Below are 72,089 nucleotides of genomic sequence, written 5' to 3'. Positions count from 1 at the left end.
CTGAAGATGAGAACAGCGCTCAAGGATGATCCTCCCATGAAAGTTGCTGCTCCAGTCTCTGGTGAGCAGCTTCCCAGATCGAGTTGAAGAGCTGATTTTACTCCAGGTCCTGTGATAAGGAATACTAATCCCTTTCTACAAGACATAAGTGGACAATCTTATGACCACTATTAGAGGGGCCCTGCCTCCAGCCAGGTGGAGGAGAGGGACAATCAGGATTACTGGACTGTCTGGATCAGATGGCCTGGCACATCAGTCCCACAGAAGGATAAGGCTCTAGTAGATACCGGTGCACAGTGTGCCCTGATGCCATCAAGGTATCAAGGGGTGGAACCCATTTATATTTCTGGAGTGACAGGAGGATCCCAAGAGTTGACTGTACTGGAGGCTGAAATCAGCCTGACTGAGAGGAAGTGGCAAAAGCACCCCATTGTGACTGATCCAGGGGCTCCATGCTTCTTTGGCATAGACTATCTCAGGAGAGGGTACTTCAAAGACCCAAAAGGGTATCGATGCGCTTTTGGTATCACTGCCTTGGAGACAGAGGAAATTAAGCAGCTGTCCACCTTGCCTGGTCTCTCAGAGGATCCTTCTATTGTGGAGTTGCTGAAGGTCGAAGAACAACAAGTGCGAATCGTGACCACAACAGCGCACAGGCAGCAATATCCCACCAATTGAGATTGCCTGATTCCCATCCATAAGCTGATCCGTATACTGGAGAGCCAAGTAGTGATTAGCAGGACCCCCTCACCCTTTAATAGCCCCATATGGCCAGTGCAAAAGTCTAACGGAGAGTGGAGGCCAACAGCAGACTATTGTGTCGTGAACCAAGTCACACCACCATTGAGTGCTGCCTTACTGGACATGCTAGAACTTCAGTATGAACTGGAGTCAAAGGCAGCCAAGTGGGATGCCACAGTTGATATTGCCAATGCATTTTTCTCAATCCCTTTGGCAGCAGAATGCAGGCCACAGTTTGCTTTCACTTGGAGGGGTGTCCAGTACACTTGGAAAGGACTGCCCCAGGGATGGAAACATAGCCTTACCATCTGCCATGGATTGATCCAGACTGCACTGGAACAGGGGCAAGCTCCAGAACACCTGCGATACATTGATGACATCATCGTGTGAGGCGATACAGTAAAAGAAGGTTTTGAGAAAGGGAGGAAGATAATCCAAATCCTGCTGAAGGCCGGTTTTGCCATAAAACGGAGTAAGGTCAAGGGACCTGCCCAGGAGAGTCAATTTTTGGGAATAAAATGTCAGGATGGATGTCACCACATCCCCACAGATGTGATCAACAAGATAACAGCAATGTCTCCACCAACTAACAAGAAAGAAACACAAGCTTTCTTAGGTGTTGTGAGGTTCTGGAGAATGCACATCCCAAATTACAGTCGGATTGTGAGCCCGCTCTATCACGTGACCCGGATGAAGAATGATTTCAAATGGGGCCCTGAGCAACAACAAGCCTTTGAACAAATTAAATGAGAAATAGTTCATGCAGTAGCCCTTGGACCAGTCCAGACCTGGCCAGATGTGAAAAATGTGCTCTATACCGCAGCCGGGGAGAATGGTCCTACCTGGAGCCTCTGGCAGAAAGCTCCAGGGGAGACCCTTAGGTTTTGGAGTCGGGGATATAAAGGATCCGAGGCCAGCTAGACTCCCACTGAAAAAGAGATACTGGCAGCCTATGAAGGGGTTCGAGCTGCTTCAGAAGTGATTGGAACTGAAGCGCAGCTTCTCCTGGCACCCTGGTTGCCTATGCTGGGCTGGATGTTCAAAGGCAGGGTCTCCTCTACACATCATGCAACTGATGCTACATGGAGTAAGTGGGCCACACTCATTACACAACAAGCTCGAATAAGAAATCCCAATCATCCAGGAATTCTAGAAGTCATCAAGGACTGGCCAGAGGGCAAAGATTTTGGGATGTCACCAGAAGAGGAGGTGACGCGTGCTGAAGAGGCCCCACCATATAATGAACTGTCAGAGAGTGAAAAGCAATATGCCTTGTTTACTGATGGGTCCTGCTGTATTGTGGGAAAGCATCAGAGATGGAAGGCAGCTGTGCGGAGTCCCCTGCAACAAGTTGCAAAAACTGCTGAAGGAGAGGGTGAATTGAGTCAGTTTGCAGAGGTGAAAGCCATCCAGCTGGCCTTGGACATTGCTGAACAAGAAAAATGGCCAGTACTTTATACCGACTCATGGATGGTGGCAAATGCCCTGTGGGGGTGGTTGCAGCAATGGAAGCAGAGCAACTGGCAACGCAGAAGTAAACCCATCTGGGCTGCTGCATTGTGGCAAGATATCGCTGCTCGGGTGCAGAACCTGCTGGTGAAGGTACGCCACGTAGATGCTCATGTACCCAAGAGTCGGGCCACTGAGGAACATCAGAACAACCAGCAAGCGGATTAAGCTGCTAAGATTGAAGTGGCTCAGATTGACTTAGATTGGCAACATAAGGGTGAATTATTTTTAGCCTAGTGGGCCCATGACACCTCAGGCCATCAAGGCAGAGACAAAACATATAGATGGGCTCGTGCTAGAGGGGTGGACTTAACAATGGACACTATTGCCCAGGTTATTCACGAATGTGAAATATGTGCTGCAATTAAGCAAGCCAAGTGGTTAAAGCCTCCCTGGTATGGAGGACAATGGCTGAAGTCTAAATACGGGGAGGCCTGGCAGATTGACTATATCGCACTCCCACCAACCCGCCAAGGCAAGCACCATGTGCTTACCATGGTGGAAGCAACCACCGGACGGCTAGAAACATACGCTGTGTCCCACGCCACTGCCCGGAACACTATCCTGGGCCTTGAGAAACAAGGCTTGTGGCAACAGGGCACCCCAGAGAGAATTGAGTCAGACAGTGGGACTCATTTCTGGAACAACCTTATAGACACTTGGGCCAAAGAGCATGGCATTGAGTGGGTATATCACATCCCCTACCATGCACCAGCCTCTGGGAAAATCGAACGGTACAATGGGCTGTTAAAAAATACCCTGAGAGCAATGGGTGGTGGGACTTTCAAACACCGGGATACACATTTACCAGAAGCACCCTGGTTGGTCAACACTAGGGGATCTGCCAACAGGGCTGGCCCAGACCAATCAGAACTTTTACGTACTGTAGAGGGGGATAAAGTTCCTGTGGTGCACATAAAGAATTTGTTGGGGAAGACAGTCTGGGTTATTCCTGCTTCAGGTGAAGGCAAACCCACTCGTGGGGTTGCTTTTGCTCAGGGACCTGGATATACTTGGTGGGTAATGCGGGAAGATGGGGAAGTCCAATGTGTACCTCAAGGGGATTTAATTTTGGGGGAAAACAGCCAATGAACTCAATTGTACACCGTTGCCTGCTCTATAACACTTTTATAGCCCACCAGCTAGATATCTTCAGGTCACCAGCGACTGACCCTGACTTCCCTCTGATCATCACCCCAACAAAGAATGAATTTTGAGGAAACCAGACGAGCTCAGCAGTGAGCAGACGAGTTCGGCGGCGTCATCAGCAGGCAACAACCCAACACTACCCACCGTCCCTCCTGCCCTGAAAGACTGTTACAAGAGGTGGAGCCTGACATCATGGACTGGATGAATTCAGCAACTTTATAGGGATTGGTCCATGGACTAGGGAATGATATCTTTCTCTTTGTTTATGGGTGTGGGTGTATATATATGTGTACATATGGGACAGGGGCGATGGTGTATTGAGAGATGTGGGATCTGAGCATGACATGAATGGTATGGAATAAGGGGTGGATACTGTCCTGGGTTCAGCTATAGCAGTCATTTTTCTCCTTCTTAGTAGCTGGTGCAGTGCTGTGTTTTTGACTTTCAGCCTGGGAACAACACTGATAACATCGATGTTTTTAGTTGTTGCTAAGTAATGTTTACTCCGACCAAGGACTTTCTCAGTCTCATGCTCTGCCAGGGAGGAGGGGAAGCCAGGAGGAAGCAGAGACAGGACACCTGACCCAAACTGGCCAAAGGGGTATTCCATACCATGGCACATCATGCCCAGGATATAAATCGGGGGGAGTTACCCAGAAGGCCCAGATCGCTGTTCGGGTCGGGCTGGGTATCGGTCGGCAGGTGGTGAGCAATTGTATCCTCTCCCCTTTTTATTTCCCTTATCATTATTATTATTGGTGGTAATAGTAGTGGTTTTGTATTATACATTAGTTACTGGACTGCTCTTATCTCAACCCGTGGGAGTTACATTCTTCCGATTCTCCTCCCCATCCCTCCGGGAGTGGGGGGAGGAAGAAGCGGAGGGGAGTGAGCGAGTGCCTGCGTGGTTCCAAGTTACCAGCTGGGCTCAAACCGTGACAGACCACTTCCAAGAAACTACAAATATCAGTTTAATGAAATAAGTATCTAAACTAATCTAAGCTGCTCAGAAGTTTCCTCAGGAAAATAAATCCAAAGTTCACAATTCATTTAGTTGACAACATTCTACAAGGCTTGGATTTGGGTTTTTGTGTTTCAGGGGGTTGGTTTGTTTCTGTTGTTTGTTTGGGTTGGCTTGGGTTTTTTTTGCTGTATTTAAATGAGAGAAGTTTCAAACAAGATTTCCTTTGTGCACAGGCATGCTGAGTTTAGAAGTTCTGGGTTTTATTTTTCTCTAATTTCACAACAGTAAGGCTACTAACTTAAATCTAATTCTCTTGAAAAGTAAACATTCACAGAAATGTCCCACTTGTATCCAAACGCAAGTGTAAATTGGTTTTTGCCTTGGTTAGCTCCCCTACATTTCCTTTTCACATGTGAAGTCAGAGGCTCAAGCAGACTCCTAAAATGGCAACTAACACCCCTTTTTCTTTTAAATTACTAATTTCTGTTCTTCACAGTGCAGGTACATACCTCTTTCACTCTTTATTCCCTTAGGATATTTAGTTTTAGCACCTACCCTACAACACGTATGGATTAGGGTTTACCTGCAGAAGTGCCAGCTCTCCACCCATGGCTGAAGTCCACTGTGGGGCCAGCAGGACCTGATCAATCCCTGTGTGTGCCAGCGCAGCGCTGCAGCTTCCCACTCCCTGCCTTTGAAGAGAGAGATTTTATACCATGACAGGTAACTCTTTAGCAAAGTTCACCTCAAAACCTCAACCTCAAGTGTTAAAACAGAAAACCCCTTAAATGATACAAGTTATTACATTTAGTCCCTTTGGGGGAAATGGGGAATGATTTTGTGATTAAGGACCTACGGTGGGGCTCAAGTAAATTAGTTCAATTCCAGGCTCTAGAATGAGCTTCCAGGTTCCGCTGGGAAAGCCTATGCAATCTTCTATCTCACATAGACAGCAGCAGGGTAATTTATAAGTGTGTGCAGCCCTCAGTGTAGTATCAACAGCAAAATAAATGCATAGGTAGGCTGCAATCATTTTGAGGACTAGTTAGCTATTCAGAGAAGGCACTACCATTAGACTATTACTTACCACAGAAGTCACTTAGGTTTTTAAAAAACAGGTATTAGAGTGAGTCTTGAAAAATATTAAGTTCTATTACTTACTCTCAGGCTGACAGCTAGTTCCTAATGGTTTTAGCTAATACATTAATGAAAAGAATGAATGAATGAATGAATGAATGAATGAATGAATGAATGAATAAGCTGCAAGATAAAAATAAGTTGGCAGGTCCTGCAGAAAGACACCACTTAGTTCTCAAGCACAGGACTATATTCCACGCTTTGCACTGCAGGGAAAATTTGCTCAGTTAAATTCTATAGTTGGTATTGTTTCTTGGCAAAATTGAATTTATGAATTAATTCATAGAATGAACAAATTCAATAATGAAAACTCATCTAACAACATATAATGGATATGATAGAGCAAGTCAAACAAGCACTGTCAGAAAAGCATAATACTGAAGTCACTGTGTAACCTTTCAGACAGCAAAGTGCTCCACTATACAATCCACGGTGAAAGCATTAGACAGCCCGTCTTGCAAAAATAACAGATTTAATTACTCTGACATACTGATAAGTACACATCAGAATTTGTTATTCACTACCAGCAGAAATTTTCTCCTACAGTTATGAAAAGCAGCTGTCACACACCAGAAATACCTGATATAAAAACTAGTTTTCAGTTTTAAAGACACTGCAAGCATTTTAAAATTTGACTCCTTTCAGAAAAGAGTACGGTGCCTATTATGACTGCAAGTAATACCTATGATGTATTTAATGCATCAAAGAAGTTAATTTCAATAACTTAATGTGTGCTTCTGTCATGGTTTAAACCCAGCCGGTAACTCAGAATCACACAGCCACTCGCTCACTCCCCCCACTCCTTCCCCCCCCACTCCTGGAGGGATGGGGAGGAGAATCGAAAGAATGTAACTAACTCCCACAGGTTGAGATAAGAACAGTCCAGTAACTAATGTATAATACAAAATTACTACTGCTACCATTAATAATAATAATGATACGGGAAATAACAAGGGGAAAGAATATAAAACTAAAAGGGGAAAAGGAAAAGAAAACAATAAACACAAGTAATGCACAATACAATTGCTCACCAACCACTGATCGATACCCAGCCTGACCCAAGCAGCAAGCTGGACCTTCCAAGTAACTCCCCCTAGTTTATATACTGGGCATGAATTGCTGTTGTATGGAATATCCCTTTGGCTAGTTTGGGTCAGGTGTCCTGTCTCTGCTTCCTCCCAGCTTCTTGTGCCACTCCTCACTGACAGAGCATGAGAGACTGAAAAGTGCTTAACTGGAGTAAGCATTACTTAGCAACAACTAAAACATCGGTGTGTCGTCACTGTTGTTCTCAGACTAAAGTCAAAACCGTTACACTGCATTGGCTACTAAGAAAGATAAAATTAACTGTTAGAGCTGAACCCAGGACAGTATCCACCCCTTTGTGCATACCATTCATGTCATGCTCAGATCTCACATTTTTCAATATACCATTGTTTTTGTCTCATATATATACACACACACAGAGACAGATATCATTTCCTTAGTTCATGGACCATGCCTATAAAGTTAGCGGAATTCATTCAGTCCATGATGTCAGGCTCCATCTCTTGTAACAGTCTTTCAGGGCAGGAGAGATGGTGTGTAGTGTTGGGTTGTTGCCTGCTGATGACACTGCTGAGCTCGTCTGGTTTCATCAAAGTTCATTCTTTGTTGGGGTGGAGGGAAGTCAGGGTCAGTCAATGGTGACCTGAGGACAGTACTGCTGCTGCTGGCTTTTCCCGTGACTTTATTCTCTGCTGATGATCATGACAGCACATATCGTATTTTCAAAGCCCAGAGTAGTAGAGATGGGCATCTAGCTGATGCGCTATATAAGTGTTATATAGCAGGCAACAGCATACAGTTGAGTTCATTGGATGTTTTCCCCTAAAATTAAATCCCCTTGAGGTACACATCAGACATCCCCATCTTCCCGCATTACCCACCAAGTATATCCAGGTCCCTGAGCAAAAGCAACCCCACGAGTGGGTTTGCCTTTACCTGAAGCAGGAATAACCCAGACTGTCTTCCCCAGGAAATTCTTTATGTGCACCACAGGAACGTTATCCCCCTCTACAGTACGTAAAAGTTCTGACTGGGCTGGGCCAGCCCTGTTGGCAGATCCCCTAGTGTTGACCAACCAGGTGGCTTCTGGTAAATGTGTATCCCAGTGTTTGAATGTCCCAACACCCATTGCTCTCAGGGCAGTTTTTAACAGCCCATTGTACCGTTCGATTTTCCCAGAGGCTGGTGCATGGTAGGGGATGTGATATACCCACTCAATGCCATGCTCTTTGGCCCAAGTGTCTATAAGGTTGTTCCAGAAATGAGTCCCACTGTCTGACTCAATTCTCTCTGGGGTGCCCTGTGGCCACAAGCCTTGTTTCTCAAGGCCCAGGATAGTGTTCCAGGCAGTGGCGTGGGGCACAATGTATGTTTCCAGCCATCCGGTGGTTGCTTCCACCATGGTAAGCACATGGTGCTTGCCTTGGCGGGTTGGTGGGAGTGCGATATAGTCAATCTGCCAGGCCTCCCCGTATTTGGACTTCAGCCATTGTCCTCCATACCAGGGAGGCTTTAACTGCTTGGCTTGCTTAATTGCAGCACATATTTCACATTCCTGAATAACCTGGGCAATAGTGTCCATTGTTAAGTCCACCCCTCTAGCACGAGCCCATCTATATGTTTTGTCTCTGCCTTGATGGCCTGAGGTGTCATGGGCCCACTGGGCTAAAAACAATTCACCCTTATGTTGCCAATCTAAGTCCAACTGAGCCACTTCCATCTTAGCAGCTTGATCCACCTGTTGGTTGTTCTGGTGTTCCTCAGTGGCCCGACTCTTGGGTACATGAGCATCTACGTGGCGTACCTTCACCACCAGGTTCTGCACCCGGGCAGCGATATCTTGCCACAATGCAGCAGCCCAGATGGGTTTACTTCTGCGTTGCCAGTTGCTCTGCTTCCATTGCTGCAACCACCCCCACAGGGCATTTGCCACCATCCATGAGTCAGTAGAGAGATAAAGTACTGGCCATTTTTCTTGTTCAGCAATGTCCAAGGCCAGCTGGATGGCTTTCACCTCTGCAAACTGACTCCATTCACCCTCTCCTTCAGCAGTTTCTGCAACTTGTTGTAGGGGACTCCATGCAGCTGCCTTCCATCTCTGATGCTTTCCCACAATACAGCAGGACCCATCAGTAAACAAGGCATATTGCTTCTCACTCTCTGACAGTTCATTATATGGTGGGGCCTCTTCAGCACTCATCACCTCCTCTTCTGGTGACATCCCAAAATCTTTGCCCTCTGGCCAGTCCTTGATGACTTCTAGAATTCCTGGATGACTGGGATTTCCTATTCGAGCTCGCTGTGTAATTAGTGCGGCCCACTTACTCCATGTAGCATCGGTTGCATGATGTGCCTTTGAACATCCAGTCCAGAACGGGCAACCGGAGTGCCAGGAGAAGCTGTGCTTCAGTGTCAATCCCTTCTGAAGCATCTCGAACCCCTTCATAGGCTGCCAGTATCTCTTTTTCAGTGGGAGTATAGCTGGCCTCAGATCCTCTGTATCTCCAACTCCAAAAGCCAAGGGGTTGACCTCAAGTCTCCCCTGGAGCTTTCTGCCAGAGGCTCCAGGTAGGACCATTCTCCCTGGCTGCAGTGTAAAGCACATTTTTCACATCTTGCCTGGCCCAGACTGGTCCAAGGGCTACTGCATGAACTCTCTCTCGTTTAATTTGTTCAAAGGCTTGTTGTTGCTCAGGGCCTGTGAGAGACTGATCTGAAGTCAGACTCCACCATCCATTGTCTCAAAGATTGGTATGAGAAGCTGAGATGGAATTCCACCTATCTTTTGTCTCAGAGATGGTTGGGAGGAGTTGATATAAGACTCCAATATCCATTGCCTGGGAGAAGGGTGTGAGGAGCTGAACTGGGACTCCACTGTCGATTGCCTGAGGGATGAGTGGGAAAGAGCTAGAACTCTTCCGTCCATTACCTCGAGGACTGGTGTAAGGAATTGTTGCCCATTATCCCAAGAATTGCTGCAGACACGTTCAGTTGAAGAGCTGAAGACCAGGGAAACTGGTCCACCAGGAACGTGTAATACATGACATGAAGAACAGAGGTACTCCCCAAAGCTCATTATTAAAGGGGGAAAAGGTAATGGCGAAGAAAAGCCATTGCCATGGGGAGCCATTGCCATGAGGATGACTCCGGAAGAACACCTCCGTGAGGACACTCTCCACCGACTACTACTACCAACCCTGAGGGACACCCTCCATGAGACACCGCCATGAGGGCAACTCCATCAGGACACCTCCAAGGGTACCTTCAAGGGGACAACTCCAGAAGGACACCTCCACAAGGACAACCACATCTGATGACTACTATGGATTCTTGGGGGACACTGCTCCAATACCGACTATGAACCCTGAAGGACTCCCACCACCTCCAACGATGACAATGGATCCCTGGGACGCCACTGGATCCACGGTGGTGACAGCCTCTTTCTCTCTCCCTGCACCTCAAATTCTTGCTTCATTTTTACCTTTTTTCCGATCTCTCCTATCACTATCAACTTTATTACAATAATTTCCCTTTTTTAATAATAATTGTCTTTTTGTAATAAACCAACTGATCAATTATGGTACTTGACCTCGTTTACGTCTTAATTTCAGTCTTGGGATCATGAACTGAAACAGGGCCCGACACTGGGGTGTAGGAGAGGATGGAAACTATTTGATTATTGCCAAAGAGAAGTAACTGCTTGGCTGGAGAAGAAAGAGTTAAAGAAGAGCAAATTACACTCTGTGATTAAGCAGAGCAACCCAGCTGGACAGGAGCAGGAGAACAGAAAGATAAGGAACTGGTTATTTTGGGACTGTTTGTGAAATGACGAAGAATGTTGGAAAAAACAAAACTGTAAACCAGGAACTAAACATGATGTGCTGAAACTAGCTTGGTATAAAAGGTAGAGCAATAGGCTAAAAGTATGTTTTGCTGGAATGGTATAAAAGCTAGAGCAATAGGCAATAAAGCGATTCACTGCATGAAGATGCTCTGAGTCTGTGCCTTTCATACGCCACAAATGGCGCCTGAACAGGGACATGAATAGGAGGCTCAGGGAGCCCGAACTGGTGGCGTAGCCCGACTGAACCAGGAGCCGCGGAAATTTTGATATTGTGCATCCATCACTGTTAAGCAGGTGAGCGGTTGGGAACCAAGGGAGGGAAGTTATCCCGAGATCAGCAGTGCAGTCTTGAAGTAATGCGCAGTCTGCTTGAAGCTCAACATCGGCCCATATTGGGTCCGCAACTTGTGATTTTGTTAGAATGGATCTGTGATAAAGTGCCTGACTTTCCAGCTGGTGGCACTTTCCAAATCCCCGCTTGGCAAACTGTTGGTAAACGTCTGCATGATGCTGCTTCAAACAGGGACCCCACAGCAGGGAAGCATTTGGCAACCTGGTGGCAGATCCTGACCACTCTTCTCCAGATACAGACCAGCGCTGCCTCTGATGCCGTCACGTCTAAGGAAGCTACCGATGCTCGTGAGGGGGTAAAATCTCCTGAAGCCTCATCACCAGCTGCCCCCCCCGTGCCCCCTTCTGTCTCCCCATCTGCGCCTCCTTTGTCATCGCAGTCCTCACTGCTGACCACGATGATCCTCGCAGCACAAGCACCTCTGTCAGGAGCGGCTGAGTTGGGTGATGACCCTGATGACCCTACAGACCCCTTTGATCCTGGTTTTATAGATCTGGAGAAGGAGCCGGACTTGTTTCCTCCCCCTGCTGAGTTACAGACATTTACGGGTAAGCAGGGGTGGCGTCTGGAGGACCGATGGCAGGACTGCAGGCGGGAAACTCTTAATCGGGAGGACATGGGGGTAGCGGTGGCATGCCCGGTTATCTATCAGCCACACTAGACTCCTGAATGGCAACCATTGCCTTATGAGGCTGTTAAAGAGTTGCGTACGACCGTTTGGGAAGGAGGAATTCATAGTATAGTTGCCATGTCCCTTCTTGAAGCGACAGCAGAATCTTACGTATTTACACCTCATGACTGGAAATCATTGCTCACCCCAATTCAGTATATGATGTGGATGTCCGACTTTCGCGAGCAGTGTGTGGTGACCTCGAGAGACAATCTTAATCAGGCACTTGCTATTTCCTGTGAGCAGTTAGCTGAGGAGAATAATTATGCAGCTCCTATTGCGCAAGCTGGGTATCCTAGGGAGGCTTATTTACAGATTAAGGAGGCTGTGCTTAAAGCGGTCTGGAAAATACCTGAGTCCGTACGCACCTCTAGTGAATCTTTTGCCAAGGTTTTGCAGGGTCCAAAGGAGACATATCCTGTCTTTGTCGATCGCCTTCAAAATGATTTACAATGACAGGTCGAGCATGAAGAGGCTCGAGAGTTATTACTAAAGCAATTAGCATATGATAATGCCAATGACAACTGCAAGCGAGCATTACAGCCTCTTCGCAGTCATAACCCTACCTTGGCAGATATGGTTCGAGCATGTCAGAATATAGGAACCACAGGACACCATGCAGCAGCTTTAGCCTCTGCACTGGCCGCCCAGATAAAACATGGGGTTGGGGCTATGCTTGTGTCTCCACAGGCAATCAGCCCTGATGGGTTCCTGCATGCTGTATTCAGCCCTTCTTATCATCTTCAATTGTGGTTAAGGAGGATGCTCCTATAAATCACCTGTGTTGCCTGACACCAATGTTTGGCTCACACTTGCCAATGTGACTAACCAGACCACAATGTGGTTTATTTTAGTAGCTCTAATTGCTGTATTAATGATTGCCTTATGTCTTCCTTGACTTTTTTCTTGTGTTCAACAATCAATCAAACAAAGTATGAATCAGGTTATGGTCACACAGTTATATGCGAACCTTGCCCTTTCGCAGATAAATAAAGAAGGGGGAGATGTAGGAGAGGATGGAAACTATTTGATTATTGCCAAAGAGAAGTAACTGCTTGGCTGGAGAAGAAAGAGTTAAAGAAGAAGCAAAGTACACTGTGTGATTAAGCAGAGCAACCCAGCTGGACAGGAGTAGGAGAACAGAAAGATAAGGAACTGGTTATTTTGGGACTGTTTGTGAAACGACGAAGAATGTTGAAAAAAACAAAACTGTAAACCAGGAACTAAACATGATGTGATAAAATAGTTTGGCATAAGAGCAATAGGCTAAAGATAGCTTTGCTAGAATGGTATAAAAGGTAGAGCAATAGGCAATAAAGTGATTCGCTGCATGAAGATGCACTGAGTCCGTGCCGTTAATCTCCACAATACGCCACACTGGGGTCTTCTCCAATCAGACCCTGACAGGGCCCCATTTGAAATCATTCTTCTTCCGGGTCACATGATAGAGAGGGCTTACAATCAGACTGTAATTTGGGATGTGCATTCTCCAGAACCCCACAACACCTATGAAAGCTTGTCTTTCTTTCTTGTTAGTTGGTGGAGACATTGCTGTTATCTTGTTGATCACACCTGTGGGGATCTGGCAACGTCCATCTTGCCATTTTATTCCCAAAAATTCAATCTCCTGTGCAGGTCCCTCGACCTTGCTCCATTTTATGGCAAAACTGGCCTTCAGCAAGATTTGGATTATCATCCTCCCTTTCTCAAAAACTTCTTCCACTGTATCGCCTTACACGATAATGTCATCAATGTATTGCAGGTGTTGTGGAACTTGCCCCTGTTCCAGTGCATCTGGATCAGTCCTTGGCAGATGGTAGGGCTGTGTTTCCACCCCTGGGGCAGTCGGTTCCAAGTGTGTTGGACACCCCTCCAAGTGAAAGCAAACTGTGACACGCACTCTGCTGCCAAAGGGATTGAGAAAAATGCATTGGCAATATCAGTTGTGGCAACCCACTTGGCTGCCTTTGACTCCAGTTCATACTGAAGTTCTAGCATGTCCAGTATGGCAGCACTCAATGGTGGTGTGACTTCATTCAGGCCACGACAGTCTACTGTTAGTCTCCACTCTCCATTAGACTTTTGCACTGGCCATATGGGGCTATTAAAGGGTGAGGGGGTCCTGCTGATCACTCCTTGGCTCTCCAGTTTACGGATCAGCTTATGGATGGGAATCAGACAATCTCGGTTGGTGCGATATTGCTGCCGGTGCACTCTTGTGGTCACAATTGGCACTTGTTGTTCTTTAACCTTCAGCAACCCCACAACAGAAGGATCCTCTGAGAGACCAGGCAAGGTGGACAGCTGCTTAATTTCCTCTGTCTCCAAGGCAACGATACCAAAAGCCCATCAGTACCCTTTTGGGTCTTTGAAGTACCCTCTCCTGAGATAGTCTATGCCAAGGATGCATGGAGCCCCTGGACCAGTCACAATGGGGTGCTTTTGCCACTCCCTCTCAGTCAGGCTGATTTCAGCCTCCAGTACAGTCAACTCTTGGGATCCTCCTGTCACTCCAGAAATACAAATGGGTTCCACCCCTTGATACCTTGATGGCATCAGAGTACTCTGTGCACCGGTATCTACTAGAGCCTTATACTCCTGTGGGACTGATGTGCCAGGCCATCTGATCCACACAGTCCAGTAAACCCGATTGTCCCTCTCCTCCACCTGGCTGGAGGCAGGGCCCCTCTAATAGTGATCATAAGATTGTCCACTTATGTCTTGTAGAAAGGAATTAGTATTCCTCATCACAGGAGTTGGAATAAAATCAGCTCTTCCTATCCATCTAAGAAATTGCTCACTGAAGAATGAAGCAGCAACTTTCTTGGGAGCATCATCCTTGACTGTTTTCTTCCTCTTCAATTCACACATCCATTTCTCCAGAACTGAGGTAGGTTTTCCATCCCACTTTCTCATGTTTTCTCCATGATCCCACAGGTAAAACCATAGGGTGGTCCGTGGCATGTACCTCCTATATCTTCCCTCTTGGGCAATAGGACACCTTCTTTTAATAACTGAGATGTGGGTCTGTACACGTGGGGAGCTGGATAGATCGTCTCTCAGTTGTTTGAACTCCTGGGTCAGGAGTTTTTCCACAGCTGAAATGATGGAAGGGGTGAGATTGTCTTCGAAATCTCAGAGTTGATGAGTCACTTCATCCACTGTTGGTGGTGCTGCTTCACTCTAGGTTATTGATGCCAATGTGTGAGCATATGATGATGGTGCACTCGATGTAAATTTCTGCCACATGGGTCATGTACATTCAACTTCATCCTGATCTACAGATGCATTCCCAGCATCTGGCCTATGATAGATCATCTCTAGAATGGCTGATTCTCCCAGGGACTGGATGCCTCTCTCTATTGCGGTCCACTTGGCTAAGCGACACATAACATCATCCTTGTAGGGATACCTCTCCTTCCCAGCTGCCAAGAGCCACGTCGAAAGGGTGAGGGCTCGCTTCTCTTTTGCAATCACTTTGCCAACTCCCCCTTCCCTAGCAAGTGATCCCAGCTGCTTGGCTTCCCTGCTTTCTAGTTCGTGACCATCGGCCCCATTGTCCCAGCATCAGAGCAACCAGGTGACGATGTGCTCCCCTGGAAGACAGCTGAAATATTTTCATATATTCCACAGCTCAGCTGAGGTCCAGAGTTGAGTAGTTACCTCTTCTTCTTCCTCCTTGTCCTCCGATTCCTGTATTAATAACTCTCGTTCAGATGCTGTCCCCTCTAATATGCACATTGGGTCTTCATCTTTTTTCGCTGCACAAGTTGCTCTTTGTGCCTCTCGTTTGCTTTTCCCCTTGCTTACAGGGGCAATTGATATTGGCACTAATTGGCCATTTGGTTTAGCTGGAGTGTCTATCACTGTGCTTGAAGTGGTTGCACTGTCTGTTATTGGGGCTGGCGTGGCTGCAGTGTCTGTTGTCAGGGTTGGTGTAGCTGCTGTACTTGGGGGTTGAGTAGCTGCATTGCGTGTTGCTTTGCCATCAGATCCAGAGACATCTTTTTCTAGAGACGCTCTGTAGGTGTAGGCCAAGCCCCGGCATGTTGTCATGATTTGTCCCTCTCTGGTATTGCTAGGACAACAGCTCACCTCGTTGTTTAAGTGTTACCCACCAAGTACATCCAGGTCCCTGAGCAAAAGCAACCCCACGAGTGGGTTTGCCTTTACCTGAAGCAGGAATAACCCAGACTGTCTTCCCCAACAAATTCTTTAGGTGCACCACAGGAACTTTAGCCCCCTCTACAGGACGTAAAAGTTCTGATTGGTCTGGGCCAGCCCTGTTGGCAGATCCCCTAGTGTTGACCAACCAGGGGGCTTTTGGTAAATGTGTATCCCAGTGTTTGAAAGTCCCACCACCCATTGCTCTCAGTGTAGTTTAACAGCCCATTGTACCGTTTGATTTTCCCAGATGCTAGTGCATGATAGGGGATATGATGCAGTCAATCTGCCAGGCCCCCCCATACTTGTACTTCAGCCATCACCCTCCATACCAGAGAGGCTTTAACCTCTTGGCTTGCTTAATTGCAGCACATTTCACATTTGTGAATAACCTGGGCAATAGTGTCCATTGTTAAGCCCACCCCTCGATCACAAGCCCATCTATATGTTGCATCTCTGCTTTGATGGCCTGAGGTGTCATGGGCCCACCGGGCTAAAAATAATTCACCCTTATGTTGCCAATCTAAATCTATCTGAGCCATTTCAATCTTAGCCGTTTGATCCACTTGTTGGTTGTTCTGATGTTCCTCAGCGGCCCAATTCTTGGGTACATTCACGATCAGGTTCTGCACTCCAGCCACCACTTAAGAATAACTTAAGACTTTCTAGAAGACACAATTTTATGATTACACTTAAAATCAATGAGAGCAGACAATTATAAATCATTTTCACCACTTCCCAGGTTCCCTTTAATAGTCTTTGCACACAAGTCATGTCCTGCCCATGCCAACATCTCATCCTACCCCAAGAGCACCACAGTTCCCTCTGGCTGCTTTTGGAGAATGGCAGCACAGAACTCTTACTGGACCACAAAATACCCATTCAGCCTCCAGTATGAGTTAGCTGGAAACAGATGGCAGCGCAGGGAGCCTTGGTCCCTTGAGAGCTCACTAATCAAGTCACTCTACCTCAATGCTTTCCTGTAAGTAGAATAGCAGCTTGGTACCTCTGTATCCTGGCTGGGACTGCTGGAGACAGGAATACATGCCATGGGATCATGATGACAGCTGATCTCTGTATGTCCGACAGGACACTTGCAACCTATAAACCCCCAGCCTTTAAGCACTATTTCAGATGTCACCACCTTCTAGGCGACAGCTGCCGCCGAGGTATGGCCGGTGCAGCGGACACCATAATGACATGCCGCTGCCACTGTCCCATCTAAAGGACATCCCTCCGGTGCTGCACAGCCACCGCTTGAGGAAAACCCGCTTTTAGATAAAGCCGAGGAGGAAGGACGTGATGGAAATGAGTGGACACAGATGAATGAGCACCTTGCACCCCCTCTCCCACTAGATATAGTGGCCACACACCCGGAGGAAGACACCCCGGGAAGACACCAGGCACTGCTAAGCTGTAAGCATCACGTCCTAAGAGGACGACAACCATAAACTCTTAAGTCCCCACCACGCCAATGACTCCCAATAACAGTCCTAAAATTACGCACCACCCTGCCGCTACCGCCCTCAAATGGCTGGGGCCACGCCCGAGCCACGCCCCTTCCTTCTCCGTGACCAATGCGAGCCGCGCTTGCTGAGGGGTGCGTGCTGAATAGGAAGTTGGCCAGTAGGGTGTGGTGTTGCTCCGGTCTGGGGTGGCGTGTGGCAGCTGGTAGTGGCGAAGTGAGGGGCCAGCTATGAACTCCCTGGACCAGGCGGAGGGTGAGTGTGGCTGTATGGAGTCTGCCTGGAGCTGATGTTCTGGCGTGCTGGGAGCTTCCAGGCTCGCGCCTGGGCGGCCTGAGCGCGCTGCTTCATTGCTCCGGTGGTGGGTCTTGCCGCGGTGCTTCCCTGTGGAGGGGCGAAGTGGCCGCGGGAGGCCTCGGCTGCCTCTGCCGTTTCTGTACTGTACTTCTAAGGTTGGTGTTCCTCCTCGGCCCGGATAGGCGAGCTTCGGTGGGGTGTCTGGGGCCGCCTTGAAAGGAATAGCTATGCTGATGAGCAGTGTGAGCGGACCTGCCGGCCGCCTTCCCCACAGGGGGAGAATTGCCTGGCCGCCTCTCGGTGCGCCTTCTCGACTTTAGCGTGGTAAAATCCTCTTGTGCTGCGGTAACTGCTTCTCCTGGGTTCAGCTATAGCAGTCATTTTTCTCCTTCTTAGTAGCTGGTGCAGTGCTGTGTTTTCGACTTTAGTCTGGGAACAGTGCTGATAACACACCAATGTTTTTAGTTCTTGCTAAGTAATGTTTGCTCCCACCAAGGGCTCTGTTTCCCGACTCATGCTCTGCCAGGGAGGAGGGTAAGTCGGGAGGAAGCAGAGACAGGACACCTGACCCAAACTAGCCAAAGGGGTATTCCATACCATGGCACGTCATGCCTAGTGTAGAAACTGGGAAGAGTTACCCGGAAGGCCCAAATAGCTGCTCGGGTCGGGCTGGGTGTTGGTCAGCGGCTGGTGAGCAATTCTATTCTCTCCCCTTGTTATTTCCTTTATCATTATCATTATTGGTGGTAGCAGCAGTAGTTTCGTATTATACCTTAGTTACTGGACTGTTCTTATCTCAACCTGTGGGAGTTACATTCTTTCGATCCTCCTCCCCATCCTTCTGGGAGCAGGGGGAGGAAGAAGGGGGGGAGTGAGCGAGCGGCTGCGTGGTTCTGAGTTACCGGCTGGGCTTAAACCACAACAGTTCTTTGTGGCGCCCAACGTGGGGTACAAAGGGTTGAGATAACGACAGATCTGACCAGAGTGTGTCTAATCGTATTTGTGATAAGCATTCATTGTTTTGGATTAATAGTCACTCGTCACAATGTTGATTTATTTGCTCTCAGAGTTGTGCTTGGTTTCAGAGTTTCAACATGTCACACCTTACTTGCAGCCAGTATTTGCTGTTTTGGTGCTTATTGGCTGGGGGGCCTGGGCTAAGGTTCTTGTTTCGCTGTACTTCATGGTAATGACTTGAAATGCAATAGAATAATTGTTCCTGAAATTAGGCTGGCTTGCGTTTTCAGCGCAGTCATTGCCTCTATAATTGGGGGGGGTATATAATGGAATTTGTTAGTAGTTACACATCTTTATTTTTCTTTCCTTCGGGGGGGGGGGGGCTCAACCTATGAAAGAGATTATCCCTCACATCCTCTGCTCCCCCACCAGGCTATTTATAGTGGGAGTAGATTCTGGAAAAGTTAAAGATCTTGAACATCCTTTCAATGTCCTTGAAAGCATCCTGCTCCTTTTTGTGTTTTGCCTATGGCGTGACCACACTGAGAACACCTGATCTTGTCCCATCTCAAAAGCTAAGAAGGGTCCGGCTCAGGTCTTGTCTAGGATTAAATGACAATATAGGAGGACCACCAAGAGATTTTCCCTGAAGCCAGACAGTGATGAGTGGCAGGGTATTTAGGACAGTATGGGCAAGTATCTAGGCCAGTGGGCCCCTCTGGTGCTTGGGGACTGTCAGCGATGGAAGGCAGCTGCATGGAGTCCCCTACGACAAGTTGTAGAAACTGCTGAAGGAGAGGGTGAATCGAGTCAGTTTGCAGAGGTGAAAGCCATCCAGCTGGCCTTGGACATTGCTGAATGAGAAAAATGGCCAGTACTTTATATCTCTACTGACTCATGGATGGTGGCAAATGCCCTGTGGGGGTGGTTTCAGCAATGGAAGCAGAGCAACTGGCAACGCAGAGGTAAACCCATCTGGGCTGCGGCATTGTGGCAAGATATCGCTGCCTGGGTGCAGAACCTGGTGGTGAAGGTACGCCACATAGATATTCATGTCCCCAAGAGTTGGGCCACTGAGGAACACCAGAACAACCAACAGGTGGATCAAGCTGCTAAGATGGAAGTGGCTCAGATAGATTTAGATTGGCAACATAAGGGTGAATTATTTTTAGCCCAGTGGGCCCATGACATCTCAGGCCATCAAGGCAGAGATGCAACATATAGATGGGCTCGTGATCGAGGGGTGGACTTAACAATGGATACTATTGCCCAGGTTATTCAGGAATGTGAAACATGTGCTGCAATTAAGCAAGCCAAGCAGTTAAAGCCTCTCTGGTATGGAGGTCGATGGCTGAAGTCCAAATACGGGGAGGCCTGGCAGATTGACTATTTCACACTCCCACCGACCCACCAAGGCAAGTGCTATGTGCTTACCATGGTGGAAGCAACCACCGGATGGCTGGAAACATACGCTGTGTCCCACGCCACTGCCCGGAACACTCTCCTGGGCCTTGAGAAACAAGTCTTGTGGTGACACGGCACCCCAGAGAGAATTGAGTCAGACAGTGGGACTCATTTCTGGAACAACCTTACAGACACTTGGGCCAAAGAGCATGGCATTGAGTGGGTATATCACATCCCCTACCATGCACCAGCCTCTGGGAAAATCGAACGGTACAATGGGCTGTTAAAAACTGCCCTGAGAGCAATGGGTGTTGGGACATTCAAACACTGGGATACACATTTACCAGAAGCCACCTGGTTGGTCAACACTAGGGGATCTGCCAACAGGGCTGGCCCAGCCCAGTCAGAACTTTTATGTACTGTAGAGGGGGCTAAAGTTCCTGTGGTGCACCTAAAGAATTTGTTGGGGAAGACAGTCTGGGTTATTCCTGCTTCAGGTAAAGGCAAACCCCCTCGTGGGATTGCTTTTGCTCAGGGACCTGGATATACTTGGTGGGTAATGCAGGAAGATGGGGAAGTCCGATGTGTACCTCAAGGGGATTTGATTTTGGGGGAAAACAGCTGTCCTGGGTTCAGCTATATCAGTCATTTTTCTCCTGCTTAGTAGCTGGTGCAGTGCTGTGTTTTTTAACTTTCAGCCTGGGAACAACGCTGATAACACTGATGTTTTTAGTTGTTGCTAAGTAATGTTTATTCCAACCAAGGACTTTCTCAGTCTCATGCTTTGCCAGGGAGGAGGGGAAGCCGGGAGGAAGCAGAGACAGGACACCTGACCCAAACTAGCCAAAGGGGTATTCCATACCACAGCACGTCATGCCCAGTATATAAACCGGGGGGAGTTACCCGGAAGGCCCATATCACTGCTCGGGTCGGGCTGGGTATCGGTCGGCGGGTGGTGAGCAATTGTATCCTCTCCCCTTGTTATTTCACTAATCGTTATTATCATTGGTGGTAGCAGTAGTGGTTCTGTGTTATACCTTAGTTGCGGGACTGCTCTTATCTCAACCCGTGGGAGTTACATTCTTCCCATTCTCCTCCCCATCCCTCCGGGAGCGGGGGGAGGAAGAAGGGGGGGGGTGGGGGGAGTGAGCGAGCGGCTGTGTGGTTCTGAGTTACCGGCTGGGCTCAAACCACGACAACAGCCAATGAACTCAATTGTACGCTGTTGCCTGCTCTATAACACTTTTATAGCCCACCAGCTAGATGTCTTCAGGTCACCAGCGACTGACCTTGACTTCGCACTGATCATCACCTCAACAAAGAATGAATTTTGAGGAAACCATATGAGCTCAGCAGTGACCAGATGAGTTTGGCGGAATCATCAGCAGGCAACAACCGAACAGTACACACCGTCCCTCCTGCCCCGAAAGACTGTTACAAGAGATGGAGCCTGACATCATGGACTGGATGAATTCAGCAACTTTATAGGGATTGGTCCATGGACTAAGGAATGATATTTCTTTCTTTGTGTGTGTATATATATATGAGACCAAATGATGCTATGTTTTAAAATATGGGATCTGAGCATGACGTGAATGGTATGGAATAAGGGGTGGATACTGTCCTTGGTTCAGTGTTAGCAGTCGTTTTTCTCCTTAGTAGCTGGTGCAGTGCTGTGTTTTCAACCTTAGTCTGAGAATAGTGCTGATAACACACTGATGTTTTCACTTCTTGCTAAGTATTGTTTACTCCGATCAAGGACTTTGTCAGTCTTATGCTTTGCTAGTGAGGAGGGGAAGTTGGGAGGAAGCAGAGACGGGACACCTGACCCAAACTGGCCAAAGGGGTCTTCCATACCACAGCATGTCATGCCTAGTATATAAACTGGAGGGAGTTACCCGGAAGGCCCGGATCACTGCTCGGGTTGGGCTGGATATCGGTCGGCTGGTGGTGAGCAGTTGTGTTCTCTCCCCTTGTTATTTTCCTTATCATTATTATTATTGGTGGTAGCAGCATTAGTTTTGTATTATACCTTAGTTACTGGACTGTTCTTATCTCAGCCTGTGGGAGTTACATTTTTCTGATTCTCCTCCCCATCCCTCCGGGAGTGGGGGGAGGAAAAAAGGGGGCGGGAGTGAGCGAGTGGTTGCATGGTTCTGAGTTACTGACTGGGCTTGAACTGTGACACTGCTTCTCTGCTCACTGGTTTTCATGTGAAATGCATTTCTTCCAGCTTTGAATCCCTTCTCCCATTACCTTTAATATTACATTTTGCCAAGGCTTCTTTTGCATTTGAAGAACATGTCTTCAAGTAGCCCTCACTCGCCAAAGAATGTTGGTGGTTTGGGTTGCTACTTCTTTGAAGTCGCAGCTTACAGGATGTCAAAAATCTGAAAGGAGTTTTTAGTGTCCAAAACCAAGGCTGGTAGAGGTTTTAGAAACTCATCAGTGTCTCAGAGTTAGCAGGTGTTTTCTCACAGATACTAGAGGTAGACATGTCAACAAAATCATAGTCTGGTACTGTCACAGCTTTGTTGATATGTTTGTACAAGCTGTAGGGATTTAACAAGTGTGCCTTGCTAGTTACAGCTGCCTTCTGCCAAACCGATAAGCTCTGAGAAGGTTCCTAGAACATATATAGCCAAAAATAACATTAAACTTTTAAGGTCCTGTGTTTTGAAAGGTGGTTTGGTTTTGGGGTTGTTTTTTTTTTTCCTCCTGTTTTTTATTTTAATGCTGTTTACATTATACAAGTGTTTTCTGGGAACTTTTTTTATAGGCAGCTTTATGTTATGCCTAGAGGCTGCTGTGTCTCAAGTAGCAGATTTTCATGTGATGCCTCATATTCCCCCCCCCACTTCAGTGACTAGCTGTAGGGGTTTCTGCTACTCAGGGAACAGTTAATTAGCTTTAATTGCTGGCAGTGCAATCAAGATGCTGTAGTCTTCCCCCATGAATTCACCTGCAAACTAATTAAGAGTAAATTTACCATTTGGAAAACTGCATTAGTAATGATCTTAAGAGGTATATTTCTTTTAATCTTATTCTCTAATTGCTTTATCATGGTAAATAATTTAGCAATAGTTGCAAGCTGAAGGAAAAAATTTCCAGTGATGCAAACTGAAATACTTTAGCTGAAAGTTACATTTATGCTAGGAAAAACCTAATTCCAGGTAGAATTCTAGCTTTGACTGGAATATTGTAAAATCCTGACCTTGAACAGAAGGGAAAATCCAACATAGGCTTCAGGTGAAACACCTCCTTGTAGAAAAATGTTAGGTGGCTAAGATTTTTTTTTTTTTTTTTAAACAAACTAGGAGTATATGCTTGAAATGCTGCCTGGCATTTAACAGCAATTTCAATGGAAAGACCATGGGAGAATGATGGCAATAAGGGGGGGGGGAATCTAGTGTTTGCTGTTGGTTTTTTACATATGTGTGTGTATATATATCAAGGCACTAAAAGTTCCTACAAAAGTAATCAAAGCTGTGCTGCCACAAATAATCCCTTGAACAGCTAGCAAATGGTGAACTTTTTTTTAAATTGTGATTATATAGATAATGGAACTTAATGGTTTACTGATGGATTCAGTACTCCAAACTGTGATACTTCTGTGTGGAGGAGCTATTTAAGCTATTCTGAATCTAATTCTCAATATTTTTAAAGATTTCTAAAATACTCTCATTTATCAACTATTAATGATTTTCTTTTCTCTAAGTGGGAATGTTTCTTGTATTTGGTATAACTCCATCATTGTACTTTTTAGCTAAAGATGTACGAAGCTACTTTGTGCTTTTATTGCATCTAAATGACCATTGCATTGGTTTTCTCTGCCTGTTTAAGAAGTGGGTATGCACAGGGGAAAAGTAAATTTCTTTTATGTTCTACATTAAAATTTGACTAAATAGATCAAGATCTAATTATGCTTGATATACATCCTCCTCAGATCTCAAAGCTTTTGAAAGAAGACTTACTGAATATATTGCATGTTTGCAACCAGCTACAGGACGTTGGAGAAGTAAGTTTGATGTTCCAGGGAATAAATAGGATTCTCTTTTTAAAGATTTACCAGTGTGTATCTTTGATTTATGTTTGCCCAAACAAAAATCTGTGCTTAAACTCTTTAAAATTTCTATGGCATACATTCAAACACTCTGCAACAAGATAATCGTAGAAGACAACTACCACCTCAAGATAACTAACGCTTTAGCCAAAATTAGAAAAACGAGGTCAAGATTGAACTGGCTCAAGGCTGAATTATTCTGGAAATAGTCGGGACAATAAGTTGTTGTAGTTGTTCCTGTTTTGGTGGGTGGTTGTTATTTTGAAGGCTCAGACTTCCCAGACAGTCACTATAGTTACTTGAACTAAATATGATTGAGTGAGATAGTCCTTCTATTCTTCTCCCTTCTAAACTGAAGGTGAAAAAGTTACAGCAGTATGCCATAAGGGCAGAATATATGTCCTCATCTCTTTTCTAACAGGCAAGTTTGAAGGTGGGGGGAAGGCAAGAAGTACCACAGATATGCTGCCAGCTCTGGGATCAGTAATCCATGGTGGCAACATATTGCTGTGCTTTGCCTTTTTTTTTTTTTTTTTTTTTTTTTTTTTTTTTTTTTTTTTTTACATATAATATAGCGTCTTTTTTCCTGAGAGTCCAAGAGGTTAATATCGTGGAGGAATGACTACTTAAGAAGCAAAAATGACAGAAAATACACCCCACCCCAAAACACAATGAACCAAACCCTAGCACCCCCCTCAACCCCATTGTTTCAGAGCAGCTGGGAGGCAACTTGTGTGCACCTACTGTGGGAATGAATTTGGCTTCCAGAATTGCTATTTGCTGTCAGATATAATTAAGGGGGAGGGGGGGGGGAGAGAAAAAAATTACTGGAAGCTTCTAAGCATATTTAACTGAAGTTTGCATAACTAGTATTGTTTTCACTAGTTAATGTGTTTTTCCTATTGCTTGTTTTCATAATTTTGTAATTCACATAAAAGAGGGACTTTTTACTTTCTTTACAATGGAGGATTTAACTCAATGTTAACTTTTCCTTCTGTTATCCTAGGAAAAAAAGTATTTATACAGAGAAGCACCCCTATGCTTTTGACAGTTCTTTTCCAACTTTCTTTTGAAAGCATAACTTGTTAGGGTTACTCTTTAATTTTGTAATATGCAGAAGGAATATGTAACTTAGTAGTAAATTATAGCGGTCTTGCAAACCTGAAAGTAGTATTTCATGAATATGTGGGGTTTGTTTTCATGTTCTTCCCTATGACCCCAAAGGCTGGTAACTCTGGCTCTTTGTTTTTTGTGTTGCTTTTTTTCTCCCCCCTTTTCCCCATAAAAGACTTTTTGCATCAGAACTTCAGCCTCCACAGAAAACACTCAACTGCCAAATGTCCAATGAAAGCTGCAAGGCTTCATGGCTGTACAATACAATAGGAGCTTTCTCTATATTTGTTCTGTTTTCTTTTTCCATCAACCCCTACTTTTGTAGTCTCTCAAAATCAGTCTAGTATCTTGTGTTACTCTAGTACGTACCTAGCATTATCCATTTACAGTGAATTGATTATTCTTCCTAAGCCATTCTGGATGTGTACAGGTTTTTGTTAATCTTCATGTGCTAATGCTATCATGCTTTCTGACTCCTGTTTAAATTTTGTGTGTGTTTAGGTTTTTTTTCCTCTGTGTTGGCTTTCCTTGCTTGTAATTGTGTTGATTGTGGCGGAGAGCATACTGCAACTCAGATGTGCCACTGAAACTGCTGTTGCTGATGCCTCAGGCTTTTCTGATGCAGAAGAGCTAGTGGGATAGATACTTTAGTTCTGCTCTGCAATGTAATGGTGCTGCATTTCTGTTTCCCAGACTGCATAAGCTCAAAGAGCATACAGAAAGTTGGGTACAACTCTTACTCCAGTCTTCCAACTCATATTTTTGCTAATTGTGTTATTTTAGAAACTTTTGTTTCTTCAAAGCATCAGGATGCTTTTACTTGACAGAATTTAGATTTTAGTACCTATTTGTCCTGTCCAGGAAACTGGTACAGAATCTTTATGGTTTCACATAATAAGTTTCTTTGCCTATTCTCATTTCCACCTTCCAACTAGAAACTTTTCCTCCCTCAGAAGTGGGAGAAGAAAGAAATGTGTAAGCTGCTGATGAAAAAGAAATGCTTGTTGATAGGAGGTATACTATTTATGACTCTTGTTCTTTTCTTTATCAGTGATTCTGATAGTGGTGTCAGTCTGCACAGCAACTGGTGCCTGGAACTGGTTAATAGACCCAGAGACACAAAAGGTAAAGATCAGGCTAATCCCAAACGTAGTGTGTGGCAGTCAAGTGGTATAGTATTGAAAACTGAAAGGCTAAATGTGCTTCTCCTATGAAACTGGGAGATAATTTTCAGTTAGGCTCTTGAGCTGTCTCGAATTTTTCTGGGATATGTCCTGGGACAATAATGTCTACCAATATGTGCACCTTGAATGCTTATCTAAAGAACAGTTCACAAGTACTCAGAAATGGCTAGGAGCAGTGTGGGTTTTTTTTTTTATTTTATTTTTTATTTAAGTGAACTATGAAGTATGCAGTGGGACTAATCTGATTTCTTTCCTAGGTGTCATTTTTCACATCACTTTGGAATCACCCATTTTTTACAATTAGCTGTATTACCCTAATAGGCTTGTTCTTTGCTGGAATACATAAAAGAGTGGTGGCACCATCAATGTATCCTTCAATTGTGTTTGTCAGATTAAAGGTGTTGCAGTTACTACAGTTATTGAAGCCTATACTAATACTGCTTTTTTTTTGGTTTTTACTTGTTCTGTGTACCAGTGTTAGCTGCTTTCCTTGACACAATCCACACAGTATAGCAGCCCGATGTCGAACTGTTTTGGCAGAATATAACATGTCCTGTGATGATGTAAGTATTAGTCATTGCCTAAAACTTGTTTTTTTGTGTATGTTGTGGGGGGGTTTTTTGGGTTTTTTTGTTTTGGTGTTGTGTTTTTTTGTTTTGGTTTGGTTTTGTTTGTTTTGTTTTTAATGCAAATAACTGGAAAAGACACGGAGTTTTTTTTCTGAACAGCACTTGCCACAAAGGCATGTAGTGATAGGACAAGGGGGAATGGCTTTAAGATGAAAGAGGGGAGACTTAGATATTAGGAAGAAATTCTTTACTATGAGGGTGGTGAGGTGCTTGCACAGGTTGCCCAGAGAAGCTGTGGCTGCCTCATCCCTGGCAATGTTCAAGGCCAGGTTGGATGGGGCTTGGAGCAACCTGCTCTAGTGGAAGGTGTCCCTGCCCATGGCAGGAGGTTGGAATTGTGAATGAGCTTTAAGGTCCCTTCCAACCCAAACCATTCTATGAATACACCTTAATGAATTCTGTGTGTCTGTAAAACTGGAATGTAGAATACTTAGTATTGTTCTGTGTGTCATTCTAAACTTAGCCTGTAAAATTGAAGTTGGGCTCAACTTTCAGTGTCTAAACTTATCCCCCCCCCCCCCTGTCTTGCAGACTGGAAAATTAATTTTGAAACCTAGGCCTCATGTTCAATAAGGGCTGTCTTCCTTCAGTTTTTTTCCACTGCCATGGAAACCAAAAATGACCTTTTTAAGGTAGTGTGACAGCAAAAAAACAAACAGGACTGGTTGTCACTGCCTGGGAGTGAAAGTCTTGCACAGTTGACAGTGAAAGTGTGCAATATTACTTCTTGAATATTTATCCAAATTCTTTGTTATCATATTATCAGTGCTTTTGCTACTTCTGATTATCTCTTTTTTTCAGTATTAGTGTCACTTTTTTTTTTACTTCAGCTAGAAGAGAACATACAGGTGGAGCATGTTAATCGGTTATGAAGTTGAACTTGAAAATCAAACCTCGTGTGTCTTTATAAACTATTGTAAATAGCAGATGGATGCCAATGTTCAGGAAAAGAAGTAATACTTGCTGTATGGATTTTTTCATTCTCATGAACAGTATTGAAAGAAACTTACCATTCCCATGATGGTTTATTAGCACACTTACTCATTACAGCTGTCCTTGTCTCCTGGTCATTCTTTTTGGAATTGGTTAAAGGCTTGCAGAAAGACTGTCTGTCCTGGAGAAAACTGGTCTCGCTGTTTAAGAACTGCAACTACATCAAGGATCACATTTGTCAGACTGTGTGTATAGTGCACCAGCCACTTCCATTGTGGTAATACATAGCTCCTGGTGTGATCTGGTTCACAACACTGCTCTTTCCAGATTTTAATATCTAAAAAATTGTTTTAAATATGCTTGTATCTTACCAACTAAGGTTGTACTGCATCTGAAGTCCACATGACCATTCTGAGTGGATTTTTATGCTATAATAGTCCAAATATGAAACTAGTATTGAAAATTTATAACTTCAGATTTGGTAAAGAAAATAGTGCCACAATAAAATAACTTTTTTTTTTTTTTTTTTTTATTCAGTGTTAAAAGCAAGATGTGGATGTTGTGCATAAAGTGTAACTTTTGAATTAGCTAAACTGTAAAGAGTTTTAAGAGTTGTAAGTTGTTCAAGATGCTTTTGTAATAGTTTCAAACTCTTTTAATTGACTAAAACTGCAACGATGTTGCAACTTCAGTAACTCCTACTACAACGTAGACTGGCTTTTAGTGGCAGCCTATGGATGTAACCGTGTCAGTTGAGACATTCAGAATTATCTCCTGTGATTTTTCCTGTAAGTTTTCTGCCCATCCATTATTTTTAACTGCTGTATATTTTGTAGGTCAATGTGTATAAAATAAATCTTGTATAAACAACTGTTCTCTTCTTTTGTACTGTGCGGTGGGGAGGGCGGCCCCGAGGAGGAGCCGGCCGCGGAGCTGCTGGAGAAGGTGGGGGTGAGAATCGGGGGTGGCCCCTGGCAGGGCGGGGAGAGGGTGAAGACGGGCTCGGCGCGATCCCCGCTCGGGACGGGGAAGCCGTGGCCCGACCCGATGAGGCTGCGGGGGCCGGCGGGGGCTGTGCTCCTCCGCTGCCGGTGGGGTGGGGCAAGGTCTCGGCCCTCCCCGGCGGTGTCGGGCGAGGGACCGGAGTGCGGTGTCGCCTGCCCGCCCTTGGGCGCGGGAAGGAGCTATGCGGGGCGTCTCACGCCGCCCGTCACTCCTGCCGCCGCGTCGCTTCTCCGGCGTCACGGCTATGCCCTCAGCGGCTCGGCAGGGAGGGGCGGTGGCGGCCCTGCCGCCGGCTGGCCGGCAACTGCTGGCCCCGGGCCCGGCACCCCGTCCGGGCTCTCTCGTTCTCGCCTTCCTGACTGGTCCGGAGGGGCTGCTCTGAGCTCCTCGTCCCAGGAGAGGCTTTGAAGGAATTGCAGTCCTTGGCTTCAGTCTGCCTGACTGGAGAGTGTTCCTACAAGGTAGCCAAGGCGATGAGTCCAAGATCTACATGTAAGAAATAACTCATAGAAAATGCTGAAAAGACTGGGTTTGGCCACATTTCTGGTTTTGGTTTAAGTATTACAGATAAAACCTAGTTTAAACCTTCTTATGCACATGTGACTTTAGAATTGATAGTAGAAAATCTGTTTTCCTTTAAGTAAATAAATCCCCTTTGTTCACTTCACCTAACTGAACTCATTGAACAAATCACTGCTTGATTATTCTTCCGGACTAACCTATTTAATCTTATATTAAAAAAATAAAAATAATTACATAAATGCACAGGTGAGGATGAATGCAGAGACCTCAGTGTCAGTGAGGCAGGATGTGATGTACCACTCTTTTCCAGTCTGCTCTTCAGCAGATATTTATCTGTTAGGTTTTTGATGAACCTCATGACTTCCCAGGACAGGCACTTCTGATGTTATTATTTTTATGGTTTGCAATTCTTATATCACATCTAAACCTCTGTTACAGCACAAGTCAGTGTTGTCTTGTGAATATAGAGAACACTTGTTCCTTGACTTTAGGCAAATGTTTTTAGTCTAAAGGCTGTCATGGTTTTTTTGTATTTTTTGATTCTTCAGTTTATCTGTATGGTGGCATATTTTATGTCTGTTATATTTCCTTGATGGTATTTCCCCTTCCACTTTTGTCTGTTTCTTTTTAAACATGGTAATCGAAAGTAGCTATCAGGTCTCACCAGGGACAGCTAGTGTCAAATCTGCATCTGAACTATGGCTCTCTCGTTAAACACCAAGAATAGTATTTATCTAGTCATACAGTTAGCACACATAACCCGGGCAAGGGTATATAAACTTCCATGGAAGTTGAAAGCTCTTGATTCCATTCTGGAGCAATAAAAGAGGAGCTACAGTGCTGGGCCTGCAAATCAAAAGGCAGATTAGTCTTTTCACTCAATAAAAACTTCCAGCTACCTTTTCTCTCACCCCAATCTGCTCTGTTTGTGTCTCCCCAGCTGTAGCATCCAAGTGTTGAAGTGAGAGAGTATGCCTGTGCCAGTATTTCCAAGCTGTTGCAGAAGCATGCAATCCCAGCCTTTCTGCAGAGAGATGTCTGTTTAGGACTGTTGTTGATGGATAACGGTTTAGCTGTTCGTGAGACAGCTGCAGGTGCCCTCCGGTAAGCAATTGCTAATATTTGGTTAGAATGAGGTACTCCTGGCATGGAAAAGAGTGGGGTTTTTCTGTTAAAACCTGTAACGAGTGGTGTCCCTCAGGGATTGGTGTTGGGACCGGTCCTGTTCAACATCTTTGTCGGTGACATGGACAGTGGGATTGAGTGCGCCCTCAGCAAGTTTGCCGACGACACCAAGCTGTGTGGTTTGGTTGATAAACTGGAGGGAAGGGATGCCATCCAGAGGGACCTTGACATGCTTGTGAGGTGGGCCGATGCCAACCTTATGAAGTTTAACCAAGCCAAGCGTAAGGTCCTACACCTGGGTCAGGGCAATCCCAGGCACTGCTACAGGTTGGGCAGAGAAGAGATTCAGAGCAGCCCTGCAGAGAAGGACTTGGGGGTGTTGGTTCACAAGAAGCTTAACATGAGCCGGCAGTGTGCACTCGCAGCCCAGAAAGCCAACCATATCCTGGGCTGCATCAAAAGAAGCGTGACCAGCAGGTCAAAGGAGGTGATCCTGCCCCTCTACTCTGCTCTCATGAGACCTCACTTGGAGTGCTGTGTACAGTTCTGGTGTCCTCAACATAAAAAGGACATGGAGCTGTTGGAGCAAGTCCAGAGGAGGGCCATGAGGATGATAAGAGGGCTGGAGCACCTCCCATATGAAGACAGGCTGAGAGAGTTGGGGCTGTTCAGCCTGGAGAAGAGAAGGCTGCGTGGAAACCTCATAGCAGCCTTCCAGTATCTGAAGGGGGCCTATAAGGATGCTGGGGAGGGACTCTTCCTTAGGGACTGTAGTGGTAGGACAAGGGGTAATGGGTTCAAACCTAAACAGGGGAAGTTTAGATTAGATATAAGGAAGAAGTTATTTACAGTGAGGGTGGTGAGGCACTGGAATGGGTTGCCCAGGGAGGTTGTGGATGCTCCATCCCTGGCAGTGTTCAAGGCCAGGTTGGACAGAGCCTTGGGTGACATGGTTTAGTGTGAGGTGTCCCTGCCCATGGTAGGGGGGTTGGAACTAGATGATCTTAAGGTCCTTTCCAACCCTTCCTATTCTATGATTCTTTCTTGCTTTAACTCCATTTCGAGTAAATATGCCTGTCAGTTGAAATCCCTGAGAGTGCGGCTTTTCTTGCTCCAATAGGCTGCCATGGGACTTTAATGGCAGGAGCAGAGTTTAATTCAGTTACTACCATTTTACCTACTCCTAGTGGAATGCATTGTTTTTCATCCTTATGTTAAGAAAAAAAATTGATAGTGGTATGAAGAAATACAGAGAACTTGAATGCTGTTAGTATGGCATTTTGTGTCTTGGTAACCCTGTAGGAGTGGTGGGTTAGGGAATGCACAGAGCTGTCTTTTTGAGGAACTTTTAAATATTGAACAGCATCAGTTTGAGTCACTATTCTGCAGTCAGACCTGCAACTTGCTTTATTTGTACAAAAATGTAATTCTAATACTTAGTAACATTCATGTTGTATCTTACACTGAGTAGTACCTGACAGAAGTAATGTTTTAGTACAGATAAGCTTTCTAGTTATGCTAGACAAGTAAGTAAAAATTAATTTTTTTCCCTAATACCAGTTATCCTTTTATGTTAGGAAGGTAGAAGATGAAAGTTACTGATTAAGTAGATTGATTTTAAAACAAACAGTACCATAACCTTTAGAGAAGAATACTGAATGCATGGTGGTTTGGTTTGTTTTGGGGTTTGTGTTTTGGTTTGGTGTGTGTTTGTTTTTGTTTTTTTAATGTTCCTGCAGAGTATTGTATCTGATCAAAGCATGTATTTGGTTTTCCCAGTAATCTGAATGCTTGTGGGGGATTTGAAGTCTGTGATGACATGGCAACAAAAGACATCATGATACCCCTTGTTGAGCTTCTGAAAGAGGTGTGTTTATTCCAGTTTTAAAACTGATCTAGCCATTGAGTTATCCCATTTTCAAAAATAGTTCAGTTTTTGTAGCTATTCTCAATATAGGATATTTGAGAGATCTTTTAAATTAATGCTTCAGTAGGTTTAATAGGACAAAAAATATTCCAGAGATTTCAAACCGCTTGCTTTTGCTTCCTGAGCTGCTAGCTTGAGTCTGTCGTGAGGTTTGCTGTCCAGGATGATTTTTGCATAAACGGCGTGGAGATTCTTGGTCTGGAATGTCAGTCAAGACAAATCTTATTTTGCCCATCAAGATCCAGATCCAACATTTATCTTGCAACATTATTCTAGTGAGAGTTTTTTGGTAAGCAATTTTGTCTACTGAAATCTTGGATTTACAGTTGAGTAGTTACTGCTATTATAGAATAATCTGTACTGGATACCTATTCTTTTTTTGGTCCAGGTGTTGCAGTGCAGTTTGGAAATTGCATTGAATTGTCACCTGATGTCTTTGTATGAGCAGCCTTGAGCAATATCGTCATTTTCTGTATGCTGCTTCCCCATTTTAAAATGAATAATAGCATTATTGTAAAGCACAGCAAGATATTAGCTGAATTAATCTTTATGATTAGAAAGAACTGTTGAAAATTGCATACAGTCTGTATTAGCAAGAAACAGCATTTCATGTTCTAAAATTGCTAAGTATTTCATTATAAAAAATGATTCTGAAAATTATTGAATGCAAAGCAAGTACTGACAGAGTCTTTCTACAACAGAAGAAAATTTACCAATGATTCAGTTCCACTGTGGCCCAGTTTTCATAGAGAATAGGAAACTAGTCTGGTTTTCTGGCAATAAACACTTCAAGAGAGATCTCTTCATTCACTCTGCTGATAATGTTTTAAGTTTTTCCTTTCTTGGTTTGCTTGTTTCCCAGCCCTGGTTCTCTTGTTTGGTTGTAGTGCAGCACTGGACTAGAGGCTAACCAGCTCTCTCCAAAGAAATGCAGAGAGATTAACAAAAACTATATTGAAGACATAGCCAATGAGGCTAATAATTTGCTGTGGAATGTATGGTAAGTGCTGTGTAAGCACTGGCCTTTGAGAAAAGCTAAATTAAATTGTTACTAAAAAAGAGCATGATAATGGAGGTGTAGGCTTGAATTATAGGTTTAAACTAACAATAGTGTGTGTGCCTTTAACATAGTAAAATACAGCAAACTGTTCTAACCTGCTAACACGAAGGGAGTAAGGAATGTCCATCTGATTGTCCTTACGGGGGAAGGAACATCACAGGACTGATAAAAACTAAGTAGACAGTAAATAAGACCAAGGATGCTAACCTTCATAGAATCATAGACCAGTTAGGGTTGGAAAGGACCTTAAGATCATCTAGTTCCAACCCCCCTGACATGGGCAGGGACACCACGCATTAGACCATGTTACCCAAGACTCCGTCCAACCTGGCCTTGAACGCTGCCAGGGATGGAGCATTCACAATTTCCTTGGGCAACCTGTTCCAGTGCCTCACCACCCTCACAGTAAAGAAGTTGTTCCTTACATCTAACCTAAACTTCCCCTGTATAAGTTTGAACCTATTATCCCTTGTCCTATCACTACAGTCCCTGATGAGGAGTCCCTCTCCAGCATCCTTGTAGGCCCCCTTCAGATAATGGAAGGCTGCTCTGAGGTCTCCACGCAGCCTTCTCTTCTCCAGGCTGAACAGCCCCAACTCTCTCAGCCTGTCTTCATATGGGAGGTGCTCCAGCCCTCTCATCATCCTCGTGGCCCTCCTCTGGACTTGCTCCAACAGCTCCATGTCCTTTTTATGTTGAGGACACCAGAACTCCACATGGTACTCCAAGTGGGGTCTCACAAGAGCAGAGTAGAGGGGCAGGATCACCTCCTTTGACCTGCTGGTCACGCTTCTTTTGATGCAGCCCAGGATACGGTTGGCTTTCTGGGCTGCGAGCGCACACTGAATCTGGCTCATGTTCAGTTCCTCATCAGCCAACACCCCCAAGTCCTTCTCTCCAGGGCTGCTCTGAATCTCTTCTCCACCCAACCTGTAGCTGTGCCTGGGATTGCCCCGACCCAGGTGTAGGACCTTGCACTTGGCTTGGTTGAACTTCAAGAGGTTGGCATCGGCCCACCTCACAAGTGTATCAAGGTCCCTCTGGATGGCATCCCTTCCCTCCACCATATCAACCAAACCTGTCGTGGTTTAAGCCAAGCCGGTAACTCAGAACCACGCAGCTGCTCGCTCACTCCCCGCTGCCTTCCCCCCAGCTCCCAGAGGGGTGGGGAGGAGAATTGAAAGAATGTAAATCTCACAGGTTGAGATAAGAACAGTCCAGTAACTAAGGTATAATACAAATCCATTACTACTGCCATGAATAATAATAATGATAAGGGAAATAATAAGGAGAGAGAATATAAAACTAAAAGGGGAAAAGGAAAAGAAAACAATAAACACAAGTGATGCACAATACAATTGCTCACCACCTGCTGACTGATACCCAGCACGACCCAGGCAGTGATCTGCGCCTTCCGTGTAACTCCCCCCAGTTTCTATACTGGGCATGACATGCTGTTGTATGGAATACCCCTTTGGCTAGTTTGGGTTTGGTATCCTGTCTCGGCTTCTTCCTGGCTTCCCTTGCCCCTCCTCACTGGCAGAGTGTGAGAGACTGAAAAGTCCTTGATTCGGCGTAAGCATTACTTAGCAACAACTAAAACATCGGTGTATTATCAGCACTGTTCTCAGACTAAAGTTGAAAATACATCACTGCACCAGCTACTAGGAAGAAGAAAAATAACTGCTACAGCTGAACCCAGGACAGAACCACATAACTTAGTGTTGTTGGCAAGCTTGCTGAGGGTGCATCAATCCCACTGTCCTTGTTGCCGACAAAGATGTTGAAGAAGATCGGTCCAAACACCAACCCCTGAGGGACACCACTCATTACTGGTCTCCAATTGGACATTGAGCCGATGACCCCAACGTTTTGCGTGCAGCCATCCAGCCGATTCCTTATCCACCAAGTGGTCCATCCATCAAATTGATGTCTCTCCAATTTAGAGACAAGGATGTCATGCAGAACAGTGTCAAATGCTTTGCACAAGTCCAGGTAGATGATTTCAACTGCTTTGCCCCATCCATCAGTTCTGTAGCCCCGTCATAGAAAGCCACCAAATTGGTCAGGCAGGATTTCCCCTTAGTGAAGCCATGTCGGCTGTCACCAACCACCTTGTTGTTTTTCATGTGCCTTAGCATGCTTTCCAGGAGAATCTGCTCCAAGATTTTGCCAGGCACAGAGGTGAGACTGACTGGTCTGTAGTTCCCTGGGTCTTCCATTTTCCCCTTCTTGATAATGGGGGTTATATTTCCCTTTTTCCAGTCATCGGGAACTTCACCTGACTGCCATGATTTTTCAAATACGATAGACAGTGGCTTAGCAACTTCATTCGCTAGCTCCTTCAGGGCCCGTGGATGGATTTCATTAGGTGCCATGGACTTGTGCACATTCAGGTTCCTAAGATGATCTCGAACCTGATCCTTTCCTATTGTGGGCCTGAGGTCTTCGTTCTTAAAGATGACATTCTTCAAGGTAGCAGAGACCGGGACAGAACAAAAGCAAGGACATACCAACTGCTAACTCAGCACTAGGACCTTGTGAGCATGCGCCAGCACTGAGGTCATTCAGTAAACACAGTGAGGAAGACTACCGGGGGCCACTGGGGACCACCAGAGACCCCCACTCAGCATAAAAGCGCACATGCAATTAGAATGCAAATATTAGAATTCCTGGAAATCTCATGAATATGTAAATAATTTCCTGGAAAAGCTGCAAATATGTAGAGGCAGAAATGAAATGACTGTCTTTTCATGGGACGAAGTATTCTGTTGCTGATTGTGGTTTCTGACTGTGTTACTCCTATGTGTGCCCTGCTTAATAAATGGCAAGCCCTCATCTCATCTGAAATACAGCTTTACCTTCTACTGTAAGTTACTTTTGCAAATGAAGGATTCTAAAAGTGCACCAAGTTGGTCATTAGTTTTAGGAGTGACTTCCCCCCCTACCCCCATTGGTTGTTCATCCCAAGTTCTGGCATTGTTTTCTGATTGTGTTCTGTCAGAGTCTCCTGTACAGTTGGGTCTTGCGTGCAGTTCCTGTAGATCCTAATGATATGGTAGATGGGGAAAATTAAATTCTGATCAGTGGTCTCTAGTGCTCTGGGAATATGAGGAGGTTTTGTACTACTTAATCTCTCTGCAGGTCATCCCAAAAGTTAATATTAAATGTTTGGACAAACTATCCCTTAGTGACTGAGGAAATGATAAAAATCTACTTAATTATGTGTGAAAGAATGTGACTTGTTCAATTAGTAGTTTACATTGGAAACACCAGGTGAAGGAAGAGAAATGGCAACACTATTAATAAAGACATTACTATAAACATTGAAGTGGTACAAACCTGTTCTTAAAGTTCTTGAATTTTGTGTTTGTCCTGGGTTCAGCTACAGCAGTCATTTTTTCTCCTTCTTAGTAGCTGGTGCAGTGCTGTGTTTTTGACTTTCAGCCTGGGAACAATGCTGATAACACTGATGTTTTTAGTTGTTGCTAAGTAATGTTTACTCCGACCAAGGACTTTCTCAGTCTCATGCTCTGCCAGGCAGGAGGGGAAGCCAGGAGGAAGCAGAGACAGGACACATGACCCAAACTGGCCAAAGGGGTATTCCATACCATGAAACGTCATGCCCAGTATGTAAACTGGGGGGAGTTACCCGGAAGGCCCAGATCACTGCTCGGGTGGGGCTGGGTATCGGTCGGCGGGTGGTGAGCAATTGTATCCTCTTCCCTTCTTATTCCCCTTCTCATTATTATTATTGGTGGCAGCAGTAGTGGTTTTGTATTATACCTTAGTTACTGGACTGTTCTTATCTCAACCCATGGGAGTTACATTCTTCGAATTCTCCTCCCCATCCCTCCGGGAGCGGGGGGAGGAAGAAGGGGGGTAGTGAGCGAGCGACTGCGTGGTTCTGAGTTACCGGCTTGGCTTAAACCACGACAGTTCTTTGTGACACCCAACGTGGGTCGTGAAGGGTTGAGATAATGACATATCTGACCAGAGTGTGTCTAATCATATTTGTGATAAGCATTCATTGTTTTGGATTAATAGTCACTCGTCACAATGTTGGTTTATTTGCTCTCGGAGTTGTTGCACTTGATCTCAGAGTTTCAGCATGTTGTACCTTACATGCAGCCAGTATTTGCTGTTTTAGCGTTTATCGGCTGGGGGGCCTGGGCTAAGGTTCTTGTTTCACTGTACTTCATGGTAATGACTTGTAATGCAATAGACTCATCGATCATGAAACTGGTCTGGCTTGCGTTCCCAGCGTGGTCCTCACCTCTATACTTTGGGAGGTATATAATGAAATTTTTTTATCAATTACATATCTTTTTCTCCTTGGGGGGTCAACCTATGAAGGAGGCATTCCCTTACACCCCCCGCTCCCCCACCAGGCTATTTACAACAGCATTTGAGAGTTCTGAAGGTTTTGGATGGCCTTGGAATACCCTTGAGACCTGCCTGCTGATTTTGCTGGGGATCAGCATGTTGGCACACATACGGCGTGTGTTTTACCTACGGCCATCCCACCCTGGGAACATCCTATTTCATCTGATCTCCATAGTTAAGCAGTACGGGGTTCAAATCTGGTCTAGGGTTAGACGATGATGTAGGAGGATCACCAAGTGATTTTCCCCGAGGCTAGATAGTCATGAGTGGCAGGGTGTGTGCGACAGTATGGGCAAGTATCTAGGCCAGTGGGCCCCTCCAGTGCTTTGGAACTTTACCTCTGAACAAGTGGAAAATCCGGAAGAACTAGTAAAACACTTAAACGAGGTGTGATGTCTTCCTGGTTACACCAGAGAGGGACAACTTGCTGCAGTGTGCTGGGGCTTGGCCTATGCCTACAGAGCCCTGCTCAACACTATCCAGCACCTTCAAAGGGAAAAAAATGTCTCTGGATCTGATGGCAAAGCAACAGACAATGCAGCTACTCCAACTCCAAGCACAGCAGCTACACCAACCCCAGTGACAAGCACAGCAGTTGCTCAAACCCTGACCACAAAAGACAACGCAGTTACTCAACTCCAGTGACAAGTACAATAGCTACTCAAACCCTGAAAGCAACAGACAACGCAGCTGTTGGTGTTAATCAACCCCCAAGCACAGCAGCTGCACCAACCCTGGCAACAGACATTGCAGCCACTCCAACTACAGTGATAGAAACTGCAGCTAAACCAAATGGTCAGTTAGTGACAATATTGGTTGACCCCTTAAGCAAGGGGAAAGGGAAACCAGAGGCACAAAGAGCAACCCATGCATTGAAGGTAGGTGAAGACCCTATGCACTTATTACAGGGGACAGCATCTGAACAAGATTTACTACTACGTGGATCAGAGGCAGAGGAAGAAGAGGTGACTTGTCGAACCCGGACCTCGACTGAGCTGTGGAATATGCGGAAAGATTTCACCCGTCTTCCAGGTGACCACATCATCACCTGGTTGCTCCAATGCTGGGACAATGGGGCCGATGGTCACGAATCAGAAGGTAGGGAAGCCAAGAAGCTGGGATCACTTGCTAGGGAAGGAGGAATTGACAAAGTGATTGCAAGAGAGAAGTGAGCCCTCAGCCTTTGGAGGCGGCTCTTGGCAGTTGTGAAGGAAAGGCTTCCCTACAAGGGCAATGTTATGTGTTGTTCAGCAAAGTGGACCATGACAGAGAGAGGCATCTAGTCCCTGAGGGAATCAGCCATTCTAGAGATGATCTATCATAGACTAGATGCCAGGAATGCATCCGTAGATCCAGATGAAGTCGAATGTACACAACCCCTGTGGCAGAAACTTACACGGAGTGCACCATCATCATATGCCCACACACTGGCATCAATGACATGGAGCGAGGCAGCCCCACCAACAGTGCATGAACTGAATCGTCAACTCCGAGAGTTCGAAGACAATCTCACCCCTTCCATCATTTCAGCTGTGGAAAAACCATCCCAGGAGTTCAAACAATGGAGAGAACCTATCGATCTTTCCAGCTCCGCACGTGTAACAACCCGTGTCTCAACTATTAACAGAAGGTGCCCTACTGCTCAAGTGAGAAGATGTAGGAGATAGACGCCATGAGCCACCCTATGGTTTTACCTGCGGGATCACGGAGAAGATATGAGAAAGTGGGATGGAAAACCTACCTCAGTTCTGGAGGAATGGGTGCGTGAATTGGCGAACAATGGACAAGGATGATCCTCCCATGAAAGTTGCTGCTCCAGTCTTCAGTGCGCTGCTTCCAAGATGAAGTGGAAGAGCTGATTTTACTCCAGCTCCTGTGATAAGGAATACTAATCGCTATCTACAAGATATAAGTGAAGAATCTTATGATCACTATTAGAGGGGCCCTGCCTCCAGCCAGGTGGAGGAGAGGGACAATCGGGTTTACTGGACTGTGTGGATCAGATGACCTGGCACACCAGTCCTACAGGAGTATAAGGCTCTAGTAGATACCGGTGCACAGTGTGCCCTGATGCCATCAAGGTATCAAGGGGTGGAACCCATTTGTGTTTCTGGAGTGACAGGAGGATCCCAAGAGTTGACTGTACTGGAGGCTGAAATCAGCCTGACTCGGAGGAAGTGGCAAAAGCACCCCACTGTGACTGGTCCAGGGGCTCCATGCATCCTTGGCATAGACTATCTCAGGAGAGGGTACTTCAAAGACCCAAAAGGGTACCGATGGGCTTTTGGTATCACTGCCTTGGAGACGGAGGAAATTAAGAAGCTGTCCATCTTGCCTGGTCTCTCAGAGGATCCTTCTGTTGTGGGGTTGCTGAAGGTCGAAGAACAACAATTGCGAATCACAACCACAGCAGTGCACCAGCGGCAATATCGCACCAACCTAGACTCCCTGATTCCCATCCATAAGCTGATCCGTAGACTGGAGAGCCAAGGAGTGATCAGCAGGGACCCGCTCACCCTTTAATAGCCCCATGTGGCCAGTGCAAAACTCTAATGGAGAGTGGAGACTAACAGTAGACTATCGTGGCCTGAACGAAGTCACACCACCATTGAGGGCTGCCATACTGGACATGCTAGAACTTCAGTATGAACTGGAGTCAAAGGCAGCCAAGTGGGATGCCAGAATTGATACTGCCAATGCGTTTTTCTCAATTCCTTTGGCACCAGAGTGCAGGCTACATTTAGCTATTACTTGGAGGGTCGTTCAGTACATTTGGAACCAACTGCCCCAGGGGTGGAAACACAACCCTAGCATCTGCCAAGGACTGATCCAGACTGCACTGGAACGGGCAAGCTCCAGAACACCTGCAATACATTGATGACATCATCGTGTGGGGTGATACAGCGGAAGAAGTTTTTGAGAAAGGGAGGAAGATAATCCAAATCCTTCTGAAGGCCGGTTTTGCCATAAAACAGAGTAAGGTCAAGGGACCTGCACAGGAGATTCAATTTTTGGGAATAAAATGGCAAGATGGACATTGCCAGATCCCCACAGACGTGATCAACAAGATAACAGCAATGTCTCCCCCAACTAACAAGAAAGAAACACAAGCTTTCATAGGTGTTGTGGGGTTCTGGAGAATGCATATCCCAAATTACAGTCGGATTGTAAGCCCTCTCTACCACGTGACCCGGAAGAAGAATGATTTCAAATGTGGCCCTCAGTAACAGCAAGCCTTTGAACAAATTAAACAAGAAATAGTTCATGCAGTAGCCCTTGGACCAGTCCGGGCCGGGCAAGATGTGAAAAATGTGCTTTACACCGCAGCTGTGGAGAATGGTCCTACCTGGAGCCTCTGGCAGAAAGCTCCAGGGGAGCCCCAAGGTTGACCCCTCGGCTTTTGGAGTTGGGGATGCAGAGGATCCGAGGCCAGCTATACTCCCACTGAAAAAGAGATACTGGCAGCCTATGAAGGGGTTCGAGCTGCTTCAGAAGTGATTGGCACTGAAGCACAGCTCCTCCTGGCACCCCGGTTGCCTGTGCTGGGCTGGATGTTCAAAGGCAGGGTCTCCTCTACACATCATGCAACTGATGCTACATGGAGTAAAAGTGGGCTGCACTAATTACACAACAAGCTTGAATAAGAAATCCCAGTCATCCAGGAATTCTAGAAGTCATCATGGACTGGCCAGAGGGCAAAGATTTTGGGATGTCACCAGAAGAGGAGGTGATGAGTGCTGAAGAGGCCCCACCATATAATGAACTGTCAGAGAGTGAGAAGCAATATGCCTTGTTTACTGATGGGTCCTGCCATATTGTGGGAAAGCATCGGGAGATGGAAGGCAGCTGTGTGGAGTCCCCTACAACAAGTTGCAAAAACTGCTGAAGGAGAGGGTGAATGGAGTCAGTTTGCAGAGGTGAAAGCCATCCAGCTGGCCTTGGACGTTGCTGAACAAGAAAAATGGCCAGTACTTTGTACTGACTCATGGATGGTGGCAAATGCCCTGTGGGGGTGGTTGCAGCAATGGAAGCAGAGCAACTGGCAATGCAGAGGGAAACCCATCTGGGCTGCTGCATTGTGGCAAGATATCGCTGCCCGGGTGCAGAACCTGGTGGTGAAGGTACGCCACATCATAGATGCTCATGTACCCAAGAGTCGGGCCACTGAGGAACATCAGAACAACCAGCAAGTGGATAAAGCTGCTAAGATTGAAGTGGCTCAGATTGGCAACATAAGGGTGAATTATTTTTAGCCCAGTGGGCCCATGACACCTCAGGCCATCAAGGCAGAGACAAAACATATAGATGGGCTTGTGATCGAGGGGTGGACTTAACGATGGACACTATTGCCCAGGTTATTCAGCAGTGTGAAACATGTGCTGCAATTAAGCAAGCCAAACTGTTAAAGCTTCTCTGGTATGGAGGACGATGGCTGAAGTCCAAATACGGGGAGGCCTGGCAGATTGACTCTATCACACTCCCACCAACCCGCAAAGGCAAGCACCACGTACTTACCATGGTGGAAGCAACCACCGGATGGCTGGAAGCATACGCTGTGCCCCACACCACTGCCTGGAACGCTATCCTGGGCCTTGAGAAACAAGTCTTGTGGTGACATGGCACCCCAGAGAGAATTCAGTCAGACAGTGGGACTCATTTCCGGAACAACCTTACAGACACTTGGGCCAAAGAGCATGGCATTGAGTGGGTATATCACATCCCCTACCATGCACCAGCCTCTGGGAAAATCGAACGGTACAATGGCCTGTTAAAAACTACCCTGAGAGCAATGGGTGTTGGGACTTTCAAACATTGGCATATAGATTTACCAAAAGCCACCTGGTTGGTCAACAGTAGGGGATCTGCCAACAGGGCTGGCCCAGCCCCATCATAACTTTTATGTACTCTTGCGGGAGATAATGTTCCTGTGGTGCACATAAAGAATTTGTTGGGGAAGACAGTCTGGGTTATTCCTGCTTCAGGTAAAGGCAAACCCACTCGTGGGGTTGCTTTTGCTCAGGGACCTGGATATACTTGGTGGGTAATGCGGGAAGGTGGGGCAGTCCGATGTGTACCTCAAGGGGATTTGATTTTGGGGGAAAACATCCAACGAACTCAATTGTATGCTGTTGCCTGCTATATAACACTTTTGTAGCCCACCAGCTAGATATCTTCACGTCACCAGTGACTGACCCTGACTTCCCTCCGATCATCACCTCAACAAAGAATGAATTTTGAGGAAACCAGACGAGCTCAGCAGTGACCAGACGAGTTCCGCGGTGTCATCAGCAGGCAACAATCCAACACTACACACTGTCCCTCCTGCCCTGAAAGACTGTTACAAGAGATGGAGCCTGACATCATGGACTGGATGAATTCAGTAACTTTATAGGGATTGGTCCATGGACTAAGGAATGATATCTCTCTCTTTGTGTGGGTGTGGCTTTATATATATGTGTATATATGAGACAAAAGCAATGGTATATTGAATAATGTGGGATCTGAGCATGACATGAATGGTATGGAATAAGGGGTGGATACTGTCCTGGGTTCAGCTATAGCAGTCATTTTTTTCCTTCTTAGTAGCTGGTGCAGTGCTGTGTTTTTGACTTTCAGCCTGGGAACAACACTGATAACACCGATGTTTTAATTTGTTGCTAAGTAATATTTACTCTGACCAAGGACTTTCTCAGTCTCATGCTTTGCCAGGGAGGAGGGGAAGCCGGGAGGAAGCAGAGACAGGACACCTGACCCAAACTAGCCAAAGGGGTATTCCATACCATGGCATGTCATGCCCAGTATATAAATCGGGGGGAGTTACGTGGAAAGCCCAGATCGCTGCCTGGGTCAGGCTGGGTTTTGGTCGGCGGGTGGTGTGCAATTGTATCCTCTCCCTTTGTTATTTTCCTATCATTATTATTATTGGTGGTAGTAGTAGTGGTTTCGTATGGTACCTTAGTTACTGGACTCTTCTTATCTCAACCTGTGGGAGTTACATTCTTTTCATTCTCCTCCCCGTCCATCCGGGAGTGGGGGAAGGAAGAAGGCAGGGCGTGAGCGAGCGGCTGCATGGTTCTGAGTTACCGGCTGGTCTTAAACCACGACACTGTTGATTCTTCTTTTTTTTTAACAGTTCCATGTCATTATACTCTTTGGTCTGTACAGAATTTTGTTTTATACTGTGCAGTATTGCATTGCAGCTGCCTCTGTGTCTGTCTGTATGGTATGGCTGCTTGCTTGAGGCCTTATTTGGAAATTGTTTTTTTTGGCGTGGGGATTGGAATCTAGAACATTACAGAAACTGCTTGCTCAGCACCTTGCATAGAATACATGACCCTTTGTAACTGACTCAACAATATTTTGTGATCTTTTTTTTTAAATGCTTTTGCAGACATCATAAGTGCTTTGGAACAGGAAGTATAATCCTTAAGTGTGTTATAAATCACTTATCTATTTTGAACTTTGTGGCAATGATTATGAACTGCTGACTTCATTGCAGAGTTTGGTACTGATAAAATTTGGGCTGGCATTGATGCAGAGACATAGTTTTTTCAAAAGTAAATTTTTGCAGACCCTTGTAGCTAGTTAGGTCCCATGCTTTTTTTAATTTGAATTTGTCTTGTATTTATGGATTAGTTTAAAAATGGGGATAGCTGTGAGAACTTGAAGCAACACAAATCCCAGTGTTAGATAATTAAAGTAAATGTCACATTTAGCATTGATTTAGCATCCATTTTGGAATGTTAAGGGCAGTCATTTCCTGGAGTAAGCAAGTATTGATATTGGAGGCAACAGCCTGCTCTCTTGTCAGTGGTTTTGTGGATGAAGTCTTCCGTGGCTGCAGAAAGCCCTGGTCTGGCTTGTAGCCTGCATCTATAAGATGCCTTTCATGCTCTGGATGGCTCTGTCTGCAGGAGACTCTACTTAGGTTCCCAAATGAACTCCCAAATACTGTGTGCGAGGAAGCAGGTCGCAGAAGCCAGCTTTCCTCAAAGGTGTCCAGGGTATTGCAGCTTCTCTTTCTCCATTTTCTACGGAGTTGATCATAACCTTGATAATGAAGGATTGCTCTGTAAGAAACACCATTGTGTTGCTTTTACAGCCTTGTAAGAATAACTAGCGTGATAAGAAAAGATAAAGGGGAAGTTGGTAAATAGGTGGGAGGTTTCAGCCGAAACTCATCGTAGTCAGAATGATAAAAGGGTTAGAACAAGGCTTGATACTTGAAACCAAGCTCCCCGATGGGGGGGATGAGTTAGGTGACTATACCGTAAAACGGAACGTGTAAATAAGGGGAAGGGGCGCTTAAAGTACGGTAGTGGGAGATATAACCAGGGACAGACTTCATGTGGGTAACTTAGGCACCTCGGATAGGCTGCAAACCTTGGAGTACCTAGCCAACAGGGAAACAAGGGAAAAAATCATGGAAAGAAAGCTCTAGACAGAGGCTATGTTTTTCAGTTTGTTTTCTGGGTTTGGTAGTGAACAGTTTACTTTGTAGAGCAAAGGACATAGTCCATCTAAAAATACCCAAACAGCTCTTATCACTTTCAATGTGGTTTTGTTAGTGTTATCGTTATTATAGTCTTATAATGGTCTTACAGTTGTTATGTGCTTGCAGTATTTTTTGGTGTTGTCCCTAGTCAGTATACAGTGGAGAAATTGAATTTTGAGTAGCTGAAATTAATACGGCTAGTCCTATGTCTGTGGTACTGTCTTCACCTGTTTTATGTACAGGTTTGCCATAGAATGTCTTTTAATCTAAAACACAGTTTGTGAAGGACAGTGTCATACCATTACAACATGATGCTGCATGAAATGTTTTTTCCTGTCTCTCTGTTTCATTACTCCAGCTTGCAGGAAGATAATGCTTTCTCATTAGGAGAGTGAAAGCTCCTATTGGGTTTGTTAATTATCTTCGTTGTTTGCTGCAGCAAACTGCTTGCAGGCAGTGACAGAAGATAATCCAGATCTTCTTTCTTCATTTAATGCTTCTGCACAAGTATTGGAGACAGTGATGTTGTGTCCAGAGAGCACAATGAAGCACATCCTTCTGAGAACACTGATGGCAGGTATGATGCTTGAGGGCATTCACTGCTTTGTGATGGCAGCTAAAGGAGGGTGGGAAGGACAGAAGGCTTAGTCTTCTAAGCTATAGTCCGCTGATAGTCAAAGACTGTATAGGTGGTTCATGAGGTTATTTCTGCCTTTTGGGGTTGTGTTTTGTAGTGACCAGATATTTACAACTATTTTTAAAACTGTCTTAAATTCTTGATTCTGAATTCAGCATGATAACCCATTTTAACTATTCCTTTGGTTTTCAACAGTTAAATGAGTCAATTATAAGTAGTATAGGAATTGTTTTGATCTTAATAAGCGTAGATTTTTACCTCGGGTTCTCTATCTTGTGTTCTTTCTACTTCAAATGCTCAACCATGGTGATTTTTGATACTGGAGTGTAATAAATTAATTTTGAGAACCCTTAGAAAATGGTTCTCTCATGTGGATTTATTGTCACATGTAAAAAGTGGCACCAAGGTTGCTCCACATGAATATTCATTTTGCCAAGGTGAGTAGCTCCAGAGAGGATGCCTTTAGCACTGGAGCGTGGGGAAAAGACAGCATCCAGAAGTCTCTATCCTGACTGGCCAGAGCCGCCAAGGGAGCCTCAAGTCTTCATCAGGACTTGCCCAGGAGCCGGCAGCTCAGCTGATGTGAGAAGCTGACTCATAGGGGGCGGTGCCAGGAGGGACTGCTCCAGCCCTGAGTGGATAAAACACACCCTAGGGAGCGCTAACGACCAGGGCATGGCACAGCAGTTTGCATGGGCAGGTGAACCCGATGGTGAGCACTCAGGGCCAGGGCCCAGTCTGGGAGGGCTGCACCGGCTGCCCTGGTGGTGGCCAGTGTCGGCACCCAGACAGAGCTGATGAAAGGGGAGGCTGCAGCACAGACCTCGGAGTGTAGAAAGTGCCTTGACATGTCTCTTGAGGCAAGGGTGAACAGTGGACAGGGTTGTACACTGTGTGTCCTGGTGGAGGACCTCCTGCAGCAGGAGGTCTCAAGAGACTAAGAGACATCAGGGAAGCTGAGAGGGAGCTGGACTGCTGGCTCCAAGCCCAAACTGTGCAGGGGCCATAAGCGTCCCCCCTAGCACAAATACAAAAGAAGGAGGGCATTAATCCAGGAAACTGAGAACTTGTCATCAAAAAAAATGGAGGAACAACCAGTTGCTGCACCAATAAAGAAGATAGCTACTAGTGCATCCAGGAAAAAGTGGCAGGTCATAGTAGTAGGTGACTCTACTTTGAAAGGTATAGAGACACCCATCTGTCACCCTGCCCTGATCTCAAGGGAGGTGTGTTGGCTACCAGAGGCTTGGATCAGAGATGTCCCTCAGAGGCTTCCTAGTCTAGTAAGTCCTACTGACTATTACCCACTTCTAGTGGTCTGTGTGGGTGCCAGTGATATTGAAAGCAGTAGCCTGGGAAGCATTAAGAAGGACTACAGAGCCGTGGGAAAGGCGGTAAAGGGCTCTGGGGCTCAGACAGTTTTTCATCAATCCTCCAGGTCAAAGGGGAGGACCTTGTGTCCTGGGTTCAGCTGTAACAGTTATTTTTCTCCTTCTTAGTAGCTAGTGCAGTGCTGTTTTCGACTTTAGTCTGAGAACAATGCTGATAACACACCAATGTTTTAGTTGTTGCTAAGTAGTGCTTACCCTGATCAAGGACTTTTCAGTCTCTCATGCTCTGCCACTGAGGAGGGGCACAAGAAACCGGAAGGAAGCAGAGACAGGACACCTGACCCAAACTAGCCAAACGGGTATTCCATACCGCAGCACGTCATGCCCAGTATATAAACTGGGGGAAGTTACCCACAAGGCCCAGATCACTGCTCGGGTCGGGCTGGGTATCGGTCGGCAGGTGGTGAGCAATTGTATTGTGCGTCACGTGTTTATTTTTATTTTTTTTTCCCTTTTAGTTTTATATTCTCTCCTCTTTTTATTTCCCTTATTATTATTATTGGTGGTGGTAGTGGTAGTTTTGTATTATACTTTAGGTATTGGACTGTTCTTATCTCAACCTGTGGGATTTACATTCTTTCAGTTCTCCTTCCCATCCTTCCGGGAACGGGGGGAAGATGTGGGGGAGTGAGCGAGCGGCTGCGTGGTTCTGAGTTACCAGCTGGGCTTAAACCACGACACCTTGAAAAGGCAGATATGGCAGGTTAACAAATGGTTAGAAGGGTGGTGCCATAATAAGGGGGTTGGTTATTTAGAACATGGGATTCGATTTAGGAGGCCAGGTCTACTGGAGGCTGATGGGGCCAGTCTGACAAAGAAGGGGAAGAGCTGCTTTGGTAGGAGACTTGCCAGGCTGGTCAAGGCACCTTTTTGTTGGGGGAGGGGGGCATCAATCCATCCCAACCCTACCAGTCAGTTGCTAGCACCCGCAATGAATACTTGGAGCGATGCAGAGATATTTCAGCTGCTCCAGCCAATGAGTCGGCTTTATTTGGAGCTCAGCTCAGATGCCTCTATACAAACACCCGTAGTCTAGGGAATAAACAAGAGGAATTGGAGATGTGTGCATCGCTACAGGGATATGACATTGTTGGAATCACAATGTTGGGATGGCTCCTATGACTGGACTATTGGAATGGAAGGTTATAGGCTCTGTAGGAAAGACAGGCCAGGCAGACGAGGAGGGGGTGTAGCTGTTTATGTCAGTGATAAGCTGGAGAGTATGGAACTCTGACTGGGGACGAGTGATGAGCCAACAGAGAGCTTGTGGGTCAGGGTCAAAGGGAGAACAGCGATGGGGGACATTACTGTGGGGGTCTGCTACAGGCCACCCAATCACGAGGACTGTGTGGATGAAGCCCTCTATAGACAGATAGGAGCAGCCTCATGCTCGCAGGCCCTTGTCCTCATGGGGGACTTCAACCACCCCCATATCTGTTGGAGGGAAGGTATAGCCTAGCACAAGCAATCGAGGAGATATTCCTTTATTCTGTGGAAGACAACTTCCTCTTGCAAGTGATAGAGGAGCCAACAACGAGAGGTGCCATGCTTGACCTTGTGCTCACCAACAGGGAGGGGCTGGTGGGGAATGGGATGCTCCAAAGCAGTCTTGGCTGCAGCGATCATGAGATGGTAGAGTTTGAGGTCCTCAGGGCAGTGAGAAGAGCATGCAGCAAGCTCACTGCCCTGGACTTCAAGAGAGCAGACTTTGGCCTCTTCAGGAACCTGCTTATTAAGGTTCCATGGGATAAAGCCCTAGAGGGCAGGGGGGCCCAAGACTGCTGGTTGATATTCAAGGATCACCTGCTCCAAGCTCAGGAGTGTTGCATCCCGACTAGAAGGAAATTTGGCAGGAGGGCCAGGAGGCCTCCATGGATGGATAAGGAACTGATGAGAAAACTTAGAAGGAAAAAAGGAGCTTATAAAAGGTGAAAGTGAGGACAGGTAGCCTGGGAAGAATACAGGGACATTGTCCAGGAAACTAGGGATCAGGACAGGAAAGCTAAGGCCCAGATAGAATTGAGTCTGGCCAGGGATGTCAAGGGTAACAAGAAGGGCTTCTATAGGTATGGCGCCACCAAAACAACGTCTACAGATAGTGTGGGCTCTCTCCAGAAGGAAATGGGAGGTCTGGCTACCCTGGATTTGGAGAAGGCTGAGGTTCTTAATGACTTCTTTGCCTCAGTCTTCACCAGCAAGTGTTCTGACCATGCCACCCAAGTCTTGGAAGGCAGATGCAGGGACTGTGAGAATGAAGACCTTAGGAGGAGGACTGTAGGAGAGGGTCAGGTTCAAGTTCATCTTGGGAACCTGAATGTGCACAAGTCCATGGCACCTGATGAAATCGATCCGGGGGTCCTGAAGGAGCTGACAAATGAAGTTGCTAAGCCACTGTCCATCATATTTGAAAAATCATGTCAGTCAGGTGAAGTTCCCGATGACTGGAAAAAGGGAAATATAACCCCCATTATCAAGAAGGGGAAAATGGAAGACCCAGGGAACTACAGACCAGTCAGTCTCACCTCTGTGCCTGGCAAAATCTTGGAGCAGATTCTCCTGGAAAGCATGCTAAGGCACATGAAAAACAACAAGGTGGTTGGTGACAGCCAACATGGCTTCACTAAGGGGAAATCCTGCCTGACCAATTTGGTGGCCTTCTATGATGGGGCTACTGAACTGATGGATGGGGCAAAGCAGTTGAAATCATCTACCTGGACTTGTGCAAAGCATTCAACACTGTCCCACATGACATCCTTGTCTCTAAATTGGAGGGACATAAATTTGATGGATGGACCACCTGGTGGATAAAGAACTGGCTGGATGGCTGCACGCAGAGAGTTGTGGTCAACAGCTCAATGTCCAACTGGAGACAGGTAATGAGTGGTGTCCCTCAGGGGTCGGTGTTGGGGCTGGTCCTGTTCAGCATCTTTGTCGCCGACATGGACAGTGGGATTGGTGCACCCTCAGCAAGTTTTCTGACGACACCAAGCTATGTGGTTCGGTTGATAATGCTGGAGGGAAGGGATGCCATCCAGAGGGACTTTGTCATGCTTGTGAGGTGGGCCAGTGCCATCCTCATGAACTAGATGATTTTAAGATCCTTTCCAACCCTAACTATTCTACGATTCTATGATTCTCTCAGCCAGACATTCCTTATTCCCTATGTGTCAGCAAGTTAGAACAACTTGCTGTATTTTGCTACATTAGTTTAAAGTCATACACATTATTGTTAGCTTAAACCTATAATTTAAGCCTACACAAGCAACAGAAATTACTTAAATGAGTAAACCCCCATTCTTTTGATGCAGCCCAGGATACAGTTGGCTTTCTGGGCTGCGAGCGCACACTGAATCTGGCTCATGTTCAGTTTCTCATCAACCAACACCCCCAAGTCCTTCTTTGCAGGGCTGCTCTGAATCTCTTCTCCGCCCAACCTGTAGTTGTGCCTGTGATTCCATGAGTTCTGTAGCCTCATCATAGAAGGCCACCAAATTGGTCAGGCAGGATTTCCCCTTAGTGAAGCCATGTTGGCTGTCACCAACCACCTTGTTGTTTTTCATGTGCCTTAGCATGCTTTCCAGGAGAATCTGCTCCAAGATTTTGCCAGGCACAGAGGTGAGACTGACTGGTCTGTAGTTCCCTGGGTCTTCCATTTTCCCCTTCTTGAAAATGGGGTTATATTTCCCTTTTTCCAGTCATTGGATGGGGGAAGGAACATCATGGGACTGATAACTAAGGAGGCAGTAAACAAGAGCAAGGATGCTAGCCTTCACGATAACAGAGACTGGAACAGAACAGAAGCAAGGACATAGTAACTGCTAACTCAGCACTAGGACCTTGCGAACGTGTGCAAGCACTGAGATCAATCAGCAGACACAGTGAGGAAGACTATTGGCAGCCACCAGAGACCCCCACTCAGCTAGAAAGCGCATGCGTAATTAGAATGCAGGTATTAGAATTAATTCCCGGAAATCTCATAAATATGTAAATTTCCCAGAAAAGCTGCAAATATGCACGAGTATGCTAAATATATAGCTGCTGCCAGCAAGTGATGGGTGTGCTCTTCTTTGCGAAACAATTCGCGTGTGTGCCCAGCACTGTAATAAAGAATGCTGCTTTCTAAAACTCTAAATTGAGTCTTGGAGTGTTTCTCCAACCGACTTTTGCAGTAACACTTTTTTTTTTTATTGATACTACATGTGCCATCATTTAAGAACAAACAAAAAAGCACTTGTGGTGATATTTCCAAAAAAGTATTACAGCATATTCTTTGTTCAGTTAGTGTGGTCTGAGTGTTCATCTGATACAATATCGGTGTGAATCTTATTGCAGGATGGGGGCATCAATATTTTTTTAAGCAGATAAATCTTGTAGTTTTGATACTCTAAGTGTTGCAAAAGAAGGAGGAGCTCTGGCAAAAATTCAGATTTAGGCTGTTCAGAGTTCCACCTTTATGAGGGTTTTTTTGAGGAGAAAGGCAGGCTGTTATTCTGGGGGGAGTAGCAATTAGATATTCTGTATCTTCTGTGAACTCTGATACTGTTTTATAGCTTTTCTCCCAATTTTCATGAGAACAAGTGATTTCCAAATTTCGTAAAAAATTAATAAAAGAACCACCAAACAAAACTGACACCCCAAAACCCCCTCCAAAACCTGAAAACTTTAATTGCTGATAGAGTTTGTAAGCCTGATGCAAAAGTAATTGTGTAGGAGATAACTTTCTGAGTAAATCATTTAGGTTCTAATAAAATCCTCAGTAATACTCAGATATTCCCAATGGTGATTTTTTTTTTCTCTTACAGCACAAAGAATTTCTGCACCTAGTATATGAAGCTTCTTTCATAACTGCATTTCTCATCTCATGAGCTGTGATTCATAAGCTCTCCCCTTTAATTGGAAAATCTCTTGTGGATAAGCTGCATATTCTGCCATTCACTCAGTGTAATGTAAGGTTGATTGTGTTGTATTTCACTACAGTGCTTTACCCATTCATGGGCAGACATAAACATAGTCTGTAGAAATTAAGAGGAATCCAGAGTCAGCTGCTCATTTAATTTTCGAGTTATTTGAGGACTAAAATAGCTTTAGCCATTATGCTGAGTTTACAGAAACACTCAGCTTGCCACAGAACTGAGGGGAATAACCAGGCTGGCAAGAGATGTGTTCTACTGAATGCTGGCCAGCGTTTGGAAGCAGCAGAGTGCTCTTCCCTTAACGGGGACATGAGAGGGAAGCCAGGAGACTCCAACATTGCTCTCCAGTCTGTAGTTTGTAGGTTACCAGTGCTAGTTAAGATGGGATTGTCATCGGAAATGCTTCTGTATTTCCAAGAAAGTTACAAGAAGCCTGATCTTGGTTATGGGCTAATGTTCTAGAGCCTAGTTCCTGCTCTGCCCTGGTCACTCACTGTGAACACACAACTGTTGTCTTTGTTGTTGCTGAATTCCATGGTCAGTTCATATAGTTCTCATTTAGTTTTCAAAGGAGAGTTTTGCTTCGTTTTGTAAAGATGCAGATGGAATTTTTTTAAAAGAGACAAAAGACTGACTGACAGAGGGATGTCTGCTTTGTTTTCATGCTTGTTGCTGCTGTGTGTTGGTAAAGCATAAAAGACAACTGTTTTCTCATGCAAAGGCTATTAACTCCTTTACAGCATATTATGGCTGTAGAATTAATTGGATATTTACATAAGCAAAAGAAGATGCCTGTGTGATGAAGTTGCCACAGCCTGATGAGTTACTTTGCATTGGATAAACAGCAGTCCTCACCTTCAAAGAAATTCTTTTAAGCTGCTGGATGGTGCAGGTGAAATGCAGTTAGACCTTTCTTGCTTTAAGTGAATTAATTTACCTTTTACCACAGAAAATGTGCATGGCTGTTACTGCAGTTACTACAGGACCTAGATCTCATGCGCATCTGTGTTGTCAGAAAAAGTCACTTGGGGGTGAATGTGATGTGTTTTCAGTAGTTAAATATCCTGACCTATGTACGCAGGCAGAGCTTTCACCTGTCAGTGAGGAGGATCTGTCCAACCTGTAGACTTAGGACTTGCATAAACACCAATGTCACCAGTTAAAATATAACCAGGTTTAAAACAACTTTAGATAAATCAGTGTAAACCCTGCAGATATAGATCTATCAGTTTAAATATAAATGATGGGCTTAGCTTGTGCTTGTCAAGCCAGGTCTGCCTTTAGCCATGGACAGATTATTCACTTTACAGTAGCTGTGCCTGTTGGTGATACAGTCTCAACCCCTCTCACCAAGTCTGCCCTTGCAGATCTGCTAGTAGAGTAAATTATGTAAGTATAAACCTGTGGGAGAGGATGGAAACTATTTGATTATTGCCAAAGAGAAGTAACTGCTTGGCTGGAGAAGAAAGAGTTAAAGAAGCAGCAAAGTGCACTGTGTGATCAAGCAGAGCAACTCAGGTGGACAGAAGCAGGAGAACAGAAAGATAAGGAACTGGTTATTTTGGAACTGTTTGTGAAACGACGAGGAATGTTGAGGAAACAAAACTGTAAACCAGGAACTAAACATGATGTGATAAAAATGGCTTGGTATGGGAGTTGGAGCAATAGGCTAAAGATAGCTTTTGCTAGAATGGTATAAAAGTTAGAGCAATAGGCAATAAAGTGATTCGCTGCATGAAGATGCTTTGAGTCCGTGCCTTTCATACACCACATAAACCTAGTTCGGGTTTAATTTACTTAAAATAGGTTGCCCGAAAGGGGTAACAGAGATGATCTGGCTTGTTTTGGCTTGTTTTGCTGTCATCATTTCCTTTCAACTGGCCTTGCTGTGGAGACAGTAACATCTTCATCCAGCTCAGTTACAGCCCAGTCAGAGGACATCTGTCTGTGGCTTCAGTATTGCCAGAGAAAACAGTTGCCTAAAAGTTTAGTTAGTAAACAAGTTAAATTGGTGTATTTGCATGCTTGAATCTACCTCAAAAAGTTAAATGGTGCAATCTGAGTTAAAGTCTTAGTAAATGTTTTATGAAATGTTTCTTCTATACCTTTTTTTGATTTAAGTGCAGCATAGTTAATACCAGAGAATGAAGTACCTGTTTATGAAGAACCTCTCTCGTAAGAATACTTGTTGCCTGAGTGAATATAAAATAAATATTTTTTTAAATAAATCAATGTAAACAAAAGTAGTATAATATTTAGAACTGTGTCTTAATGGCAGTTGGTTTGTGTGGACTTCAGTAGAGCCCAAGAGCTTAAAGACTCCTAAACCAAGAAGTGGAGCCAAGTACAACCGAGAAGTAGGATACCTATTGCATGAGTGCTGTTACAAGTCTGTCTTCTGTTCTCAGATCCTTCTGATGATGAATGGGAAGAACTCTCCAGCAGTGATGAAAGCAACTTGTTTATGGAAAACTCGTACAATGAGGGGAGTGGGCTGCTAATGTCAACCCTATGCCTCTCTGATGTGGTTAACTCGGTGTTTCTGAACAATCTCATTCCAAAAAAGGTATTGTCTTTTGTTTCCAAGACATGGTACAGCCTTTCCCTTCTGCCTGATTTGTATACCAAGTTAGGCAAAGAAATGATCCAAATCCATCTGTAGAAAAGGAGTATTTTTTAAAATTTGTTTAGCTTCACTTTTTTTGGCCTGGAGGTGGAGCATCAATACATGAGCTGTTCATGTGTTTCAGAAATCTAGTAGTTTGCATTTGGGTTTTTTTTTTGGTTGGTTGTTGGGGTTTTTTTTTTTGGGGGGTGGGGTTTTCATCAATCAGACAAGCCATGAAGAAGATGGGATGTTTTCTTTTTAAGTGTGCTAACTAGCCTAAAGAGACATGGGAAAAAAGGGGAATCTAGCAGTCTTTCACGTTTTTTTGGTTTTTTCTTCTTTTTTAATCTTAAGCAATTATGGCAAAGGTGGTTGTTGCAAAAATCTCCAGAATGTACAGTAGGAAAGAGAGCAGCTGCCTTGTCTCCAGAATGTGCTTTATGCATATGATTGCATAGCTTTATTGAAAATATATTTGTAATAAGAAAATGTGCTAATGACTAAATATTGAAGCTGCTCAACTTCCTGTTATGGTGGTGGCTCGAGTTCAATAGAGAAGGCAATAAATTTCATTTTTCTAAAAATACTATTTTTGAATATCAGATATATCCTGGTAAATACTAGAATGTATCCACTGTAGTTCCTCCAAGGCACATTATTTCATAGGGACACTGTGATGGTTTCCCCATATATCTGCTGGTATCTGTATTATTGGATAGTTTAGTGTAGTTACTCGGCAGTTGGCATTTCCAGCTGCCTCCTGTAATCTTCTACATGAGATCAGCATCATTCCAATAATACTGTTGGAACATTTATGCTATGATCTCTCTGTTACTGACACTAGAGAAGTCGAACTGAGATTAAAAAAAAAGGCAAAAAACCCAAACCCTGGTTCAAAGCTGATGATCTGGTTCCCTGACAGGCTGCTTCATGCAGGCTATTCTGATAATCTGTTTTTGTTCTAAGGTCAGTAATGATGGCTCTTCAAAAAGCCTGACAATTCTAAAAATTGTCAGAAAAAATTTTTCCTAAGACAGTTCTGTTGAAGTCTAGCATATGCACGGGTCTCTTAGAAGCTTGAGAAGCTCACTTCCCTTCCTTCAGGCATCTTCATTCGTAGTCACAAATGTGATGTATGTAGTTCTGATTTGTTGTAGCATATACTATGACACTTTATTAATGCCTGAAAATGCATCTGCCTGCAAAACACACTTTTTTTGTCAATGTCATTAAAAGCATGTGATCAGTCTATGGGAACATTACTACTGAGTGCACAGTGCTTGAAAAACTAAAATACAGGAAATAAATATGAAGACATATACAAGGAAGTTCACCTAAAATATTTGTCTCGTGCTTGAAGAGCAGACTTCCAAGATTTCAGGGTCTACCTGTTATGCTTCTCAATAGTCAGTTCTTAGATGAAACTGGAGAAGTGGCTACCTGAAGACAGAGGGTGCTAATGAATTAGTTTAATGGCCCAGGTGCGTTTTTGTTACCATAATATTTTTTTAATAGTTAAATGCTGTGTAATGGAAACTGCCAGATAGAGTTGATAACATACCAACATGTGGTTAGAAGGAATTCTGTGGTTTACAGGGTGAAAAAGAGGCATAAAGATCTAGTTGCTTACATGGGAAGGGAGGAGATAGATATGCACGAAATAATCAAGAGGTTCTGCATCTGGAGTGGTCCAGAAAATAAGAACACATTGGGGGAAAAGAAAAAGCTTCAAGAAATGCAGAACATGCATTGAAGATGATGGCTGGTATCGATGAATTTGTAGTTAAGCAACAGTAATGCAGTGTTTGAGTCATACATTTCTGAAAGGTTATTAAACCACCGGAAAACATGTTCTTCATATGAATTGGCAGGAGTCCAGTGTTCTGGGTGCCTAAAAAGCCTGCTTAGAAAACAGAAGGAGTTAAAGTACACAGTCAGCTTCTGTAGCTTTCTTAGTTCCTGTATGACGGCTTCCATGCGATAACCAGTTTTCAAGCCTCTGTTCTGATGGCAGTGCTTTGTACCATACGTTAGGTCACACAAGTGTCTTAACCAGGGATATGCCTGAAAATGAGGACCAACTGTGTTCTAACCTGCAGATGCAATTAATACTGAATTCAAACAAATTGCTCTGGTTACAACCTACAAAGACCAGTCTCTGAAAATGTAGCTGTTTGCAGTACTACCTGCAGGAAAAATTAAGGAATTTGTATTTCTTTGCTTCTCATATCCTTCATCATACTGTTTAACTTTTGGCTCTGGGTTCAATTCTTTGACAGAACTTCCTAAAGACACAGAATTCCTAGAAGCCATAACTAGCACTTTAAGGGCTCTTCCACAAACAGTGGCATCAAAGTACATCTCCCAGGTAAAGGCTTTCAAACTCAAATGCTCTGGTAGGTGCAAATTCATGTGAGATTGTGCTGGAAAGTTTTTGAAACAAAACCATTTAAATGAAGTGCTAAATTTCAGTAAATGTGAACACTGAAAGAATAGATTTAATAGCATTCACTCTTTGTATTTTTCATAGACCTTACAGGAATACTTTTTTATGTATCTCTTCCTTAACATGTAAACAGATGAAAGGTATTTCAAAACCAAAATAGCAATAAGCCACAGGTGCTATCTTTAGGAGATGGATATAATGACAAGCTGTCCCGGGTTCAGCAGTAGCAATCATTTTTCTCCTTCTTAGTAGCTGGTGCAGTACTGTGTTTTCGACTTTAGTCTGGGAATAGTGCTGATAACACACCGATGTTTTTAGTTGTTGCTAAGTAATGTTTACTCCGACCAAGGACTTTCTCAGTCTCTTGCTCTGCCAGGGAGGAGGGGAAGCCGGGAGGAAGCAGAGACAGGACACCTGACCCAAACTAGCCAAAGGGGTATTCCATACCACAGCACGTCACGCCCAGTATAGAAACTGGGAGGAGTTTCCCAGAAGGGCCAGATCGCTGCTCGGGTCGGGCTGGGTATCGGTTGGCAGGTGGTGAGCAATTGTATTCTCTCCCCTTGTTATTCCCCTTATCGTTATTATTATTGGTGGTAGCAGTAGTGGTTTTGTATTATACCTTAGTTACTGGACTGTTCTTATCTCAACCTGTGGGAGTTAGATTTGAGGAGAGACGACAATGGACCCTACACGATTCAATGTGAATCAAGCAGAAGCCACTTTATTGTTCCCACGATCCCTTTATATACAGAGTTTTCTATCTCTACATGCAGTCACACGCCTTTTGGTTGGTAAAAGCCCTCTTGCACGAGGCAATCACGTGGCTCGGTAAGTGTCCTTATTGGATCACCTAATTCCTGGTGTTCTTCCCATGTATCTGACTGCAGATGTTTTCTTCCTCTTATCTTCTTCTTGGTATGCGGCTACGTGTTTAGAAGAAACTCTCTGATGGCTGGTTCACATCCTCTTATCTTCTTCTTGGTATGCGGCTGCATGCTTAGAAGATGCCCTCATATGGCTGGCTCATCACATGTCCACTGTCCTCCAAATACGACCCCACAGTTCCCCCTTTTTCTCTTTGAACCAGCCAAACTTTCTTCAAGGAATTAGTAATCATGTTAGACACTCCCTTTAAGATACAGGGAACGATTAACAATACAATCACAATTATTCTTAAAATTACAATGCCTTTTTTACAAAGATCTAAAAGCCATCCCATTATGCCCCAACCCCTTAACCACTTATCTGAACCTGAATTGACCACCGTTAGTTTGTTCATGTTGCCTTTTATCTCCTTGAGACTTTTATGAATTGACTCCGAATGGTCAGAGAGATTCATACAGCACATCCCTTCAAAATCCTCAAGCCCATGACCCTGTGCTAAAAGCAAAAATCAATTGCAGCTCTATTTTGCAAAACAGCGTGTCTTGTGCTATCTACATCATTAAGCATTTGCATAAGTTCTTCTGACGCTAAATTTATCTACTTTGCGGCCCAACACCCTAACTTAGTCATGTCTCCTCATGCTTTTGCTGCAGCTACTCCAGGTGCAAACAAGGAGACGATAACTCGAGACAGCACATCCCAAAATTGTACCTGATCATTACAATCGGGCCTCAGTTGTATCCTTGTTGACAAGTAATATTGAGCTCTAACTTAAACAATGTGTCATTTGACACATATCCCTTGAACCATTGTGACTGATAACCTTCTACCCCGCGCGTGCCCTAGAACTTCGACAATACCATCTGACCCCACAATACTCGCAAACACACAAACTCCAAGGCTCCCAAGTTCCACAGTTATGGCACGGAGTCCTTAGGTGCTGGGGTGTTTTCGGGTGGGTCATGCAACTTTTCTTGCCATGGCTTTACCCACTTGGCTGGTATCCATCTGGTTCCTGTATCTGTAACAACACATGCATATCCTCTTCCCCATGTGATTAACTTAAATGGTCCTTCCCAGGCCCCTGTTATCCCGTTTTTAATCATTACCTTACATTGTCTGCTCTTAACTTCTTCCAACCCTCCTTGTAGACCAGCCCTGTGTTTTACCATTGGTGGCACCAAGCTATCTTGCGGCAATCATAAAAAATTTAACACATATAGGACTTTGTTTAATCTATCTGTTGGTGATATAGTAATTTCTCTCCCTTTTTGTTTTTGAAGCAAACGCTTCAATGTCTGATTCATACATTTGACCATAGCCTGACCGGTAGGTGAATGGGGCATACCGGTCACGTGAGTAATGCCCCAGAGCTGGAAAAACGCTTGCATGGAATGAGCTACATAGCCAAGGCTGTTGTCAGTTTTGATTTCTCGTGGCACGCCAAGGGCCGCTATAGCCGAACGCATGTGACGCTGCACGTTTGCTAGATTCGCCAGTCTGAGCTGTAGCCCAAACTGCAAGAGAAAAACAATCCAAGCAGACATGCACATATTTTTGTTCACCGAATTCTGGGACATGCATAACATCCATTTGCCAAATTTCTAAAGGTCCAGTACCATGAGGATTGACTCCAGGAGCCAAGCCTCCGGGATACTGTTGACAATCGGGGCACGACTGGACAATGCCCCGGGCATCTGATTCAGACAGCCCGAATTGGCAGCGCAGTACTTTGGCTGACTGGTGGAAAAAATCATGAGACCGTCTGGCTTGCGCGAACCGGTCCGTTGAGGGAGCCGCCCATAGCGGCACTACCAGCTTGTCGGCTCTCCGGTTGCCTTCCGCTAAGCCTTCGATTATTCCTGTGTGACTCCGAATATGGGTGATAAAATATTCACATTGTCTTTCTGACAGCAATAGCCACAACCTCCGAAATAGTTTGTACAATACCTCATCGTTTATCTCTTTCAGCAATGCTCGTTCTATACGTGATACAACTCCTACTACATACAGTGAATCACAAACAACATTAACTGGTGTTGTCTTCCATCGAGCAACCATTTCTACCATGGCTTGCAACTCCAAATGCTGTGTGGAGCCTTGACAGTCTGTTAAAACTACATCATGCCATTGCCCGTTGGCCTGCCACGTGATGACAGCCTTTTGAGATCTTCCTCCTGCATCTGTAAAGACTGTAGCACTGTCTACCGGACGTGCAGAGTGTCTAGGTCACTCTTCTATTTGACAGGAATGTAGTACACTAAAAAAAACTTGTGTGGTGGATAGTGCACCTTTACTTCACCCGAATAATCCAGCAACGCCACTTGCAATAAAATACACTGGAGCAAAGCCCAAGCTAAATATTCTGCCACTAAAGGTATTATGATAAAAGATGGTTCTTTCCCTGCTATTTCAACAATTTGATTTCACCCCCTCATGATTAATTGTGCTAGCGCCTCCATTCGTGTTGTAACTGTCCGCTTTGACTGTGCCGATAAAAACACCCACTCTAATAACCGCAAAGGATCTCTTCCAGGAATCCATTGCAGTATTACAGCAAAAGGGTGCTGCTCACTATTGATTATTGCTAAACCTATCCCATAATCAGGGTTCCAGCGATGGGTGTAGGCTTTATTAACTTTTATGCTAATCTGCTGTAAAGCCTCTTTGGCCTCATTTGTCAATGTCCGGGGTGCGTTTGCACCACCTCCTCCCCTGAGTAACCTCATCAGAGGTGCCAACTCCTCGTTGGTAATACCGCATAGGTCCTTACCCAGTTTAAATCTCCTAACGATTTTTGTACATCATTCAAGGTGTGGATCTCCGTCCGGAGTTCCACCTTTTGAGGTCGAACAACTGCTTTGTTGATTTCCCAGCCAAGATACTTCCATACTTCTGTTTTTTGTATTTTTTCAGGGGCCAATTGTAGCCCGTTTGACTGCAACACATTTTGTAATTCAACAATCAATTGGTCTCCATTCAGCTGTTTTCCGGCTATCAAAATGTCATCCATGTAATGATAAATAAGCAAGTCTGGATGCGCTTCAGGTACCGGAGTAAGTGCCCAGGCCACGTAAACCTGGCACATGGTTGTTGAATTTTTCATGCCCTGCGGTAACACTACCCAGTGGTATCTTTTCATAGGTTCACTTTTGTTTACGCTCGGTACAGAAAAAGCAAATTTCTGATAATCTTCTGGATGCAGGGGAATGGTAAAAAAGCAATCTTTTAAATCGATAATTAAAATGTCCCAATTTTTCGGAATCATATTTGGGGAGAGTAATCCAGGCTGTAACGCCCCCATATCCTCCATGACCTCATTAATTTTCCTCAGATCATGCAATAGGCGCCATTTGCCGCTTCTCTTTGGAATTGTAAAAATTGGGGTATTCCAAGGGCTTGTGGTCAGTTTAATGTGACCTTTCTCTAATTGCTCCTGTCCCTTTCCAAAGCTAAAATTAAGGGATCTGGCAGAGCTCTCTTAATTCCACATTCCTTCTGCCACTCCTGCTGGTTTCTTAACGTGAAAAACATATCTGCATACATTACTTCGCTCTGTTGATATCCCATTATTAATTTTACACACACACACAAGGGATCCCACAAACACACTCCACACAACTACAATACCTAAAACACAAACAAAATCCAATTAGACAAACAGCTATTAAGGACACAATCACAACATACAGTGCAGCCTTAACCATATTATATCGTCAACACCAAAATCATTACCATGATAATCCACAAAACTAGGTCAAATACCAGCAAGTCACAAACAGAAACAAATCCAAATGTATACCAATCGAGCGCTAGCAGCCGGGTATACGCCTTTACCTACAAGATTTCTATATCTCGATTTACAGAAGGCTCCAAACAAAAGGTTAACCCACCAAAATCCAAACTTCAAACAGACTCCCGTGCAGGACGTCTCCTACGACTTACGGAATGTTAACCAAAACAAACCAATATTTACAAAAGAATACCTTCTTAAAGATGGTCCTTGTCTGCTCCTGCAGTGATCCGAGTGAGTCGAGGGGTCCCTCCGGGAAAATTCCCCAGGGGCCCCAGGGAGCCCTGTTCTCAGCGGGTCCTGCAGCCGAGCAGAGAGGGTCCCATCTGGGTCGCCAAATTGATTCGTAGAACTCGTTAAGAACTTGCCAACTTAATTAGTTCGGTAACACTGCTGGCATAAATGAGTGATTTCTCCTTGTCCTTCTACTTATCAGTTAACTTCGCTACATCACCTCCTGAACATCTGCTTAGTTTCAGCTACTCCTTAGCTACAATCCTGTTTTGGTTACAATAAATTTTATGTGAAGGTCATAAGGTTCCAAAACTATGTCAGCTACAACGATTCATCTTAGACAAGGACCCTTATTGTGTTCTTTTGGTCGGGCCTTTTTTTAGGTTTGGAAAGTTTTGTTGTTATATACAAAGCCACCAAGCTTAAAGTTACTTAGAACTAAATTTTCTTATTTACAAAAGATTATATTGCATTTTGTACTTCCTTGTCTCAAATCCCCCTTTTTTCTATCCTTTTGCAAATTCTTTTGCAATTTTTTTTTTTTTTTTTTTTTCCCCCCACTAACGCATTCTGAATAATCCCTCTCCATCGTCCTGTTGGGTCCCCGTCAGTTTTAGCAGTTTCATCTCTCGCCTCCCCCCACCCCCTGGAGCTTCCCGCAGCTTCGCCTCTCGCCTCCCCCCACCCCCTGGAGTTTCCCGCAGCTTGCTATCATGCCCTCCTCCTCCCCCTGTGTTCTTCTCGAGCGATCTTATCTCTTTCCAAGTCCTCCAACTTTCAAAGTAGTTTCTGCACCCAGTCCGGTTCCCTGTGGGGCTCGAGCGTGGATGATTTTCGCAGAGACGTTGGTGGGGGAGGCATGGACGGAGGGAGAGGTGGAAAAAGCGATGGCTGGCTCTTGGAGTGAGACGGGTCGGGTGGGACGGGCGGTGGCTCTCCCCTGGGTGGCTTTTCTATGCAAGGGTCGGGAGGCAGCGGTACGGACCAGGATTCATTCACTTCCATCTCCTCATTTTTCCAGGGATCCACCTCGTCCTCTGTCAGAGGTGCCGACGGGGCAGCGGGGGAAGGGACAGGGAGCCGATCGAAAACTTTGATCTTAGGCTATGGGGGCTGTAAAGCTATAAAAGCTCTGGCAGCAGCTGATCACACTGCCCTCATTGCTTGAAGGGTCATTAGAATCAGCTTCCAAGTTGTTGCTAGTCCCTTAGCTTCTTTGTTGCTGTCGCTTATGGCATCCCATAACCATTCCCCAACCTTTTCCCAAGTTTCGACCTTAAAAGCAGCCTGTGGATCTGGGGGGAACCTGTTCTCTCGGCACCATATTAGTAATTTTCAGAGCACAAGCTCATAGTGTTTAATTCCTCTCTTAGAGAGTATATGTAGGAGCAGTTTCACAATCGCACTTTCTTCCTTTGTTACACTCTGCCCCATCTCTTATTACTGGCTGCTCACCTCCAAGGGTGTCCCGTTGCAACGTACATTCTTTTTCTTCACGGACCGTCCTCCGATCCATCCCGACTCCAGTCCCGCTGGCTCGGCTCTCCAGCCGGTCCTCTCCTTCGGGGTTGCTCCCGGTACTATCGTATGACGATCACGTCGGGGTCACCAACTGAGGAGAGACGACAATGGACCCTACACGTTTCAATGTGAATCAAGCAGAAGCCACTTTATTGTTCCCACGATCCCTTTATATACAGAGTTTTCTATCTCTACATGCGGTCACGTGCCTTTTGATTGGTAAAAGCCCTCTTGCACGAGGCAATCACGTGGCTCGGTAAGTGTCCTTATTGGATCACCTAATTCCTGGTGTTCTTCCCATGTATCTGACTGCAGATGTTTTCTTCCTCTTATCTTCTTCTTGGTATGCGGCTACGTGTTTAGAAGAAACTCTCTGATGGCTGGTTCACATCCTCTTATCTTCTTCTTGGTATGCGGCTGCATGCTTAGAAGATGCCCTCATATGGCTGGCTCATCACATGTCCACTGTCCTTCAAATACGACCCCACATAGATTCTTTTGATTCTCCTCCCCGTCCCTCTGGGAGCAGGGGGAGGAAGAAGGGGGGTAGTGAGCGAGCAGCTGCATGGTTCTGAGTTATCGGCGGGGCTTAAACCACAACACAAGCATTTAGTAAATTAGCACCTAGAAATGTGGATTCTTTATTTCCTGAGTCATCCAGTTGAATCTGGTTGTCTTTCTAAAATCTTGGTTGGACATGAATTAATGAACTAAATATAGGAATGAAGCATAATATTTTATTATACAAGATGTAATACTAGATGTTCTCTGGTCCTTTCTGGCTGTAAACTGAAAAATGAGATTCTATACTATAAGTTGTAATGAGTTGGAAAATAAGTATTGAGCTAGGTAAATTTATGAAAATCCCTTTAGGCTCAGAACTGTTTCCTTCAGCTTCATGACATCCTTGGTTATGTTCTGGAAGAAACACCTTAAGAACTTGAAAGGGAGAGTTTAACTGTTTTCTTGCTAATTACATTTTCAAAATTCATGTAGTTTTCATAATACAGGAGTCTCTGCAAATTATCTAAATGTCATATTTGAAAATTTCCATGGAAATGTAAATGTGTCTGTCGTCTTCCCCCCCTCCGGAGCAGCTATTGGCTTTATGTGAAGCTAGTATTCAGAGCAGCAATGCCAGTGTTAGAGTGAATGTAGTGAGCATCCTTCGAATTTCTGGCAGCATCCTGGCAAAATGACAAGATACAGCTGAAACACTAAAAGTAAAAAAGCAAAATTGGCATTGCAAGCCTAAACCAGTTTTGATACTTCTTTCAATTTTCCTAAGCATTGCTGGAAAAACAGATTTTTCTTTCTTATTTCAGATGATTGGAAAATTTCTTCTTGACGTTGCTATGAAGGAGTCTTCTCTTGTGGTAACAGGGGAAGCCTTGGATGCACTTTTTGATGTATTTGCAGATGGTAAAGAAGCAGAAAAGGTGGCGGTACAGATCAAGTTGCTTCCAGCACTGAAAGAATTTCAGCCAGTGTTCAAAATGAGGGTATGCATCAAATGCAGCCAGCTCAGGGTCTCAACACACAGCGTGTGGGTTAAAGCTTTAAGCAGGAATGTATGGCTTTATAAGATGACCAGAAAAAAGCCCAAACAACAACCCCAAATAATTGAATTCCTGATATTCCTCTTTAGAGGAAAGCAAATACAATGGAAGTTCATGGAACCATCAAGATAACAGCACAGCATCTGCATTGCAACATCTGCATTATCGATGTCCAAATCACTGTATTGTTCTGAAATCCTTGTAAAAAAAGTCCTGCAGATGTCTCTGGAGGGGAACAGCTAAATTACTGGGAGAGAAGTCCCTTCTAAAGTTACATCTTCTGGTTTTAACTTGCTGTAGTTGCCAGTGGACATTTTTGTTCCGGTGCACTGTTGTGGTCGTGATTGGCACTTCTTGTTCTTCGACCTTCAGCAACCCCACAACAGAAGGATCCTCTGAGAGACCAGGCAAGGTGGACAGCTTCTTAATTTCCTCCATCTCCAAGGCAGCAATACCAAAAGCCCATCGATATCTTTTTGGGTCTTTGAAGTACCCTCTCCTGAGATAGTCTATGCCAAGGATGCATGGAGCCCCTGGACCAGTCAGAATAGGATGCATTTGCCACTTCCTCCCAGTCAGGCTGATTTCAGCCTCCAGTACAGTTAACTTTTGGGATCCTCCTGTCACTCCAGAAATATAAATGGGTTCCACCCCTTGATACCTTGATGGCATCAGGGTGCACCGTGCACCGGTATCTACTAGAGCCTTATACTCCTGTGGGACTGATGTGCCAGGCCATCTGATCCAGACAGTCCAGTAATCCTGATTGTCCCTCTCCTCCACCTGGCTGGAGGCAGGGCCCCTCTAATAGTGATCATAAGATTGTCCACTTATGTCTTGTAGAAAGGCATTAGTATTGCTTATCAAAGGAGCTGGAGTAAAATCAGCTCTTCCTCTCCATCTGAGAAATTGCTCACCAGAGACTGGAGCAGCAGCTTTTCTGGGAGGATCATCCTTGTCCATTGTTCTCCTCTTCAGTTCACGCACCCGTTGCTCCAGAACTGAGGTAGGTTTTCCATCCCACTTTCTCATGTCTTCTCCGTGATCCCGCAGGTAAAACCATAGGGTGGCCCATGGCATGTGCCTCGTATATCTTCTCTCTCAAGCAGTAGGGCACCTTCTGTTAATAGCTGAGACATGGGTTGGTGCACGTGGGGAGCTGGATAGATTGGATAGATCATCTCTCAATTGTTTGAACTCCTGGGACAGTTTTTCCACAGCTGAAATGTTGGAAGGGGTGAGATTGTCTTCGAACTCTCGGAGTTGACGATTCAGTTCATCCACTGTTGGTGGTGCTGCCTCACTCCATGTCATTGATGACAATGTGTGGGCATATGATGATGGCGCACTCCATGTAAGTTTCCGCCACATGGGTCATGTACATTCAACTTCATCCTGATCTACAGGTGCATTCCCAGCATCTGGCCTACGATAGATCATCTCTGGAATGGCTGATTCCCTCAGGGACTGGATGCCTCTCTCTATCGTGGTCCAGTTGGCTGAGCAACTCATAATATCGTCCTTGTAGGGAAACCTTTCCTTCACAGCTGCCAAGAGCTGCCTCCAAAGGCTGAGGGCTCGTTTCTCTTTTGCAATCACTTTGTCAGTTCCCCCTTCCCTAGCAAGTGATCCCAGCTGCTTGTCTTCCCTGCTTTCTAGTTCGTGACCATCAGCCCCATTGTCCAGCATCGGAGCAACCCGGTGACGATGTGCTCTCCTGGAAGATGGGTGCAAACTTTTCACATATTCCGCAGCACGGTCGAGGTCTGGGATCTAGAAGTCACCTCTTCTTCCTCCTCTTCCTCTGATTCCTGTATTAATAACCGTTGTTCATATGGTGTCCCCTGTAGTAAGTGCATTGGATCTTCATCTTTCTTCACTTCACGGGTTGCTCTTTGTGCCTCTCGTTTGCTTTTCCCCTTTGTTACAGGGGCATCTGATATTGTCACAGATTGGCCATTTGGTTTAGCTGCAGTGTCTGTCACTGTGGTTGGAGTGGCTGCAGTGTCTGTTGTCAGGGTTGGTGTAGCTGTTGTGCTTGAGGGTTGAATAGCTATGTTGTCTCTTGCTTTCCTATCAAATCCAGAGACATTTTTTTCCCTTTCAATGTGCTGGATAGTGTTGAGCAGGGCTCTGTAGGCATAGGTCAAGCCCCAGTATGTTGCAGAAAGTTGTCCTTTTTTGGTATTGCCAGAATGACAGCACACTTTGTGTAAGTGTTCTGATAATATTTCCGGATTTTGCACTTGTTCAGGGGTGAAGTTCCAAAGCACTGGGGGGGCCCACTGGCCTAGATACTTGCCCATACGATCCCACACACCCTGCCACTCATGACTGTCCAGCCTCGGGGTAAATCTCTTGGTGGTCCTCCTATATCATAGTCTAACCCTAGACAAGACCCTAACCTGACCCTGCTTAACTTTCGAGATCAGACGAAATAGGGTGTTCTCAGGGTGGGATGGCCGTGGGTAAAACACACGCCATATGTGTAGCAACAGGCTGATCCCCAGCACAATCAGCAGGCAGGTTTCAAGGGTATTCAAAGGCCATCCAACACCTTTAGAATTCTCAAATGCTGCTGTAAATAGCCTGGTGGGGGAGCGGAGGGTGTGAGGGAATGTCTCCTTCATAGGTTGACCCCCAGAGGAGAAAAAAAATTATTTGTAATTGCTAAAAAATTCCATTATATGTCTCCCAAAGTATAGAGATGATGACCACACTGGGAACATAAGCCAGACCAGTTTCATGATCAATGAGTGTATTGTATTAGAAGTCCTTACCATGAAGTACTGTGAAACAATAACCTTAGCCCAGGCCCCCCAGCTGATAAGCACTAAAACAGCAAATACTGGCTGTAAGTAAGGTACAACATGCTGAAACTCCGAGACCATGCGCAACAACTCTGAGAGCCAGTAAATCAACATTGTGACAAGTGACTATTAATCCGAAACAATCAATGCTTGTCACAAATAATACAATTAGACACGCTTTGGTCAGATTTGTCGTTATCTGAAGTCTTCGAGACCCATGTTGGGCGCCAAAAATCACTGTCATAGTTTAAGCCAAGCCGGTAACACAGAACCACACAGCCGCTCGCTCACTCCCCCCTTCTTTCTCCCCTCACTCCCGGAGGGATGAGGAGGAGAACCAAAAGAATGTAACTCCCACAGTTTGAGATAAGAACAGTCCAGTAACTAAGGTATAATACAAAACCACTACTACCACCACCACTAATAATAATGATAAGGGAAATAACAAGGGGAGAGGATACAATTGGTCACCACTCGCCGACCGATACCCAGCCCGACCCGAGCAGCCATCTGGCCCTTCTGGGTAACTCCCCCCAGTTCATATACTGGGCATGATGTGCTGTGGTATGGAATACCCCTTTGGCCAGTTTGGGTCAGGTGTCCTGTCTCTGCTTCCTCCCAGCTTCCCCTCCTCCCTAGCAAAGCATGTGACTGAGAAAGTCCTTGATCAGAGTAAACATTACTTAGCAACAACTAAAAACATCGGTGTGTTATCAGCACTTTTCTCAGACTAAAGTTGAAAACACAGCACTGCACCAGCTACTAAGAAGGAGAAAAATAACTGCTACAACTGAACCCAGGACACTGTATTTTCAAGAATCACAAGGCAAAAATTCTAAAATGTAATTTTAGGTACATCCTTGTCTTAAGTAGATAGTGACCTTTGGTATGTTGTTTCTTTAGTCAGAGGAAGCCTGTGGATTGACTTTCATAGTCTTAAAGCTAAGCACTATACACACAAAATACATAACTTACAGTGCTACACTTGTTTGTTTAGTTATGTGCAAGGCCTTTCATATAAAAAGCTGCAGAAAATAAGTGTATGTTTCAGATTTGTGGGTTAAATAGCATGCTAACAATGGTCTAGTTTAAAGCAGAGATGTATTGTGTCAACTGACTTGCAGAAATAATTGCTAGCTACGCATGTGCACATGTGAACATGTTGGAGTTCTCAAGAGGTATCCGTAGCATGTCTTTATAGAAGACCTGTATGCATTACTGTAAACTTTAAGTGATATAATAGGAGAAACTTCTCCATTAATTGTGTACTTTTTGGTTTTGCAGATGCAAAAAGAAGGCAAAGGACAAGATAGTACTGATCAGCTGTGTGTTCTTAACAATGTGAAATGGATTTGAGAATATTCATTGCATATCACGAGACACTAGGGAAAAGCCCAACTTGAAAGATCGAGGAACTTTAAACTAAGGTTTCCCTTATTGAATAACATTTTCCAAAATTATAACTGTTTTGAACTTATAAAATTTATCAAGCAGAACAGTTTTGCTTTCATGTTAAAAACAGCATACTTTTTGAGATATTAAGTGTTAGCAGTGATGAGAATGTGCTCTTGCAGTCCTGAGGTCTGTACATAGCACCACTGTCCTTGTTTAGAAATCCTCATGTGTCTTGGTGGAAAAGTATAATTGCATGAAAAAGTAATTTAGGAATGTTCTCAGTTATGTGCCAGATCAAGAAAAAAAATTTAAAAGCTCAAGATATTTTTCAGGGAATCGAGCAGTGGCAAAATATTCATATTTGCTATTTGCTCTCACCTATTTCTAGAATTGCACAGGCAGTTGCAGCAAACTTCCCAAGAGAAGTGTGTGACAAGTGTGTAGATTACTGCCAGCACTTGGATCTTTTACTTCGTGAGCTTTATCAAAAACTGTTTCAGATTCATTTATGATAAATTCAGTATGATACCTTTCTGCTGTGGAAATCAGTGTAAGAGGATCCTACATTTATACACAGCTCCCTGTTTTTACTTTTATTTTGATTGGTATTTCTGAAAATCAAGTCTCCTGACTTCCTTCTTTCCTACATCAGGATGAATTTGAATTCAGGGAAGTAGTAAACCTAATAAAAAGTTGGGTATTTTTATACTGAGGTGTTGTCCTGGGTTCAGCTATAGCAGTCATTTTTCTCTTTCTTAGTAGCTGGTGCAGTGCTGTGTTTTTGACCTTCAGCCTGGGAACAACGCTGATAACACTGATGTTTTTAGTTGTTGCTAAGGAATGTTTACTCCGACCAAGGACTTTCTCAGTCTCATGCTTTGCCAGGGAGGAGGGGAAGCCGAGAGGAAACAGAGACAGGACACCTGACCCAAACTAGCCAAAGGGGTATTCCATACCACAGCATGTCATGCCCAGTATATAAACTGGGGGGAGTTATCCGGAAGGCCCAGATCACTGCTCGGGTCAGGCTGGGTATCAGTCGGCAGGTGGTGATCAATTGTATCCTCTCCCCTTGTTATTTCACTAAACATTATTATCATTGATGGTAGCAGCAGTGGTTTTGTATTATACCTTAGTTACTGGACTGCTCTTATCTCAAACTGTGGGAGTTACATTCTTCCGATTCTGCTCCCCATCCCTCCGGGAGCGGGGGGAGGAAGAAGGGGGGGAGTGAGCGAGCAGCTGTGTGGTTCTGAGTTACCGGCTGGGCTCAAACCACAACAGTTCTTTGTGGCGCGCAACGTGGGGCACAAAGGGTTGAGATAACGACAGATCTGACCAGAGTGTGTCTAATCATATTTGTGATAAGCATTCATTGTTACTACTCATCACAATGGTGATTATTTGGCTCTCAGACTTGTTGCGCTTGATCTCAGAGTTTCAGCATGTTGTACCTTACTTACAGCCACTATTTGCTGTTTTAGTGTTTATCGGCTGGGGGGCCTGGGCTAAGGTTCTTGTTTCACTGTACTTCATGGTAATGACTTGTAATACAATAGACTCATTGATCATGAAACTGGTCCGGTTTGTGCTTCCGATGTGGCTATCACCTCTATACATTGGGAGGTATATAATGAAATATTTTAGCAATTGCATATCTTTTTTTTTCTCCTCGGGTGGTCAACTTACAAAGGAGGCATTCCTTTTCACCCCCCGTTCCCCCACCAGCCTATTTGCAACAGCAGTTGAGAGTTCTGAAGGTTTTAGATGGCCTTTGAATACCCTCGAAACCTGCCTGCTGATTGTGCTGGGGATCAGCATGTTGGCACACATACGGAGTGTGTTTTACCCACGGCCATCCCACCCTGAGAACACCCTATTTCGTCTGATCTCAAAAGTTAAGCAGTATCAGGTTCAAATCTGGTCTAGGGTTAGACGACGATATAGGAGGACCACCAGGAGATTTTCCCTGAGGCTGGACAGTCATGAGTGGCAGGGTGTGTGGGATAGTATGGGCAAGTATCTAGGCCAGTGGGCCCCTCCAGTGCTTTGGAACTTCACCCCTGAACAAGTGCAACATCCGGAAAAACTAGTAAAACACTTAAACGAGATGTGCTGTCATTCTGTTTATACCAGAGAGGGACAACTCGCTGCAACGTGCTGGGGCTTGGCCTATGCCTACAGAGCCCTGCTCAACACCATCCAGCACCTTCAAAGGGAAAAAAATGTCTCTGGATCTGATGGGAAAGCAACAGACAACGCAGCTATGCCAACTACAAGCACAGCAGCTACTCAAACCCTGACCAGACCAGACAACGCAACTACTCCAACTTCAAATACAGCAGCTACACCAACCCCAGTGACAAGCACAGCAGCTACTCAAACCCCGACAGCAACAATGCGGCTACTCCAAGCACTGCAGCTACTCAAACCCCAACAGCAACAGACAATGTGGCTACACCAAGCACTGCAGCTACACCAACCCCAGTGACAAGCACAGTAGCTACTCACACCCCGACAGCAACAGACAATGCAGCTGTTGGTGTTACTCAACTCCCAAGCACAACAGCTGCACCAATCCCGGCAACAGACACTGCAGCCACTCCAACCCTAGTGGCAGACACTGCAGTCACTCCAACCACAGTGACAAACACTGCAGCTAAATCAAATGGCCATTTTGTGAAAATGTCTGTTGCCCCTGTAAGCAAAAGCAAATGAGAGGCACAAAGAGCAACCGGTGAAGCGAAGAAA

General features: G+C 44.9%; 1 protein-coding gene and 1 pseudogene across 1 annotated transcript; both read left to right on the top strand.

Moving 5' to 3' along the window:
• The first annotated feature begins 17,272 nt into the window (after positions 1-17,272).
• LOC115619089 (nuclear envelope phosphatase-regulatory subunit 1) lies at positions 17,273-27,577 on the top strand. Its single transcript, XM_030511118.1, has 6 exons — positions 17,273-17,298; positions 23,648-23,719; positions 25,929-26,002; positions 26,319-26,428; positions 26,570-26,624; positions 27,222-27,577. The coding sequence occupies exons 1-6, from the start codon at positions 17,274-17,276 to the stop codon at positions 27,261-27,263; spliced, it is 378 nt and encodes a 125-aa protein (XP_030366978.1). The 5' UTR covers position 17,273; the 3' UTR covers positions 27,264-27,577.
• Positions 27,578-28,514: 937 nt separating this feature from the next.
• On the top strand, positions 28,515-69,346 carry LOC115619270 (annotated as a pseudogene).
• The last annotated feature ends 2,743 nt before the right edge of the window (positions 69,347-72,089 follow it).

Source organism: Strigops habroptila, chromosome W, assembly GCF_004027225.2.
Source record: "Strigops habroptila isolate Jane chromosome W, bStrHab1.2.pri, whole genome shotgun sequence".
NCBI lineage: Eukaryota > Metazoa > Chordata > Aves > Psittaciformes > Psittacidae > Strigops > Strigops habroptila.
Note: the sequence above shows the minus strand (reverse complement) of the source record. Positions and strands in the feature narration are given on the sequence as shown.

Coding starts and splice junctions, on each gene's coding strand:
- LOC115619089 (XM_030511118.1), top strand. CDS start 17,274: ATGAACTCCCTGGACCAGGCGGAGG. Junction 17,299..23,647: donor CTCCCTGGACCAGGCGGAGG/GTGAGTGTGGCT, acceptor CATCCTCCTCAG/ATCTCAAAGCTTTTGAAAGA. Junction 23,720..25,928: donor AGCTACAGGACGTTGGAGAA/GTAAGTTTGATG, acceptor TTTCTTTATCAG/TGATTCTGATAGTGGTGTCA.